The sequence below is a fragment of the Alnus glutinosa genome, chromosome 2, assembly GCF_958979055.1.
Source record: "Alnus glutinosa chromosome 2, dhAlnGlut1.1, whole genome shotgun sequence".
Classification (NCBI taxonomy): Eukaryota; Viridiplantae; Streptophyta; class Magnoliopsida; order Fagales; family Betulaceae; genus Alnus; species Alnus glutinosa.
The window spans coordinates 35379949-35432206 of record NC_084887.1 but is presented as its reverse complement, the minus strand read 5'-3'; the positions used below and the strand labels follow the sequence as shown (position 1 = coordinate 35432206).

The following is a 52258-nucleotide window of genomic DNA, read 5'->3' as shown; positions in this document are numbered from 1 at the left end:
TTGAACTTATTTGGGGCTTAGGTCCTGAAAGTCAATCTACTTGCCCCTGGGCTTGGGCCGACAATAGTCACCATTTGTATGAGATTGAGTATTTTAATACGTACAATTTCTAAAAGTCTTATCATTGTTTTCAAGTGGGACGATTTTATATGCGTGTTCAATTCCAATCATTACAAAAAAAGTTAAAAATAATGTGGCGATGATACTCAACAGTATGCATAACTGGCAGGTTATCATGATAGTTGTAATTTAAATGGGACAGCTTTAGTGGCAGACTCAGTCTTGTCAATATGGGAGAGTCAAATTGAAAGAAAAAAAATTTAGGCGGCAAGACTAAAAAAATAAACAAAATAATGGGCAAAATTTTATTTTATTTTAGGCCGAGGGAGGAGCAATGTTTTTTTTTTTTTTTTTTTTTTGTTTGGAGGAAACCCCCACTTATATGTAAGATATTATCTCTATTAAGCAACGTGCTTAAATAGTTATATATAATGTGTGCTCGATTCCAATGAAAAAAAAAATGGGACAATTATAATTTTTGTGACATTCATTTTTAGGAAGAAAAAAAATCATATTTAATTCCTAAATTTTCATATACAGCTTTATATTTTCAACGAAAATCATTTTTCAAGAAAAGATTTTACATTTTTTAGCATTTAGCTTATACGGAAAAAATAGCAACGGACTTTGGTGGCGGCCATCAACCTCCGACTGGAATCCGACAACCTTCGACGGTGGAGGATAATAAATTCAGGTAAGATTGATTGATTTTTGTGGGTCTTTCTATGAATGACTTGGTATTTATTTCTGAGGTGACATGGTATTGGGGTATTGACATGGACCATAGAGTGAGAGAGCCACCCCTCTCTGTCTTGTCTTTCTTTTTTTATGGGCCTCCCTCTTGCCATATAATCTTTTAGGAAGCTATCTTATTATTATATTATGTGGAATATTATCTCTCCAAGAGAGATATTCTATTTTAAATTTGGGTAAAACTTAAAAGTAGCAGTAGTATCATTGAAATTGAAAATGCAAAGGCTAAATTCAAATAAAATGAAAATTTAAGGTAAAAATTAATTTTTATTATTTTTTAAAATACGAAAAATATGAAATAAATAAAAATTATAAATATTTATGTGAATTAATTTAAAAATAATAGTTGAGATTTATAAAATAAAGGGAAATGCTAAAAATCCTCCCCTCATCCCCATTGTCCACCTTTTTTGCTTAAAAAAATTGATTTTAAGCAAAAAGTGTTTCTAATGTCACATTAGAGATACCTTTTTGCTTAAAATCAATTTTTTTATTGTAAATGGAAGATGAAGGGTGGATGAGGGGTGCATGTAGCACCCCTCTAAAATAAATGCGGAGCGAGAAACAGCTACAGCAAAAGAAAAAAAAAGAAAAAAGAGCATAAATAAAGCTTTGTGCAGAAGAAGTAGCGCGAAACCAAAGCTGAAAAGCCATGGCGGGAAGTGACCCTCAGAAGCAGCTTCTAACCCTAATCCGCGACTTCGCCTCTGAAAAATCTCAAGGAGGTACTCTGTCGGTACATACTCCATTTGGTTCCCGATAAAATGTTGGAAAAAGAAACAAATAAAATCAACTCTGAATCTCATGCGCCATGCTGTTTTCCTATTAAAAAGCACAACAAGCTGCATCGAAACGAATCCAAATACTAGAATTAGGCACAGCCGATTGCGATGAGCTATTTGTTCTATCATCCTACATTTTCTTGGCAACCAAACAGATACTTTGAATCTCTCTCTTTGATTTTCTGAAAAGTAACCATTGATCTTCGTATATACGTGTTTTGATATATGCAGAGAGAAGAGTAGTTGGCTTAAAGAAGCGATTCGAAGAGCTTCGGTCTGAGCTCGACGTAGCAAATGCGGAGCTCGAAGACGCCAAGCGCGCAAAAGAAACCGATGAGCAAGAGTTTAAAGGTTACGAAGTTGAATTGGCTATGAACGAAGCCTCGATTCAAACCCTAGAGGTTTTGTTACTTAGGATTTCGTGTCAATTTGTGATTGAATTTCTGCTCAATTTGTTCCAGTCTAGTCGAATTGTTTTCAATGTAATTACATATCTGACTTCTATCAGGCAAGAATTGATCTGATTCACGACGAAATATCCACCGTCGGATCTGATCTAGAAGCTCTTAAGGTACTGACCAGGCTTTTGTTTAGTCCAATTTTTCTTTGTGGTTCTGGTTTCTGATAATAAGGCTAATTGAATTGTGATCGCTTTCACATACGTACCTCTGATTGACTGATTCTGTTTATGTTTTTTTTTTCCTTTGAATCTTAACGTATGGGAAAATGTGATTGGATCATGCAAAGCATAACGAAGGAGCTTTGCGGTACAGGCTTGTCATCTCCACACATAATATTTCTTTTCTGTATGGATTTCTTGTTTTTTACTAAGTGCTCTTATTGTCCATGCAGAGATGAGTTTATAAACCAAATGTTTGAGCTCAACACTAAGATAAGGTTGGTCTCATTTTCACAGATCTTATTATTTTACTCTTTTCTTTTTATCTTCTTCAAAATCTCCAAACCAGTGTTTGATATATGATCCTGATTCACGACAATGTTTCTTTATGAAATATGAAACGTTATGTGCGTGTACAATATTATTAGGTGGATTATTTTTAGTTGAGTTCTACAGAAAGCAAAGAAATCCATCGCAAAAATTTCAGTATTGTGTCAAAATGGTCCTGATAGACAGTCTAGTCTGTAGGGTATCTTTTAGATAGTGTAGTACCTGTAGGTTTTATTCAATTTCCCACAAAAGAGATATAGCAACCGCGAGCTTATTAATGCATTAGAATAAACTTCCATGAACCGCTGTCCATTGTGCTATTCAATAAAGTCTCATTATTCCCAAGAAAGGGGGGATGCAGGGGAACAAAATGCAATTGACCTTTATGCAGTATATAAGAAAGTATTCAAATCATTATGAAATATATGTAGCAATTCCTTTGCACCATACATGATTGCAATGAATGTGCTAGTTTAATTTTAAGTGATGTATCCTGGTATTTACTACTGGGATATTACTGCTTGTTATTGCAGGAAATTCCAAGAAGTAATCGCTTGTAATGTTCACCAGGAAAGTGATGTTGGAGCTGCCGCAGGTGATGGCCTGTGTACTGTTTTTCTGTTTAATAATGTCAGGGAAATTGATTTTTAGTTCATGGCATTTACGTTCGTGAAATAAAAAGTTTGCAAATATACAACTATTTCCAATTTATATAGAGACCAAGTATCTAAGTTAAAAGCCAAAACCTTCTGCAGATGGAACTGATTTGTTGGTTTGCGATTTTAATAATTTAGCACCAATCAATCCTGCATCTTGGGCAAGTGAAGTTTAAGCCTCAATTGAATTTCCAGAAGCTTGTTGAATAATGAAGTTTCTGGATAGAATGATTTACCACTATTGATTGACAATGTCCTTTTAAATTACCGAAGAAGCGTAAGTCAAATTTTTGGAGAGAAGCATTCATTAAGATACATGTAAAACCTACTTATCAAAAAGATACATGTAAAACCTTAAGTCAAATTTTTGCCAACTTTGCCAATTGCATGTATCAAAAGCTCTCCTATGCCTCTCCCCCATACCCTCATTTTTTCCAATTTCTTCTTCCCTCCGTACTTTCTTATGTTTTCCTTTCTCGCATGGAATTACTTTCATTGTCCTTGTCCTCATCTAGAAACTGAGGAAGCATGTGACATTGTTCCAGTAGCCGAACACATACATGTGAAGAAAGTAGGTGAAGTTGCTTTAAAAGCTTTGGAGGATACACTGGCCCATATAATATCTCAAACAACTAAAGAGGAAGAAGAATACCAAGCAGAACAGAATTTTCAAAAGCAGGTGAGAAATTGATCCTCTTCATAAAATTTCTGCAGTTTGATGCGATTTTCAAAATGCCTATCTGTAAGAGTTCATCCTTTTACATCTATTATTCATTCTCATATGAAATCTTTTTGAAATATTCCGTTGGAATATAATGTGATAATACTTAAATTGTCTGGGACTCCCGCAGGTCCAGCAGGAGTTGATTGATTATGAGGAGAAGGTGTCTCTAATGGACGTGATAATTAAAGTAACAAAAGAGTTAGAGGACATAACAATATATCCTCATAAAAAATTACATTGGGTAGTACCAATTCAAAGTTACTGACTTACTGGTTTACGTACTAGAAATAATTTCTAGGAATGTAACATGAAGAATATAATATTGTCAAGCTCATATGGTCACTGTTTCAATTCATGGGTAAATGACTTCAGATCAGTTCTATATGAACATTCTGTTAACAACCCCTTGCACTTCATAAGTCTAATTTCACCTTTTGAAAAACCATATTTGCTGTTATTACAAGCTGCTCCTAGACACTGCTTCTTCCACGAGTTAATGCTTTTGTTATCAAGAAGATGCGGGGAAGGAAAGAAATGTTAACAAGCTTGGCAGTAACTGACCTTAAAATGTTTCATTTTTTTATACTTTTTTCCTTCTTTCTTTATTCTCATTTCTTATTTTGTTTTTCATTTTTCCTATTTTCTTGGTCATCTCAGCAATCAAAAAGAGCCTTTAATGTTTAATTAAAATTAATTAGCATAGAATAGGGAAACTATGCTTTCTCTTATGATTAATTAATCTGAAAATTTTACTTGTGCTTCAAGTAACATAGTTTCTGTGCACAACCTGCCAAGAATGTTTCTTTGACTGGAAACAAGCAGACTTCTGAAATGGAATTGAGGTGTGCTTCCCTTGGTGAGGAGCTGCAGAGGAGATGTATATGTTCCAGGTGTCATCGGGATAATGTGGAGGCTCTGGATGAATTTCTTCAGGCAAATGAAGCAAACTGATCCCTTGTAAGTAGTCTACTCGGTATCACTGCATTCATAGTATTCATCTTATCATATATGTACTACAATTGAGAACTTGTGGGTCTACGCATTCATGGGACTTCTGTTCATATTGAAAACAACTGGCTAGGGAAGTAGAACAAAAGCCCTGTGTTCTAGGTAATAAAAAAAAACATGCTAATAGTCTGGAATTGCATTTTGTGCTATAAAGCTTCATTAGTATTCTTTCAGCTTATTTCCATAAACGTTTCAAAAAATCCCAATATTCACACCCTCATGCCCTTTGTTTCGCCGGATAATTCCCTGCTAAGACAATCTAATGCTTTACATTTCATTTATCAGATCTAACTTCCATTGCGAAAAAATAGGGATCACAAAGAAAACGGAGAAATTAGTAGAAGACTGAGACATTAGGATATCTGGAGAAGCCAGCCTGCAGGTGCATAGGCCAGCTGTATCCATTCTGTTTGACCTATAGTTATGCATCCGTGTTGGTGATACTTCAAAATCCTTTACAATCAACTATAGAAATGTCTATTTGGCCACTTAATCATGTGTCGCTCCGTCCCTGCAATAATTACAATAATTGTGATGATGATAATGTTGTTGACAACAACAATCTTATCATGGCAACACGTTTACATACTGATACGATATACTGAAATGTATGTACAAATATAGTTTCTTGGAAAAACTAATATTTTGGGGCTATCAGGGAGAGGGAGAACTTACAGTTTGTAGAGGCCTTATGGTGGGAAAAATGGCGTGCATTGCAACAACTCCTGGACTGGTAGACTTAACAGCTTTATCTGCGTAGAGAATAGGGCAGAGACAGGCCGATGATCAGAGAACTTGCTTTCACTGCGAAAATAGGATAGTTGTTTTGTTCCTCTCCCATACCATAGAATTCTATCACACCTGCCATTACATGATCTTTTTTCATGGATTGTTCTCACAAAGTTAATTTAAAACAGCCAACAATAATTTCCAATTTATACCTACTGACTAAATGAGAATGGAAATTTAGTTCAAGCTATCACTTGCAGCCTAGGATTGGTTGGGGGCTCATTTGGGCCATTCAAAAATTTTAAGCGAGAACCGTGATTGATAGTTATACCATGCTGGAGTCCTTTGCTTCTCTCCTGATCTGCTTGGAAGGCCACCTGAGTAACGATTATGATTTGAGGAAGAATACTTGTATGTGGGCGCAAAATCTATGTTTCCCTCTTTCCAACCCTGGAATACTCTTCCATCTTCTTGTTCCCTTCGGAGCTGATCAAACTCTTTCAACGCTATCCAGTCTTGCTTCTTTATAAGCTGCCTAGCAAAACTGTCCTCCAAGCATAGCCTATAGTTGAGATCCCCGAACCAGAATATCCGGCTACTCCATAAACAAAGTACGTTTTAATTTGTTAGAGATCAGTAATTCATTCAACATAAATCATTTAACTTCATAATTCTCTTCAACCTATTAAAATTATCTTTACCAAGGTTTTTCCCCACTTTCCCCTCACCCAAATACTTAGGTAATCGGATATGTTTTGGATTTTAGTATTTATTTGGAATTTTTAACAGAAATCAAATATTGAAATTATTTTTGAATATTTAATACCGTTTGATATTTTAAGATGTTAGTGTAAGAGTAATGCATGTGATTTGAGTTAGATCTTGTTGAAAATCCCATTTCTTGCTCAGAACACGACCTTGTAATTTCCAAGTACATGAAGTGAATATGAAATATTGTGGTGGCATTTAATTTGTGGCAAAAATTACTCTTGTACAAAATGTTTATCCTAATATAGATTGATGTTCAAAGGATCATTTAACTTTCAGACACAAACAAAATTGAGAACCAACATTGAGTGTTTGAGAATTTAAATAGGCAAATGTTGAGCATCTTATGTTTTTTTTTTTTTTTTTTTTTAAAAAAAAAAATGTATCGAGTAGGACCACTTACTCATGTCCTAAGATGGTGAGAGGGGGAGAACTGTTATCGTTTTTTGGGGATCGACTGAAAGAAGTTCGCCTGAAAATCTCAGAGACTTGGTGATTTCTGCGGACTTCATCACCTTTTTTCTCACCAGAAGCCAAGTGGGCAGCAATGAAGCAAAAACTAGTACCTTCAATTGACATGCTAACAGAAACCGCACCTTTATTTCCCAAATAACCCATGATGCCACAAGCAACCGAACCAACTTTCACATTCGAAACGCAATACTTCCTGAGCAATTCCCTTTTCATCCACACACTTACAAAGACTCCAACCATCTTCTTGCTTGCCATTAGCTTGTACTTACTGCTTCCGTTCATCTTCTCGTGTTGACTAGTACTCCTTGTTCTCTCTCTCACTGGAGTCCCAATAAGGCTGCTAACACTTTTCCTTTTCCTCAAGTCGGGACTTCCAACATACTTGTAATCTTCACTTGAGACTATATTCAACATCGGTGTCAACCAAGGACATCCATATTTGTTATTGAGAGTTTTTCCTATAAGCATGTTCCAATTTGTCGCTTCGGTTGGATCTTCTGCGCCTAATACATTTCGGGCCTTTAAAGGTACAATCTCTTGAAATCTGCAACCGATAACTTTTTTGCTGTCAACTTACTCTTTAGACATAGGGGTTAAAGAATAGATAAGGACGTTAAGATAACCAACAATTATTACATACCCAAGAACATAAATGTCGGCGGCATCCTTGAGATTCAACCACTCGTCCAAATCTACAGCTAGACTTCCTATAGGAGATCTTCCAGCAACATTCCAAGTACCCACAAAGATTCTGAAGTACGAAGAGGTACATATGCTTCAGGGTTATTACTCAGAAACCAAAACAAGAAATCATCATCGATCATTTCTTGTTTTATGTCTTTGGACCAAAAGACAACAAAATCTTACCTTAATTCATTGATTGAAATGCATGGATCGTTCTCCGTCGACCGAACAAGAACATTATCCAGGTAATCACCACTCTGATCTTCACCCCCATCTGTAAGAAAATTCAATACTTGAAGCATAATATAATAACAATTAAAAGCCATGAAAAGAAGAAGAAGAAGAAGTTAACCTGAAACTTCAGTCAAATGAAATGGGTCATCTCTCTTGTGCTTCCACTTGAGCCATTTGCCAAGACTTCGACCTCTCGAGTTCTGGTTCTCAATATCCATAGCTCACAAAACAATCCAGTCCATGCACGCTATAATCACATGAAGATGGAGTAGTAGATATGCCTTGTGGACTGTACGTTCGTACCTTCCTCGGACGAAAGCCGTTCATCACCTCCGAGCATGGCTGCTAGTTTCATCATTTTCAACACTAATCTGGGTTTTGCTGTAGACGATCATCCTTGTGTCAATCGCCCTCTATGAAACAGTGAGAGAAAGAGACAAACTTAGAAATTATGCGTTATACTTGCTTCCCTCGATCGATAACCCCGAGACGGATGAGAGAGAGAGCATAGCAATGTAAAGTCAAAGCTGTTGAAAGAAACTTTTGCCCGTATTTCGGGGTGTAATTCAATGACTGGTTCAGAAGGAAACCGCAAAAGATATAGTCCTCACAAAATTTTATCATTTGATTGATAATTGGTCTTGTTAGGTGGTGCTGGTCACGTATGTCTCATGGATTTCTACGTGACAAGATTATTACACGTCAAAGTCAAATAATCCAGTACAGGCATATGATGCTCTTTACGTTGGACCAACTGAGATAAGATATCATAAGCACAATTGGATGCACCTAGCTATTAGATCCCCAATATTCCATCATATGATCGTAATTAAAGCCATTAGACAATAGACACCCCTATTCCAACACGATATAGAGTTTGGCTTACATTCTGTTAGTTTTCTTTAGATTTTTCTTAAATTTAGAGAATTATACTACTTTTTGTTCCATATTTAAATAAACTCCACAATAGCTTCTCTTATCATTTTCCTATACTATTTAATTAATATTTTTTCAAATAAATGTTAGAGGGAAAAGAAAGGATAGATAAAACCTTTTTATATTAAAATAAAGTTAAGGGAAACAAAGAGCTACCCTAGGTTCCATTGGTGTAAGGAACACCAAGAGAGTTTGTTGTATGGAGTTTTTTAGGAGATTTCTCTACATTTAGAGAAAAGAATAGGATTTAGAGAAGTAGCTGTTATTGCTCTTATTGAATAACAAAGACATTTTTTTGTGAAAGAATATAAACGGTCAAGATTAAAACTCTCTTTTTAGCACAAACCCACTTATTGCTCAATCAGCTGGGGACCACGTCTCATGAAGCGGAAGTCACTAGTTCGAATCACCCCCTCCCCCCTCTTGTGTGGACATGTCAAAAAAAAAAAAAAAAACCCACTTATTGCTAGGTGATGTACTAACCGTCCATATTCTATAACAGGAGATGCAAGCCAAACTCCATGAGATATACCTTCATTGCTTTCAATTTTTGTTAATGGCCAGACTTTTTGCATCTTATTCTCTAGAATCTCTTATTCCTTAAAAACGTTGCTCAAGTGGTAATCAAGTAACCTGAATCAAATTTAGGAGACATTTAGGGTAGTTTGAAGATTCTTGTATATTATTAGAAAATAATGATTGTATTCACTTAATATATTATGTTTTGAATCTATTTTTATTGTTTCTTTTAGGTCAGATGTTACAAATTAACAGCTCGATCACTCTTTATTTAAGCGAAATTTCTTATTCCTTCAGTTGTGCGCATGCTCAAGTTGTAAAAGAATAAGCTGGAAATTAAATGGAGTTATTGTATATACAAAAGGAATTATTATAATAACTTAACTAGGTAGGATGGACTCTTAAAAGTGATGGCCACGAAGTACACCTCAAAAAACAATTTTTAGTAGTTGAATTGGTACAATTTTGGCATGAATAATTTTATGGGTTGATTATGCTTTACCCACACATTTGGATTGAGTTTGATTCGACAATCTGTGGTTTAAAAAGTTGTACTTTACTCGCATAAGATCACATATATCCTTCAATAATTTTCTAGCTTTAATTCATTGAAATTTACATGTGTAAATTACATGACCCATAAAAAAGAAAAAGAAAAAATAGTGACAACCTAGCTTATATATTCAAATGTGATACATTAAAGTTATTTTAAGTAAAAATAAATACAGTTAGGCTATAAGTAAATAAAGTGCAGCTATTTAAACGGTAGGTTCAAAATTCAAATTTGATCAAAATTACGTGTGAATATACCATCTTTATTATTATGATTTATTTTTTTATTTTTTTATTTTTTTTTTGTTCTCAGATTGAATAAGTGTATTAAGAAACAACTCAAAACACAAAATATGTCTTCATCTTTCTGTCACGTCAAAACACTTTTTCAAATCAAAAAACAAAAAACATGGTTAACAAACATACCAATTTCTCCTAACTTTATACTTCCTAATATAAGATTAGAACACAAAGTATGCTTACCAAAAAATAAAAAGAAGTCACTATATATGGGTGCCCCACAATAAGTAATACGAAGAACAGACCACTTGGCCCATATCATTTATGATTAATGGTACCTACCACTTGTATGATTTAATTTTTCGTACCCTCAAGAGTAAGGACAAAAGTGTATCTTTCTTTCTTTAGGGGAGAGTTTCCATAATGATTTGAGATGTTTTTTCGTCATTTATGGTGACTATCTTTGCAACCTTGGGTTGATTGTAGGAAGTGCAATTCTCAAAATCCCAACAGTCTGGAAGTAGATAAATCACAAAACTATAAAGCACTGCATTGATAAATTTTTCATTAACGGATCTGGGCTTTTAGGTCCTAGACTTTTAGGGCAGGCAGCTTGCTACGTGATATTCGCTTCGTAATTACTTGTTTTTGTTTTCTAATCTACTCATTATTAAAATTGATTAAAAAAAAAAATCATTTGGATTGGCCGCAATTTCTTAACCGAATTAGAACTAAGGAAAAACTTCACTTAACTGATTTGAAATTTCATTACATTTCCAATTACTCCTCTAAACTTAAAAAACTTTTAATTTTAGTATATTCATCTTTTAATCTTTTTTTTTTTTTTTTTTCTGTTTTCTGTTTTCTTTTCTTTTTTTTTTTTCAATTTCACCATTCTATTAGGATTTTTTGTTAAATTTTGTTAAAATTTCCAAAACGCTTTGCATTTTTTTTTCCTTAAAAAAATAATGATATTTTGAGAATTTTGACATCATTGAGTTCGGATTTTCTATTAAATTCTAACACAGGAGTGAAATTGAACAAAAAATAAAAAATTAAGGATGGATACACTAAATTAAAAGTTTTTAAATTTAGAGGGATAATTACAAATGTAATGAAATTTCAGGAAATTTAACTGAAGTTTTCCTAGAGCTAATGTTGCAGTTTGGGCAAATCAGTACGATGGGGTACGTTCACTTATTCGGACAAATAAGTGTCTAAACTGAACAGCTCAAAGTGTGAGGCTTACTTGTTCGGACAAATTAATCCTTAGAGATTAGCTGCAATTCGACGAGGGAATTGCAGCAATCCTCATCCATGTAGAGTCTGGACCATGCCCTCCCTGGTTGGTTGGTTCAACCTCCAATAATAAGTACGGGAGAGGCTGTTCGATTTTCTTCTTCTTAATTCATGGTGTCACATGTGTAGCTTTCCTAGGTAGAGACATTCTAACAAGAAGTAGATGGGTTTGCAGTCATTGCAGGTATCTTTCGGCCTCAACCTTAAATGAATTGCATGAGCCTCTACCCCCTCCGTCTGTCTCTCTTCTTTGGGACCACGCGCGTTACTTCGCATTCCCAGAGCCAAGCTCCCTTTCCACCTTGCACCGTTCATTTTGAAATCTCTCTAACTCAACTTTAACCTCCACTAACATTTTGCTAAAAATCATATTTGAAATGTTGAATACCAATTTAATTTCCCACAAGATACATTTGATTTCTATTTTATTCCCAAACTATTGTAATTCCATCAATGGTCTAGATTTAATTTCAAATTTTTTATAAGAAAAAGAGATAGTGATCCTAAATTTGGACAGTAGAAAAAACTGCAAAAAAAAAAAAAAAAAAAAAAAAAAAAAAAATTGAGAAAGAGAACAAAAACACTCCCGAGGACAATTTCAGGCTCTCATAATAATATATTTTCCTTTAAAAAAATAATAATTAAATGACTAAATTTACTACTTTATATTAAATTATGTTTTTTTTTTTATGTTAAATTTAAATTTATCACTGTCTAAATTCAAATTTAGAGATTTAATAATATATAATGTTACCAACTTACCATATCATTTAAAATTTTTAAATAACGTAATTTTATATACACCATTAAATAGAACAAAATAAATATTGAACTAAAAGTAAATTATATTCCCTTCCGTTATTGAATCCAAAAGCACTTGAACCATAAATCAAGCACAAAATGTTTCTTTCACTCAATAAATTCCAATAACAGTTTGTAAATCCATAAACCACGTGATTCCATAAATGCGTCCAAGTACGACTTTGTTGGTGAGTTTAATGTTTTATAGCATGTTCTCAAAGGACAAAGATGATAGGGGCCGAAAGCCTTTCCACCATTTAAGAAATTGAGAATAATACCCTTCATTTTCTATGCAGCAACTAGATTAATTGTGATGGTATGTTTGCCAATATAGTTGAATCAGGATTCTTCTTTATTTTTTTTTTTTACTTTTTTTTTAAAATAAATAAATTATATTTTATTTAACTTTTTCAAATTTTTTTAAATTTTATCTCACAAAGTCAAATTTCAAAATTCGCGCAATGAATTAGAATTAAATTCCCAGTTTTTGTCTTTTTGTTTTCTCTCAAAATAAAAATATTAATAAATAATTTAAAATACAAAACATTCCAAAAAACACACACACAAAAAAAAAAAAACATAAATATAACCTTTATGTTGAAATTAAAAAAAAAAATGCCCTTCAAAACACATTAACAAACACACTTGTATCATGTTTGATCTTTTGAACATGTTCAATTCCAACTCCTTTCATTGTATAGACCGATGAGGATCATTTTTATTTTAAGTGAAATTGAAAAAGAGCCGTTTCATGATAACATTTTCTTCGTTATAAATAATGTTACATTATTTAAAAGTGATAATTGCACCACTGATCTTTATGATTGGTCTAAATTACAAATCACTTATTATGATATAAAAAGTTCATAGAGGATCCTTGTAGTAAACAATAATTACGAATCACTTCCTGAACCTGTTTTTCGGCTACGTTTTTAGGAGTGGCGCGCAGCCTCTCCCAAGCATGGGGATGGCCTTCGGGCCACCTCTAGATGCATCTGGGGTGGCCATGCGTAGCCCTCAACCATTGGGGTGGACGGAAAATGAGTTCAGAGAGTGATTTATAACTATAGTTACCACAAAGACCTTCCATGAACTTTTTGTATCACATGGAGTGTTTCGTAATTTAGGCCAACCCCCAGGAATCAGTAGTACAATTATCCCTATTTAAACAGGAGAAATGCTACATGTATTCAAACTTTTACAAAGGGAGTCTTACTAAGATAATGTATAACTTATTCATTAGTACACATGACATTTCTTTTTATTAATTCTTTTGATAATCTCCAATAAATAAGCTTCACATCAATTAATAAAGCTTAATTTATAAAAATTTAAATACATATAGCATTTTTCTTTAAAAAGCCTTTTCACATCTTAATTATGCAATTGAGATCGATGGCGGATGGGGATACAAAGTTTACTCCCATCCTCACTTCCGGATGCAAATCTGAGGATGGAATTTACCATCTAAAAAGCCAGTCTTATTATTGGTAGTATATTAAAGATTGTCTTACAGAGAATATCCGAAAACCTCTACCTTCTCTCTAGAATTCTCTGGTGTCCTCTGTGAAAGTCTCCATGGGAGGGAAGCTTCGTGCTTCTCTCCCGCTCACCCATCACTGTTCCATACCTCATCTCTTCATCCTTCCTGACAACCATCCACCCTTCTCACCTTCCGTCATCCGTCTTCCTTTTTTATGGTGTTTTAAGCCACTGGAGATAAGGCATAAACTCCATCTATCCCTCTATCATTTTCGATGTTTTAAGCCATTGGAGATAAGGCGAAATCTCCATCTACCCCTCTATCCTTTCAATTTTTTCCACGCTTTCTGGTTTGTCACCACATAGCGTCTGTCTCTGGTTTTTCCCTCCGCCCCTCACCGTGCTCTCTGTAATTTTTGGAACGGTTTTATGATTGAAATTTTCGAATCTAGATCTACTCTTCTCCTTCGGATTTTACACGACACGCTCCTCACCAACGGGTTCTCCGGCGTCTCCGGCTTCCACCGATGGTCTCCAGTTCTTCCACCGCCGCCTCCTCCCCAGCGCGTGGCTTGCACGCTCCAGAGCGTTTTTCGCTCTGGCCGGCGCGTGACCACCCTGTTTGCTCCCACAGCCTCCCACCACTTCGGCCATCGGTGGTCCCGGGCGAAACCGGCGTTCCCTGTTGCTGAGAGGTCTCCCTTCGGCGGCGCGTGTTCCTCACGCGCCGTCTCGGCTGGCTCCCACTACTCCTCCTCCTACCGGACTTCTGCTGTTACTGTTTGTGTTTTTATTTTTTCGTTGTTTTGGGCTTATTTGTTGTATTCCTCCCCCCCGGTTTACCCCTGTATTTGTGTTTGGGTCCTTGTGACTCAATACACTTGTGATATCACCTTTACTGGTGACTCCGGCTTTGTGGCATCAGTGCCTCGAGCCAAAGGGCCCGCATCTTCGGAAGCATTGCCCCCGCGTACTTTCCTTCTTAGTTTTCAATTTGGGTTGCCCAAGCCCTCCTGTTTTTGTTGTTTTAAGTTTTAATTGTAATAGTTTCTGATGTACTTATTAAAAAAAAAGAAAAAAAGAAAAAAAAGATTGCCTTACATGTACCAAAAGTTAGTGACAAGGACAATGAAAATGCCCTTATGATAATATTTTGGCCGGGCCAGGAATACGATCCTCTCCCTTTCACATCTCCATTTCACTCGAAAGGATCAACATTTTTTTTTTTTTAATGACAATTTTGTCCCTCTTAAAATAAGAAACGGACTCCTTTCAATTTCAAATGAATAAAAATGAGGGATAATTTTACTTATAATCTTTGATTTTTTTTTTTATTACTTTTGAAATAAAGTATCCAAACTTTAAAATGTGTCAATTTAAGGTATCTATCTTTCAATTTTTTTCAGTTTCAACCGTCCGTTAGAATTTTTCGTTAAATCCTATCAAAAAAATACCCTTATTTTTTTAAAAAAAATATTAAAAATAAAATAAAATTCAGGTATGAGTATTTTTGCAAATTCCGTTAATTTCTGACCAAAACCTAAATCAGTGGCAATTTTTTTTTTCTTTTTTTTTTTTAAATGAGTATTTTGAAAATTTTGACAGAATTTAATGAAAAATTCTAACGAATGGTTGAAATTAAAAAAAATTAAAAGATGGATACCCTAAACTAAGACGTTTTAAAGTTTAGATACTTAGATCATCTTTAATGGACTCTTTAAAATTTCACTAAATTTTAGTGAAAGAATCTACTTTTTTATGTTTAACTATCACTTTTAAAAAGTTTCCTACATTAAACTCTTTAAACATTTCTGTATTTTAAGTATATATTATTTTTCATTGGTTTTGGAGCAACTACTTTAACTATTTAAATATCACAAATTGAAGGAGATCGATTCCCCTTGCAAGGATTTGACGAAAAACTGAAAGAAAATAATTAAAAAATGAATAGAAAAATGATTTGGGGGGTTAAACATCAAGAGGGTTTTTGTCGTTCACCATTTTAAAAAAAATTTAAAGAGTTTGATGCATCGAGAGTTTTGACAACTTTTACCAAAATTTGGTAAAATTTTTGAAGTAAAAAGCCCATTGAGAATACTCTTATTTCACAAATAAAAAAATAAAAAAATTAAGAATTATAGACGAAGTTCTTCCTGAAAATATCCTTCCCCATCGAAACATTGTTTGAAAGGAAGAAAACAGCTTTTTAAGTGAAAGGTAAACTAAAACGTCAAAAGTTTCTACTTTTTGTATTTCGATCTCAATAAAGAATACTGAACTTGTATTATCTAAAAGATCCCCCAGCCCAAAACCCTAAAAAGGCCCATAAAATTATGACGGATCAGCATCCCCAAATTGGGTTACCCAAACGACGGATCTCATCGTCTACAATTGAATTGTCCGAACAGAATTATTCCAACCCGGATACCATATAATCTAGTGCAACTGTGCAAGTTAAACCTATCAAATAATGGATCGCAATTACCTACAATTGAGTTGCTTAAATTGTCCAAAGAGACAAGTTTGTGAGGCTCATTTATCCCACACAGTACTGTGTGCAGAGCCCACCTTCCAACTGGACCTCGCAACCCTTTGTGGGCCTACAGACCATTTAATAGAGGTTCAAACTAAATTGAATGGATTGGATTGGAAGTTCTGTACATCGGGCCCATGCTTTTGAATCTATGATAGGATTGTGCCTATAATATGCAACTTTTAACACAGCTTGAAACAGAAATATGTCAAAATATTGTGGTCGAATTGAAACTCATCTAATAAGCAGTTTTCTTTCTATTCAGTCCGCATGAAAAACAGGGATAGTTTGGTTTTTACTGTGAATGGGAGTTGGGACTACCAAAACCAAATTTTGACATGACAAAATCCTAAAATAATAATAATAATATCAAATATTATTTAACCCCTAAACTTCTGGATTTAAACACTTGACCCCTGAGGGGAGAGGGTCATGTTTTAGACCCCTGTTGAAAGTTCAAAATTTTAGCTCCTTGTGGTTTGTGAAAGAGCTGGCGTCTACCTTTCTCAGCATCTGTGACCAAATGCTGCCTGAACATGGCAATGAAAGTTTCCGCTCTCTCATTCAGCTCCTCCTTTGACAGCCTTATTGGATTAGCCTCTGCGTGGTGGTGGTGGTCTTCAACTCGCTCAATGTTCCCCAAACTTCTTTTCCTATGCATTTCGTGGGAGTCTTTATGTTCTTCAACTTGTGGTGACCACGTACAGTGCCTCCTGTTCTTCTTCCTTTCAGTCTTCTTCGTTCCAACATCCTCGACAATATTGCAATATTCTTGGTTTTCGTTGGAGGCGCCGGAGCGTACAGACGTGAAAAGAATGGCTAAGAGGACGAGGTTGAGGACGAGAAACACCCACGCGCGCCACTGCTCGACTAGACACGTTATCATGGCGCGCTTCAAACATGCCATTAAAAGAGCTGCGCCAGCTGTGAACAAAACTGTGTTTATAGTATCATCTTCATGGTCTCTCTCTTCTGTTACTCTCTCAGTACTCTGTATCTTCCTCACCTCCATATAGTGTGTTTTTTCGCAGCCTATCTTAAGAGGAGTTGGTTCTGGGGCGTCACACTTTTATAGAGAATGGGAAAGTGAAGTGCCCGAGAGTTTTGGTTCATTTACTAAATGCCTCGGGGCCCCTTTTTTTTTGTTTGCATTTCCTTTGCAAATTGGCGTGCGAGGCTTTGTTTTGAGTGGCAGCTGTAATGATAGTGGTGAAAGGGGAGCTACATTGGGAGACAAGCAGACAGTGTGTCTGCACTAGTGCAGCACAAGATCTGTAGCTATATGATTGCCCCCAACCAATTAGCTCTAAGCTTGTTTTTTGTTTATGCTCTAAGCTTGTTTTTTGTTTATGATTAGCGACTTAGCGTGCACGCTTATGGTTGAAATTTGTGTATAAATCTAAAATATAAGAATAAAAATTGAAGCAAAAAAGAGAAAAGCAAGACAAAAAAATTATGGGTAATTCGGTATTAGATACCTATGAACACCATCTTGAAGTAGTTCTAAAGCCTACATTATGTTCATTGACTTTTTTATTTACAATGTAAATGTTCATATTTGTAGGGTATAGAGTAAGTATAAGTATAATAATCAAATTCTCATAATTTGATTACAATTAACTTGTAAATAGAGAATATTTTAGTATGAACAAAATATGGAATATACGAAAAATATAATATATTTTTCATATATTCTAACTTCTTCCTTCAAACTCAAGCATAACAGAAAACAGAGGTAGATGATGAAGACTAACAGCGGACGCTGTTGGAGGAGACAGGGTTTGGTAGGCGGCCAACAACGATGGCAGGTGGCAACATTGGTAGTTGGCAACGGGCCAACATGTGCCTAAAACCGAGAAGTAGGCCGACTTGGGCCAAAACAACACATGGGTTACATTCAAACAAAGCCATGCCAAGTGCCAATTGCCTCGGACTTGGCAATGTAAGTTGCCAAGTTGAGATCTCTTAAATTCATGTGGGTATCTTTAACCATTTATTGTCCAAATTGCAAGTAATTTTACTGTCAAAATTGTTAGAAAATCTCTTTCCGTTAAATTATAGTTGAAGACCTTTTATTTTTTGTGCAATGTTACAATGGCCTCACTCCAGCCCATGTGTGAAGGGACTAGCATGGTGTATGCACTATACTCTAGAAATCCAAATTTGCACCCAAAATCACAATCTCCTCCTACTGTTAAACAGAAACACATGCCACTCTGACCATAGAGGAACGTACCATTAGGGCAATAGCCAATAGGTCATTACCACTAGTTAAAAATCTTGCTAATTAGAAAGTATTAAAAATATGATTCAAATCATTCTTTCTCACTAGCGTTGAATTGATTATGTAAACATAGTACTTATACGAAATCTATGATGCAAACTTATTAATCTGCAATCCTGTGTCTTCGTTTTTTTGAAAAAACAAAAAGGCAGAGACTAGAAAAGTGTGAAGCTTTAAGAAACGCTACAGAACCAATTAAAGGTAAAAGTGGAAAATATTCTCCTGTTCATGCCTTTAACCAAAAGGAAAACAGATTGACAGTGATGAAGCAGATTTTTGCCGGTTGATGAGAGCAATGGAATGAATGAAACGTGACGATCCAAAGCACGCTTTGTTGGATACCTAACTCATCAGAAAACGACCCTACATGTTGGATTGTACTTCTTCAGCAGCAATCGAGCAGAGAACTTTTCTCTTGCTCCTCTTTGTGTTGCTTTGGCTTCTTAATATTTCAAATTTCTCTTTGGGTAAGCGTTTGCCTTAGCCATGCCAGTTGCCAAACTTGGCTATATACATGTTAATTGTTAGTCACCAACAGAAGTCTGAAGTCAGAGATTGAATTGATTGGACTAAAAATACGATATTAAACAATCTTGTGGGAACAAATGACTCATATTCTCCGCTCTGTTCACTTTGCTATGCTACGCTCTGCTCCAACAACTGGCCCATTGCCACCGTACTATCTCATCTTTGTTATCCATTACTTGTTTTTGAATCAAAATCCTTGGAGTTGAGATAACTTTGTTTTCCTTCCTGGTGAGTGGCGAGACGCCAGTTGCTTCCCTTCTGTGTTGTTTTGTTCTGTTCTTACAAGTTCTTTGCTGTTGCTGCGTCATGGAGTGTGGGCTTGAGAGGTTCAGAGCTTGTTCAAGTTTCGTTGTTTCTGAAATCTCTTTGTCAATAATTTTTTAAGGTCGCCACTCTCATTGGAAAAATTGCATACTATGAAATCTGAAGTAGATTGCATTAGGTAGTGGGTGGACCAGAATTCTGGATGGAAGACATAGGCTATTGGGTCTGCGATGTAATGTGGTTTATCTTTGGGCTCTACTTCTCATGGCATCAGACAGACATACATGAAGAGGGAATTGGGCAGATTTAGCAACAATTAAGTAACAAATAAATCAAGTCCAGAGGTGACTAAAGAGATCGAGAATTAGAAGTCTGAAATTCAAAAGAAAGACTAGTTCTGATAAAAACAAAATAAAGAATGATCATATTATTGATCAATTGGATTTTAAGATCCATGAGAATTTTACCAATCACTAAATTGAACCATGTTCACTCTATCTGATGGATGCATTCTAGAATGCATCAATATCAAAATCGAAGGCACTGCTACTGGGGTTACAATGAAAAGAATGCAAGTATTACCTCTCACCATATATTCTAGGTCAAATTGGTTCCATTACAGTAGAATATGAGTAGGGATCAAACAAAGAGCCAATTCAACCCAGTCAGTCATGTCTGAACCTTTCCTTAACCTGCACTGTGACAGTAGTATTCTTTCATAAATGAACCTTCAAGGTCGATCAGATGACAAGTTGCCACACTCAAGAATTTGCCAATCACTAAAACTGGACCTAAGAAATGAATTTTACAGCAATAAGAATTTAATGATGCTGATTTATATAAGCCCTTTCATTTTCCCACTTCTGATTCAATAACATCCTTCTGATTGCTTTTACTTTCTGTGTTGCATTGCATTTCAAGTAACTTTTGTTGTTCCCCGTCAGTCTCTTCTACATTTACTTCTTTTGCCTCTTTAGGCTTTTTGATTGTAGACTGCTGATACATAACCCCACCAAGCATACAAATCAAAAGCCCCACTGTTCCCACAAATGTAGAATGCTTGTCCCAAACAACAAAATTAATCACAACCGTTAATAGCTTGTTCACTATACCAAGAACAGTAAACCCTGTTGCAGAAATTGCCCTCCGACAAGAAAAACCAAAGAAAGAGATTGATAAACCAAACAAACATGATAAGCCCACTGGCAAAACCACCTGGAAAGAGTACCAATCTGACTCATCCGTGATTTCATGCTTTATCTTCTTCAATTCACCCATAATAAGCAGCTCCAAAGGAAACAGTAGGAGAGCCTCAAGATTGTTGTACAATACGAGACCCCAAGTATTCAAACCGATGGTCATGACCACATGCTTTATGTAAACAAAATCTATGGACATGCTTACCAGGTAAGCTAGAGCCCAGCTATAAGCCATGACTGTGAACTGGTAATCTGTTAGAACATAAAGCACGCTTCCTCCAAAGATAGTGACAAGTGAGGTCCATGTTCTAATTGACGGCCATGGCTGGTGCAAGAAGAGGGTCTCTCCTATTGCAACGAATATGGGAACTGCTGAACGGAAGACAATGAATGTGTCAACATTGGCATGGAGAAGGAGCTCACTGTTGGTGAAAAGAGAAATATAGAATATAATTGCTGCAGGCAGGAAGCGCCACATGGTTAAAAGGTCAAGTGTGTCACGCTCAATGAAATTAAGCCATCCACAAATGAGGACCCCAGCTGCACTTGTGAAGTACTGTAAAGCAGTTAATGCCCCAGGATAAGGAAATTTCATGACCGCCCATTTGTTGATGATGGAAAGCAAAGATGCAGATATGCAGTAACCAGCAGCTATACCATAGACTGAGGCTTGCTGGAGTAGGCCATTGTACCAGTTTGTTTGGATTTCACCAGAGGGAGTAGGAGCTTTTGGACCTTTCTGGCTGGCACCAAGTCTTGGATTCTCCGCATCATTATTGTTACTAGACATCTAAAAGTGAATCAGAAATTCATGTTAGTCAACTTATAAGGGCTAAATTTCTTATCATGGGTTCTAAAGGATGAATTGTTTACATCTCCAAAGGAAATCATTCTAAAACATTAGACTCCATAAGCAGAAGAACTCATGTCAAAGTTGAAAACACAAATGAGGAAACTTCTCTTCTTACAAGTAACAAATAGTACAGGCCATAAATTAATTAGGCAACAGAAAGATGGAATAGGTGCTCGACCAACCTTGTTCTAATGAATTCAATCTAAACCATATTAATAAGACCATTGACATTCACATAAGTCTATTCAAAGGTGCCTGCGAAATAGGAAACCACACCTCTTTTAGTATAAGTACTCTGTAAGTAATTCTGAGGATAGGAAGCAACAAAAAAAAGGAAAAGGCCATACAACTTAGCATGAAAAGTTTTAAGGTCTAATAAGAAGCGACATTTGTTGATTACATAATATCAAATTGTGTTACGATGCGAGAAACGTATCAAAAAGACATAAACAGCTCAACAAAAAGTAATTCGGAGAGCCACCATTACAAATAATAGAACTGAGGTAACAAAACTATATTTGTTAACATCGTCATTTGGAATTTTTGGACATATCAAACCTACATCTTATCATATAATAGAACCAACCAATAACTGAAGACAAAGCAAAACTTCTTTAGAGTTCAATGCTTGATGCCTATTGCAAAATTCAAAATTTCTGACATAGTGTGAAACATCAATCCCCTAAAACCAACCAGAATAATTCAAGCCTTTTTCATACATGATTATTAGATGCTGAGCAAGATTCCAGCATCACATGCAAAAGAACAACTGACATGTGCTACAAGACATGCATATTAAACTCCCTACCTTGAGGAACAACAGCACCAGACCATTACTTCATAATAACTACTTTTGACTCACTAAATCATTCTGTAATAGATAATTTTCTGATATTAAACACATAGCATTGCTTCCTCAAACAAATGATTGTTCTGCACTCGCTAACCAGTTATTATGCATGTGAACATTGAAAGGCATTGAGCAAGCCATGAAATTAGGTCTCCATTGGAGAGGCATGGGCAAACCAGTTTCTAGTGTGACCAAGTCCTTGCCTATGAGCACCATCGATCCAAACCCAAAAGGCAATGCAAACAAATCTTTAAAAGAATCTTGCTCATGTAGGTAACGACGAATAAATGCATATTTGCTTGATTCCTAAATCCAGTATCAAATCTTATCCATAGACACATTTCATACAAAGACGCATCTCAAATAACGAGTATATAAGATCTGGAGTTATTTATTGAATTTGAGGGTAGGGAGCAGAATTCGGATTCGAGGCTGAAACAAATGCAGTCTCCATGAACCACAATCTTTATTCCAGAATTTATGCGCTTGCTTAATTCGACCCAAGTTGGAGTCATACACTTGCAATTTCAACAAAACTTTGAGAAGAAATTAACGCAAAAATAAGGTGAATTAAATATACCAAAATGTGGAATAAAACAAAATAAAAGATTCAAAGAAAACAAACTACAACTACAATCAACTGTTGAGGCTTCCACCTAAATGAATTCCATAGACATCCACCTCTGTTTGGCGGTAGAGAAACTTAAAGAAAGTGAAAGAAAATAATATATATATATATATATATTTACCACATTTTGCTTTCATGCTTACCTGTGGCTAGAAATTTGTCTTCGAACTAGCAGACTCCGGCAGCCTGATAATGATTGGTACGGGATTGAGGCCTAAACCGAACACCGAAGCGGTGAGAAAGGGGCTACTTTAAGCGGAGCTGCCAGTGCCTCTGCCTCAACCAGTCAAGGAAGCTGATTCCTTTTCTTTTTCTTTTATATTTTTGCTTTCTTTTCGCTTATAAAATAGCTTGGTCTATGCTTGCGGTGTTTCGGCAAATGTCAAAATATTTTTAGTGAATTATTAATTTTCTACTTCGATTCAAAAAAAGTATACATTTCTAAGAAAAAAGAAAAGAAAAAAACTAATGCTTCGTTTGTTTCGGAGTAAAATAATTTCTGAAAAATGATTTCGGCATTTTCCAGTGTTTGGTAGGGGCGAAAATAATAGTCAACCGAAAAATTATTTCTGTTTGACCAAAAATGCTTAGTAAATTTCGAAAAATGATTTACGCTTTTTGAAAGCGTAAATCGTTTTCCGAAGACGCCAGACGCGGTTAATCTATTTTAAACAATACAGTCGACCTTCACGTTCAAGCAGCCGACCACCATCGAAATATTGCATGTATCTGAATCCACAACATCCGGTTAATGTCGCTGGTATCTGGCAACGGAATCCGGCCACCTTCGCCGGAATCCGGTCAGCCCAGATTCCAACGACCAATCTGGCCGGAAAAGGTCGGATTCCGGCCATCTAGCTGGATCCCGGCCGGCCTTGGCCAGAGAGGCCGGTTCCAGGCTGACTGGCTGGACGGATCTGGCCAGATGGCCGAAATCCGTCGAAACTGCCGGAATTCGGCCACTTTCGCAGGAATTCGGCTATCTCAGATTCCGACGAAACTGTCCGGATTCCGGCTTTTATCTCGAATTCTGGCTATATTAGTCAATATCAGGTAAAAATGGTCAGAATCTTGTCGGCCAGTGACCGAATCTCGTCATCTATGATTTTTATATTATTTTATATTTATATTTATATGTTTTGAATAAAAATTAATTTTTATAGGTTAATATGATTGAATGAAAATATGAAAAATATTTGTGATTTTCTGTATGCACCAAACACTGAAAAATGTTTTAGGCGAAAAATATTTTCAAGAAAAATGACTTCTCTGAAACCATTTTCCATTTTACGACGGAAATCATTTTACGTCGAAACAAACGGAGAAATAATATGATTTTAATTTTTTTTTTCAAAAATAAATTATATTTTATTTAATTTTTTTAAAAACAAATAATATTTTATTCAACTTTTTCTAAACAAATCATATTTAATTTAATTTTTTTAAAAAATTAAATTTTAAAAATACATGAACAAAATAAAAATTTATTTTAATTTCAAAAATTAAACACCTAAACGTAAGTATTACATTCGCATTTCATCTTTACCACCCCCCTCGACTGACATAGCATTGCCGCCATTGCGTCAACCATGCAAGCTATTGTTACCAATCCTTTTTTTTTTTTTTTTTTTTTGAAGATGCTATTGTTACCAATCAGTCCAATCCATTGAACCCACACAAAACCCACAAAACCATGACAGTACACGGTCATATCAACTCAAATCAATGAAATAGAAGTGGAATAAGACTATAATATTTAGCATTTCTTTTTAAATTTTGACCATTTAATAAATAAACGGTTTGGTCTTGATTTTAGCCAATTTTTTAAGGAAATTGATTAGTATACTACACCCACATAACAATAGTACAATAACCTCATACATGGAGTGGACCCTACACACTTTATTTTTTAAAAAAATGATCCCTACACTCATTTTTCACAACAGCCCCACAACAAGCTGACGTAGTTGATAATATTTTATTATTTTTTTACAAAAAGAAAAGAAAAGAAAACAAAAATAATAATAAAATATTACCAGCCACGTCAGCTTGTTGTGGGACTGTTATGAGAAATGAGTGTAGGGATCATTTCTCCATTTTTTAATGGGGAGTGATTCTTGCACTTACAGTGCACAACATGTACACAACACCAAGATACAATGGAGTGGGACCCAATGTATAGGACTCACTTTAGGAGCGATCCTTACACTCACACTACATAACAATGACACAACACCAAGGCACAATGGAGTGGGGCCCATGTGTGGGCCTCATTCCATTGTGCCTTGGTGTTGGGCCCATGTGTTGTGCCTTGGTGTTGTTTTAATCATTTCTCCTCACTTTATTGTGTCTTACTGTTGTGTACTCGTTGTGCAGCTTGAGTATTTCTATCATTTTCCTTTTTTAACAGTAGAAGTGCCCGTTGTTCCCTATTTTTACGTAAATCCAATAAAAATGTGCCACTTGTATTCAAAATCCACTATGCCACGTAGGTCATTATACTAAAAAATTAACAAAAAAAAAGGAAAATTTCCCGTTTATTTCTTTTGCCCATTCCTGAAATCGTAACACCTTCCAGATGGCAACCATTACCTGCCCTACATGAGTGAGAAGAAAATAGATTTGAGTCAAAGTATGGAGATCCAAAAGCAGAAGAATGTCTATTTGTGAACAAAAGTAGTTGTCTAAACTTCAATGCCTCAACTTGTACATAAAGAAATTCGGCATTTAATGACAAACCATCAGAAAATTACTAAAGATGCAAATCGCATTAGAGCTTGCCCGTTTGAAGTAACATCTATATTCCATTGGAGGAGATTTGACAGGAGTGTTCAATTTTATAGAACAAAATTGAAAATGCAGCAAGGACTAGAAGTTAATAGACATGTAATGGCAGATTACTAGTTCTCTCTCTCTCTCTCTCATGCAGCCAGCCGACATCTATAGATTTCTTCACAAAAGCATTTTCTTGAGAATCACCTAGCAAAGGTTAGTGTTGCCAATCATATCCAACTTTCTCCTCATTGGATGTAAGAAACAGCCACCATTACTACCACCATCTTTTCCCAGACAAAGAAATAAGCTGCACAATATCATAAAAGAAAAAATACAAGATTAGACAAGCTTAATCATCTATAAACATAAAACTCGACAAGCGAGTACTTACGCACTGAGAGCACCGAAAAGCCAAAGAAACCAGTGATAGTATATTTGGGTAACAAAAACTCATTTTATCAATCAATGCATCCACCTATATAAACAATTCGTATTATCAATGGCAGTATGACGTTCTTAGGAATCTGATTATAATTCTACCACAACGAAAGAAACTATTTTGTGCACTACCAAAAAACATTTGAACTTATGGTCCCAACCACCTTGTGAAACTTTTACAACTCTTCAGATCTTTATTTCTTTCCACCAACATTCAATAAAAATGTTAAAACACAAAATAATTTGCCTAATGAACCACATCTCCTGCCCCAGTATTAATTAGGCCAAACACGCATAGTAACTTCACCACTTGCATGTGTGCATAATTCATATATCATAGCCTATAAAATATTCAGAATTACTGAGCAGGCATAAATCATTATTCACTTCTATAAGAGATCATAGTAGGGTATCTTAGGTTTGGACACAATCAAGAGAGCAATAGGGAGGGAAGGAAAACCCACCTGACGCGCAACCTGAGCCAGTCGGCGACTATCTCTAGATGATCCATTACCTAAGCTACAATCTTGTAGCTCCGATGCACCACTTTGTTTTTCTCCAGCCCTTCTCTTAATGGTGCTGTTTTCAAAAGAAGTATTTTCATCCGGCTTTCTAGAGGATTCCCTCTTGCGCTTCCTCTGAAAGGTGTACCTCAGAAGCCTATTGTTGTCCACTCGACTAGGAGAACCGTTAGATGCTTCAGATGCTTCAACATCTTTCAAAGAGGAGTTCATCAGTGGTACATTGATCATCCCAACGTCCAACTCAGAGCTCAGATTAATCAAATTCTCTGCAGCATCACCTTCATGTTTTACCAACACAGACTTGTCTACCAACTCCATGTCCTCCACTGCATTCTGGATAGGTCCAGGTTTATTAATCGCCCTAATGCTCACAGTAAGATCAGTAGAACCTGATATAGGATCTGCATAATGTTTAATTAATGTCAATCCTGGAGCCAAGCGGGTCAATGGCTTAATCCCAGATTTGGTTTCATTTACTTTCAAACTATCTTCACCAGATTTGACATTTCCATTGCCTGAACATGAAGAAGTTCTGCAATGGGAGAGAACAGGCAGAGGTCTGAATGACACAATAGCATCCCCACTATTCATCTTTTTTCCTTTCCCATTGAGAACAGTCTTGACTTCCTCTTTGTCTACCTTGATAGGTGGTTGAGTGCAGGCACCGTCAGCAGATTTAATGTTCCCGTTGATTGAGTATGTTTTATGACAGGAAAGAAAAGAAGATGGTTGACAAAGTTTCATAAGCTGACCAGGACGGGGACAGGACTTCCTTGAAGTAGCTTTGGCTTTCCCAAATCGAGTCTTCCTTCTTCGTGACATGCAGACCTTCTTCAGAGGCTTCTTTACTTCTTCTCCAGTTGAGTTCCTCATCATTTCCATGTTACTGGTCCAAGTTGAGGATACATGACATCTTCTTTCGTCCTTATCAATAGCTTTAGTGATCAACTCATTCTTTTCGAGGGAATGTTGATCATCTACATCTCCAGAAGGAGGCACTTTGCCATGCGGGAAGTTTCTTTCAAATGCACGAATTCTCTGTGAAAATCCATTTCTGTACAGCTCAGGCTGCTTGTGTTTCATGATTATGGAGGCAAAGTCAGAATTATGAGCATAATAGTTATCCAACAGAGAAACACCCAATTGTTTAGTTTCTTTAGTTGTATTACAGCACTTATTAACTGAAACTCTCTGATCCAATGGTGCATTCTTCATTTTGGAAACTGTCACAGCTTCAAGTCCAGAACTTGAAGGAGAGGGTATGATGGGCTCAGGAGCTGTGTTTTCATGAGAAGATCCATGTTCCTTCATGATTCTTCCATCTAAACGTTGCATTTGGTTGCTTTTCGCCTTCTCCAACGCATCCCATAACTGCTTCAACTCTGTTCTAAGATCAGCTATCACATCCTCTGCCTCATTGAGCTGTGCTTCAAGCTCTTCTATCCGTCTCCGCTGGCTCAACGATGTCATATCTGCTTCAGTTGTCTGTAAAGGAGAACATGCGGGTCAATTCTGTATTATTTGTTTACAGCATCTTAGAAAAAGTAATACCAGAACAAGCACTGTAAGTGAAAAGCCTCCTCTTAAATATTAATGCAATGAAATTTCTAGTGGATTTGGATGAGCAATGCATTTAATTTGATTGTATTACTAAGACTACGCAAAGGGGCAGACCTCCAAATTGAACCCAGACCTTGCAGATCCCATTCCCATCGTCAATGAATGACATCCTCAACAACATATTAATTGAACGAATTTGTAAACAACAACTGAAATGTAGAATGCTTCCAAGAATTAATGCTTTCTGTTTTATGGGAAGGTGGGATACTCTTATAAGAGTTAAGGTAGATTGAGAAAGAGGCATAAAAGCAATAAACATCAAATAATAAGAAACAAGGGTATTAGCCATCTTACATGGCTACCCTACCCTCATATTAGAAGGCAATTCCCTGTTGAAAATTTTTTGGCCATCAACAAAGGCCACTTATTCATTGACTGGCCATGTGCCCCCATTATTGCCGACCTCCAACAGCAGCTGCTTCTCGTTGAGAAGTGGACTGCATTGAAGACTTCTAGATGTGCCAATTTTCGTGCACATCAAGTTGCTAAATAAGCCGCTTCCCACTGTGTGTTTGGAAGCATTCTCACTCACATACCCATTTTTCCTTCCATTAGAATTAGAAGTGGCAAGGAAGCCACCCCCCACCCTTTGTAACCCTTTTCCCATCATTAAATAGGGAAAAAAAAAAAAAAAAAAAAAAAGAGTATAGATTTCTTTCTGGCCAACACTTCTTGTTTTCCTTGTTTTCTTTATGGAACAGGTCGTGTCCAGACCAAACTCAACATTTTTTTTATCAAAACAATTTTGAGGAGAACATAGTGGACTCCCATTACTCATGTGACTAGGTATACCTCAAAAGACCAAACAGTGACACATTATGATTGGATATTTGAGGACATTTCATACCAAACAGAGAAACATTTAACTTGAAAAAGTAGCTGGTTCTAATGTAGCTGAGATCAGACCATTAAGCACCCAATTATCCTACCAAAACATATTATCTAAAACAGGCATTTCATTTTTCTTCAGTCATTCTTATTCCCTGCTCAAAACCCAAAGTACAACTCCATCCTTTCTGTATTGCTTACACAAAGGTGGTATTGGCATCTTAGAAGTACAAATGAACAAAATAGAAACTAAAATTAACAGTTTACCAGAAGATGGCGACTATCGAAATTAAATAATAAGCTGGAAGTAAGAAATTTTCCAAATTGCGAACATATTGGGTTCTGTAATTCAAATATTTTTTAAGGCAATCGTTTCCCTTCTGTTTGGTTCAACGGAAAGAAAGAAAAACGAAAAGAACCCAATGGCAATGTCACACTTAACGATCGTCCAAGAACCAAACTTTAAAAATCAAAACGCGAATTGGTTAAAATCAAACGACATTAATTAGATTATAATTCCGGACCTTGGAATCCATCATTTGCTTAAGGCGGAGGAGCATTCGGAGCGCCTCGTCCTTGGTGGCGCGCAGATCCTGCTGAAAGCTACGCGCTTTCCTCTCCGACGACATTACACGCGCCGCCGCCTCCTTCGCCGTGTTCAGAATTATCTCCGCGTACGCCCTCTTCAACGCCAATATTTTCTGCGTCCCACAGACGTTTTAGTTCAAGTTTTTAAAACCAAACAAAAAAAAAATGCAGAAATCGAATCTAGCGGTGGTTGAAGTGGAAGCGTTCGGTGGTTAGGTTGTTAGTTACCTGGGCTTCGTCTTCCATGACTGTGAGTGGGCGTTATTTCGGGGTTCAGACCTTGAGACCAGTGAGCAGTGAAGAGGGAGGTTATTTCATTGGTACTATACTACCTGTGTCTGTTACGAACTTTTCGGTAATTTCGGAATTGCCCCTGATTTTGATTTCGAATTACGAGATTGTCTGAGAGGTTTGGTGGGGGTTTTGTTGTGAGAAGTGAGAAGGCTAGATCCTAGATGTTGACCAATGACAAGGACAAGGACGGAAGTTTGAAGGGGCAACGACGTTATTGTTTCTTTCTGCTTTGCTTAGCGAAATGGGTTTCTTTCGTCTTTTTGTAATGAAAGGCGCGCAGAGAAAAGGGAGGGCCCCACTGGGAGGAACCTTTTCGTAAGGCGATGCAGGTCTGCCTTTCGAACGGGCGGGTCACGGAAAGACTTTTTCATTTTTTAAAATTCGAATTTATACCGTTAGCATGGGTTTCGTGTGTGCCAAGTCTTTTGTTCACAGTTCTCCTTTTTGATGAATATACAAGAACACTTTTTTTCCTTTTTTTCTTTTCTTTTTTTTTTTTTTCTTTTTGTTGAAAGGCACCCTAGTATAAAGTTTGTTGTCCTAACTTTTCTTTATAATTTATTTTTGTTGATTTAATTAGTCAATTTTTAAAGCATATAGCATTTTTATTAGTTTTATCAAATTTTATTAGTCAAAATAATCAAAAATTACTTTTCTTTATTTCAGTCATCCACTTTTTTAAAGTACCCCAGAAACTTTATCATTTTAACTATCTACTATTATTAATCCATTTAAATAATTTTTTTAAAAAATGAGGTTGTGTGTGATGTATGATAGAGAACATGTATGATAGAGAATAACAATGTTCACTATTGTTGGTGAATACTATTCACTACTAAAAAATTTTCACCAGATGAGGCTGTTAGAGTATCCCTACTAACAGTGGCAGAGCTAGAACTTTGAGTCAGGGAGGTCAAGATTTTTTTTAAAATAAAAATTATAAATGAAAAAAAAACGATTAAAATACTAAAAAAAATATAACTAACGAAATAAATTAATAATTTAACAAAATTTAAATATTGTTTAAAGCATATAAATGTAATATATAATTTATTGTGCCACTCTTCAAGTTGGTCTTTATCATTAGAACGATAATCATATTTTTTTTTCTTAAGCAATGATCTACCGACAAATATGCTAAATTTACCTCGACGTGAGCTCATTTAAAATTTGATTAGAGATCTTAATGAAATCATTGTTATTCTCCACAATCTTAGCTAACTACAATTATAAGTTTTCATATAATTAAAAAATATAACAAAAACTATATATTTTTATAAACAAATAAAAGCTTAATCAATATTAAAGTTTGATTATATACCTGAAACTTTTTAAGAAAAGGGAAATTATCAAAAAGCAATTGATCTTACTTGTTGAAAGCTTGAAGAAAAAAAAATCGATAGACTAAAAGAACGACTTCATACTTCAGTCTTCTTAATTTTGTGGAAGTTTAAATCGCAATTTGTAATTTGTAATTTTGCTTTTCATTGTAAATGACCTTTCTATTGCTCGGCCTTTCCTTCTAGATTAAGAACTTAAATATTTGCTTTTGTTTTTTAAGTAGGCCTTATCTATTGAGACCTATATTTTAGGTTTTTTTTTTTTTTTTTAATTGGATTGTGCTGTGTTGTACTGTAATTATAAGAGCTAAAGTAGTTTGGAGTCTTTGGATTGATGATGGCTCAGGGAAAAAAAAAAAAAAGGGGGTAGTTTGGACTAATGTGTTGATAATCTGACGTGTTTTTCTTCAAGTATATGGGCTTTTGTTTATAAAGTAGGCCCATTGAGTCATTGACGCAAGTTTTTTTGTTCTGAGCCCACTGACGCGTTAAAATAAACAAGCGATAAGCCCTTGGTCCACCAGTAAAACAAACAAACGTTATTTAAACGGTGTGTTTAACGCGTCTTCTTCGTTTTTTCCCTCTTTTCATTTAACCTAAGCCTCAAAACCTATCTATAAAAAATAAAATAAAATAAGGGAAAAGTACACATAACCCCATCAAACTACCACCTCATTGTCAATGTACCCCCCAAACTACCAATTGTGTCAATGTCCCCCCTTAAACTACCAAAAAATGTCAATGTCCCCCTAATGACAAAAATGCCCTTCATAAAATTATTAAAATAAAATAAAAACTAAAAAAAATTATTAAAAAATATAAAATAACAAAATTTTATTCCAAAAAAATAATAAAAAATTAAAACTGTTTTTTATTTATTTTATTTAAAAAAATAATAATTTTCAGCTTTTTTTTTCGTTTTTTTTTTTTAAAAAAATTGTTGTTTTTCGTTTTTTTAATTTAATAAAAACTGGTTTTTTTTCATTTGTTTTATTTTTTTTAAAAAAAAAATTCAGTTTTTTTTTTCTTTAAAAAAATTGTTCTTTTTGTTTTTTAATTTAATAAAAACTGGTTGTTCTTTTTTTCGTTTGTTTTATTTATTTTTTTTTAAAAAAAATAAATTTCTGTTATTTTTTGTTTGCTTTTTTTAAAAGAATAAAAAACTTGTTCTTTTTTATTTTATTTTATTCGTTTTTTATTTAATTTTTTTAAATAACTTTTTTTTAAAGTTTTTTATTTTTTTTTTGTAAGTTTTTTAGTTTTAGTTTTAATTTTTTGAATTTATGAGGACATTTTTGTCTTATTCAAAAAAAATTAGGGTAATTTTTGTCTTTTTATTGGTCTTAGGGAGAACATTGACATTTTTTGGTAGTTTAGAGGGGGACATTAACACAATTGGTAGTTTAGGGTGTACATTGACAATTGAGTGGTAGTTTGAGGGGGTTATATGTACTTTTCCCATAAAATAAAATAAAATAAAATAAAATAAACCTCAAAACCTGAAAATATTGCAACTGTCAGCATGAAAAATTTCAGACGTCCCAGAGCTGCTTGACTCGTTTGCCGTGGCATGATGTTTGATGAGTGGGTGTTGATTGCCCTTGATCCGCAGTTGAGGGAGGGCAAGCAAGGCATGTAAGAAATTTTCTACTGCAGCTAGGTAAAAATGCCCCCCCCCCCCTCCGCCTGCCCCTGCCTATTGAGCTCTCCAAATTTTAGTTAAAAAATCTACTTTTGTTATTTTAACTACTACCTTTAACAAACTTCTTACATCAAACTCTCCAAATATTTCTATATTTCAGCTATATATTAATTTTTTATTGGTTTTAAGTAACCACTCCGAACAAATGAAGAGAATGGAAAAGTGAAAAGTGAAATGAAATGAGAGAGAAATAATTAAATATTCAATTGCTCATTAAATCTGTGAACCAAATTTGGAGTGAAATTCTAACAATAGTCAAAATAGAGAAATTATAGAGAGTTTGTTGAAGTGAATTTTTTCGAGTTTTTCATCAAATTTTGGTAAAAATTTTGAAATGGAGAGATCACTAGGGATGTTCTAAGGGAGTCATTTTGGACAATTTCACCAAATTAGCTCACCAAAACAGCCAAAAAGTTATTTTTTGAGGCTACTAAAAATACTAATAAGCTTATACTACCCCATCAATCTATACACTAATTTTACTAAAACAAATTATTACTTTCACATCCAAAATGATGGATATATATATATATATATAGAGAGAGAGAGAGAGAGAGAGAGAGAGAGGGGGTGTATATATAGATTATGGAAACGCCTTCTTTTTACTTGAGGGGAAATCAAATTTAATCTTTTTATGCAGTTTCATATAGTTTTTAAGTTTTCAATTTCAACAATGAGGTCATTTACATTCTTATATACATTTAAATAGGTATCATCGTCAATTTATTATCCAATTAATTAATAAATGCCACATAAGACCGATAAATTAATGTCACATAACTCTTATTTGACATGAATGTCATGCGTCAACTATACGTGTCACGTGAGCCGTGGCACAAACACTTTAAATTACAAATATATCTTAATTTTTTTTAAAAAAAAAAGAAAAAAAAACTTTAATTATGTTATATTTATAATTTAAAATAATTGTGTCACGTCGTACATATAATTGGCACGTAACGTGTCAAATGAAAGCCAATTAATTGATTAATCAAATGTGATATATTATTAATTAATTACACGATAATTGAACAAAGCGACCTATTTGAAATTATAAGAAAATCTAATTAGGGGTATGCAGATTAACCGATTACCGCCTACCGACCGCCCTACCGAACCGCGACCGAACCGAAATTAACCGCCTACCGACTTAAGCGACAAAATTCGGTTTGGTAGTCGGAAGAGAATCTTTTAACCGAAAATTGGTCGGTTCGGTAGGCGGTCGGTTAAGCGGTTAACCGAATTACCGAACCGAACCGAAAATTAACCGACCGGTTGACCGATTGATTAACCGACCGATTAACCGATCCGTGAATTGAGATTTGAGAATTCACTGAATTGGATTTTTCATTTTTATGTAATTATGTTATGTTTTCCAATTTCCACTGCCACTGGACCACTTTTCCATTTTTATTTTTTTTTGTTTTTATGTATTATTGTTTTTTTTTTTTTTAAAAAAAATATGTATATATGTAAAAAGGACTCAAGGTATAAGAAAATAATTTTGATTTTCATTTGAAATTTTGAATGGGCCAGTACTCAGTAGGGCCATTGGCATTGGCTTGTAGTTGTGGAGTTATAGACCTTGTGGTGGACTAGTGGCAAAAAGGCCTTAAAATTATTTTGACTTTTTGAGTCTTTTTGACCCATTAAAAAATGAGGCCCAAATTAAGAAGGCCCAAAATAAAAAATGAGGCCCAAAACCGATTAACCGACCGCCTTACCCGACTATTAACTGATGCCTTAACCGACTGATTACCGACCGCCCTATCTACCTTAACCGTCTAAACTGAAACCTTCGAAAATTTTCCTTGTCGGTTAAATGTCGGTGAATTAACCGACTTAGCTAATTTAACCGACTTTCGAACCGCTGCACACCCCTAAATCTAATGACTTAATTGTTGGAATCGAAATTTTTTTAAAAAAGAAAATGAAAACCTACATATTATATTTTATTGTTCTCTTTACTAAAACATGTACTACCAATACATTAATGGCGCCAAAAGAAAAAAATGTTAATGGGAATTGACATGCATGACATCATAGCGACAATTTGTGCTCCATTGTGCTTTTGTGCGTGTTATTAATGCACAAAAGCCGAAAATTACTGGGTTAAAATAGACAAATGAATAATCATTAGATTAATTAGCTTTATTTTATAATTGTACAAAATATTATTTGACACTTTATTATCTAGTGTAATGATGTGGTCTTTTTTTTCTACTCAATAATAATACCACTCGCAATAGAACGAATCGTTGTAAGATAATGTCTATATTGAGGGTGTCGGTCCACAGGGAATGTATTGGTTGCATGCATCAAGCTTTAATAAAATCGGTCATAATTTATCCTTTAGAAAAATGTTGTTTTTGTGATTTTTAATTTGTAAACTACTAACAGAAATTAAATTCTACAAAGTAAATTAAAGTTGTATGAAATGATATGGGAAACTAGGGAATTGATTTCACCACTATCCTTGTACCAATGGCTATCATGTTAACATGGGACGTTCATTTTAGGCATGATATTACCCGTGTGCGGTTGTCAAGCGCTCAACAAGGTGTCAAGAAAATACCATCATTAAAAATAAGCATACCCCATCCTAAGATTAGTACGGATCATCTACCTAAGCTAGGGTGTAGCATCATCCGTCTATCCTAGGCATGAAATATCAAATTTATTAACTTAGTTACATGCAAACAATGATTAAGTGTAGCCTATCTTAAGATTAGTACAAATCATCTACCTAAGCTAGGGTGTAGCATCATTTGTCTATCCTAGGCATGAACTATCAAAACCTCTTGTTGCATGTTCAAAGAATACCATTGCATAACCATTACACTTATCATTTTTTGGATGACAAATATAATTTGAGTACAATCAAAATGATAAGCTTTCTAGATAAACATTTCATCATGATTGCATTTAACTTTAAAACCAATTACGAAAATGTAATTCTCATAGTTATACAATCATCAATGCCCAAAATAAATATCCCAAAATAAAACACAATTAAGCCATTGATACTTGGATAGGGTTTATCAAAACCCTAGGAGGAGCTTAGCTATGCATGGAGAGCCTTTGAGAATTTGGTGTTGAAAAACCTTCCATGCCTTTGCTGTCCACCGAATATTTTTCCAGAAAAATGGTGCTGGAACTTCCCTCCTCTCCTCCGGATTCCTTCCTCCTTTCTTCCTTGCTGCCTGCTTGGATTTTCTGCTACCCACCGTAAGTGGATGCTGCTGTCCAGCAGCTTTATCATGTGGAGATGGTGCTGGTGAGGTGGAAAGGTGTGCTGCTGTAGTTGTCCAAGTTGGTGGCTGCACATGCTGCTGGCCGAAAATGTGGACTTGGAGTGCATGCAGAATTTTTCTCTTGATTCATATGTTGTCCACGTGATGGTTGCAAGCTACTGTCCAGCAGCTTTGCACATGCGGTCCTTGAGTAGGCTGCTGGCCTACTTTTGCTAGCTTTGAAAAGAGGGGACATGTAAGGGGAGACAAGAGGGAAGGGAAAAAATATATATATTAAGAGAGATGGTTCCGGATTTTCGGGATGATCCGACGACTAAAATTAAAACAGCCATATCTTTTTCCACGCATCTCTAAACTGGCTGAAATTTGTTGAGTTGGAAAGCTGATATCTTGAACTTCAATTTAGACCTAAGAAACTCTCAAAACGGATATCGTTTGGTCCTGTTATGATAGGTCTAAATCTACTAGTCTGCTGCATCCGAATTTCCTTATATTTTGCTTGAATTAAATCATTTCTTTCTTATTGTCCTACAAAATATAAAAACACTAAAACTAACCAAAACATTAGAAAGTAACAAAGCTAAAGGTTTAACTAATGTAAATTAAGGGGTCCACAAATACAATATTTGTGACACATCATGTAATAATAATAGGTGTATTAATGTTCGTAATAAAATTACTTTATGAAACGAACTGAACGCAAAACGGGTTTAAAATTACACTCTAGGGATTTATTAAATTGATAAAAATCTAGTATAAAAATACCTGCAGATTAACTTAATCTGCAGGAGATCGATGCTTTATTTTCTTCTAAACAATTCAGCTGTCCTCCACTACGTTTTAATTAGACCCTTATCCAGACAACATGACTTCCAACTCCTACTACTCACCACCTTGTAGTTTAAAATTCAACTCGTTCTTTCCCCACTCAGCATCGCCATACACTTGTTGTGATATTCCATTCCTTTTATAATGATAACATATTATATATATATATATATAATTGCAAGTTGTGCTTGCAATTATGAAAGACAACCAGTGCGTAGAATGGTCCAACACCAACTATTTATGCAAATATATAATATAATAATAAATACTTTTTACTTCCAGCATCTTCTTTCTTCTTCTTCTTTCTTTATTTTTCCATTCTCCCACCGTCAGACGCATGTTTAATTCTTTAATCGAAAAGAAGATGTAATAATCAGCCGTCCTCCCTACGCTGTATTCCATTAAAATCCTTGCCGACACTTTCTAAAAGTCCTTGCCGACACTTATGCCTTATAACTGATTGCCTCTTTTCAGGAAGAAACTCACACCTCTCAATTAACTAAGCTATTCCTTTTCCTTATTTTCTTCTTTCTCCTTCTTTTCTATTCTGCTTCTTCTTCTTTGTTATTTTCTTCTTCTCTGTTCCTCTTTGTTACTCGAAACAGAGACACGAGAGAGTGGGAGCCAGAGAGTGAGAGAAGAGAGAAGCAAAGATTGAGAGAGAGAGAGAAGCAGAAATCGGGAGACAGAGACGGAGAGTCCGAGTGAGTGAGAGTGAGAGATGAGATCGAGAGGGAGATCGGGTCAGAGAGAGATCCGACCGTCCTGATGAACTGACCTTTAACCAGTGAAGTCCGGCGCGATCTCCGGCGATTGGGGGGCTGTTTCCGGCAGTATCTTTCCGACGGCACAGTGACGACTCCGGAAGTGTTCTTCCGGTAATTTCAGTAGATTTTCTGTAGAAAATCCCTAGGTAATTTCAATAAATTGATTTGATTTATACTTGTTAATTTACAACTAATTGAGTGTTGATTTGCTGATTTAGATTGAAATTTTGCTTGTGTCTCCTTGTTCTGCCGATTGTGGCCGGGTGTGTGTGTTTTTGGGTTTCCATAGATTTGGCTGTGTATAGATTGGGGGATTATTGTAGATTTGGATTCCCTGTTTAGCCATGCAGCCGATTGCTTGTGTTTCCCTGTTTTGATTCTATTCGGTTGATTTCTGTTTAGCCGTGTTTGAGTTTCGGCCAAATGGGTATTTTGTGTGATGATTTTCCTGTTTGAGTGTTCCTTGTTCAGATTTAGTGTTTTTAAAGTTGAGATAATTATTAGAGCTTAATGTTTTAAACTGAATTAGTTGTTGATTATGGATCGGTTGTGATAGGGGGTTTTGGACGACTTGATTGAGTGTGTTATTATGTTTTAAGATTTCAACTAAGTTATGATGATTATTTTTATGATTAAAGAAAAGGAGTCTTGGATATGCTTTGAAGTTAGTCGATTTTAGTTTTGATGTCCCTTGTATTAGATGTATATTGGTTAAGTCAAAGTTAATTAAATATTGGTGAGTGGAATAATATGTGTGAATTAAATATTGGTGAGTGGAATAATATGTGTGAATTAAATATTGGTGAGTGGTGTGTGAATTAAATATTGGGGAGTGGAATAATATGTGTGAATTAAATATTGGTGAGTGGTGTGTGAATTAAATATTGGTGAGTGGAATAATATGGAAAATTGATATTTTGGTTTTATTAGAAATATTAGTATTTTGTCAGAAAATGGGTTTAAACTAATAATAATAATAATATTATGTAAAAGAGGTCTTATAAATAGAATTAGGATTTGTGCTAAATGATGTTAACACTTTGTGTGTATATATCTCTAATTAATGCAGGATGATGGAATACGAGACTGCGGATATGACAGTAAGTATTTCTATACTTACTGAGGACGAAGCTGGTGGTTTTTCCATAATATTGTGTTTATTGTTTTATTTAATTTATTCATTGCAAGTGGCCGATCATGCATAGTATGTTGTGTCTAAAATAATATAACGGCTGATGAGATAGCCATCAACAAGCTGATGTAGTAGCTAGGGGAAAGTATGGCTAGTCAGTGGATCCAAGAGGGGTTCATAGTGACCCAAGGGTATCCGAAGACCTAATATATAACTAATGCTGGGACCAGTAGGATTCCAGTAAAAACAGTTAAGACTTCAAAGTGGGAGGCAAAGGGCGTGAACGGGTTCAGATAACCTAGAACGAGAGGTCTGAAGAAAGATGATCATAAAATACCAAACTAAATGGTTACTACGATGCATATTCATACAACCAATACATTTGCATTATACGCGTGGCTATAAAGCCATATCTGCATATTAAGGAATTTATTAAGTAAATCAGTATTCACCTTATTATTGGAAACAATGGACTCACTTTGGTTGTTTTGTGTTTTTGTTTCTATATATATATATATATTCTGTTAATGCAGGTTAATAAACAAAGACCAGAGCTTAAGAAGTTTTATAGCTAAGGACGCATAGTTTATATTTTGTTTGTAGTCTTCTGTGTTTATAGCTTTTTATGTTGACAAGATTGCTAATAATTTATATGTATTCTTTTGTGTCTTTATGGACACCTGCTTCCTTGTATTTGTTATAAGTATTTTCTAATGAATATCTAGAGGTATTTAATTTAAAAGCTCTAATGTGTTATTTAATCTAAGCCTGTTGGACAAAAATATATTCCGCTGCGAAAGTTTATCTCTGATGTAGTAACGTCACGTGGGAACCGAAGGTTTCTGCTTACGAATTTGCTGGTTCAAATTTGGGGTGTTACAGAATGGTATCAGAGCAGTTTGCTCTGAGGACCTTAAGACTTGACCATAGAAGTCTAAGTATTAACACAAGAGCTATAGGAAAAAAATAAATTTTTTTAAACTCCTTAAAAGCTTTTGTATGAAATTAAGTAGCATAAGAGAATAGTAATCGTCACTTACAGTTAAGTTTTATAAAAACGATATATCTATAGCATATACATGTTTATGTTTTATTGTCTAATAGCAACAGAGACACTTCTATATGATATTCTTTCATCAAGGTTAACAAGTTTAGATGTTTTTAGTGCAGAAAGACTTCCACCTAAATGTCAATCTCAGTGTTAGATGAATGGAAACCCGAGGTATGGAAATAGAAGTACTTTCATAATTAGAATGATTGATATCCAGTATTATTTTGAGGTATAGTCATAAATGCTTTATGGAGGTATAGATTACAGAATCCAGATGCTTAATACCTTGAAAAATTTATGGATATTAAGTTGTTAAATTTATAGAGCACTCTATAGATTTTTCTTGTGCTTGAGAGATACAACTTTCCTATCACCATAATAAGGATAACCTGAGGATCAAAAGATAAATATTGAGGCTTTCAGGTTTATTCGATTAACCCTAGAATGTAAGAAAAGATATGTTATGATTAATGCATCTATTATTCCAAATCTGGTATCTTTTGAAGATAGGTGTATAAAGCGTAAATTACTGATTTATATATATTTGAGGAAATTAGTTGATCAAATGATTTGATGATTTTTGGAGAGATTATTTTCCCTATGCATCTGATGAACTTTGGGGAAATGTATATATTATTAAGGCTTTCTAGAGCTTAAGTTAAATAAAAATTTGATTATGTGATTCATTAATTCTCTTAGATATCCCTGCTTGACGGATAAGTTTATGATTAGCAAATTTAAGTATTGATTGACTGCATAACTAAAATTAGAGTAATACTAAGATTTTTAATCTAATGAATTTTGAGAATGATAGTAATTATGCAGAAATAGAAAGAGGGACGTAGTACCATATAAGGATTATACCCTAGTTTAAGATCATAGTTCAAAAGATTAAAGACATATTAGATGATAAGAACAGTACGTAGAGAATAATTACTGTCTTACAAGATAGACTACTGGTAATTCAAAGGAAACATAGACTTGCCAATAGGACCTTTTCTGCTTCATCCCCTGAGAGTTCGGTATGCTTATACCTGCGTTTTATTGTACTACAGTTAGTTATTTATTTTTGTTAGTAAAGAACTGCTAGATCAAATAGAATACTTGGCTAAACCTCAGGGTGGAAAACCCTAAGGTTCTGGACTGCAAGTAAAAGATCCTTATGCTGTTCTCGGAGTCGGTTGGTGTTCTGCTCCAAATCAGCATACCTCTTTCCCAAATCGTTCGCATACGAATCTACCACCTTCTTCAGCTTTCTATTTTCTTGCTGTAGAACCCGATTCCTTCGCCTAAAGTCCATGTACATTCGCTGCAAAGTCAAAATTTGAGCTTTCAGCGCTTGAATTTCATTCCCTCGAACTTGCAGACGTCGAGCCATATTTGTAACTGAAGAAGCACCCTGAATACTGAACGCCAAAGAATCATTAATGGCTTGGGCATCAGTCCTATCTGCCAACAACTTTTCATCTCGAGGAGTCATGATGCCTTGAGCCACGGATGCAGCTACTGCATCACACAGCATCACAGAGTCATTGGTCATAAGACGACCTTTTTGAGATAAGAATAATGGACGCTAGATTTCTGGTGGTACTCTAGGCGCAGCATTCAGATCAAGATTATTTTGGGAAGAGGAAGAAGCCATTTTTGGAAAACTCAGGAAAGGAAAATATTCCTCAAAGGACCTGAAGGAGAGAAGATAGAAATGAAGCTGTTATTCGAAAGATCTGAAGAGAAGGAAAGAGAACTTAATCAGTGGACAAGATGCGGTCTAATAGACGTCATTCTAAGCCTGGCCACTACTACCACTAGCAGACAGCTCTCGAATTACGAGTCTCCTCATTTTTTCAACTTTCACTTTTTTACCTTCTCGAATTCCGAATTCACCCAATGACTTTTCCTGATTTCTCGCCGCACTTTTCGCACCTTGCAAAGCTGGAGGAGCGTTTCGAGAAAGGTAGGGAGATTTTACGATCCACTGTCAGCACCACTTGCACCGTCCCCTCTCAAATCTCCTCTATAAATTCACTCATCTTCTCCCTTGCAAAGCACACCTTTGAGCTCTCAACCCTTCACACTTTGAAAGCCAACATGTTTCTTCTGGTCTAAACTTATCATCGCTCCTGAGATAGAAGATGTAGTACCACCACCTCAAAGTCTAAAGTTAGAAAAATGCAGCATCACAACCAGATTCACAAACAACGAAGTAAGACTATTCTTGATCATACTATCCAGAAGGAAGATAATTCTTGATCATGCAAGACCTTCTATTCTTCCTTGTCAACCCGGACTCTCCTCGCATCCATCCACAATCCGGTGATGGCGATCTGTGACAGAAGAGAGAGCACCACGATATGAGTACCGCACTCATATCCTTTCCTGATTGCTTGCCTTGACTTCTTTGCTTTCTTCACCTTCCCCACCTTCCTCTCCTTCGAGGCTTCCATGTTCTCATTTGGCAAGCTTTCCACCAAGACTATCTGGAAACATCTTCACAAAGGAAAATTTTATTCAATAAATTGTTTTTCCCTATAATGAGATAAATAAATGCTTTCTTTTCTGCAGTCTACATACTAGTTTAATCTGTAATGAGCTTAAAATTCTATATATGATAATTTATCATACCGTGCTGTATACTTGTTTATTTTTCATGTTTAATAATTAGATGCTTCACGTAAAATCTGTATCACTAGACTTAAGATTTAGGAATCTAAATCTTTCCTTTATGTAAACTTTATGCGAAGCATAGTTTACAAATTTCGGGGACGAAATTCCATTAAGGGGGGAAGGATGTAGCGCCCCAGATTTTAAAACACATTTTTATAGAATAATATGGTTATAGAATTAAAAAAAAATGATTATCTATGTGAGTGAATAATCATTCGTCTTATAAATTATTTTATAAATACTCCCAATTAATTTAATGAACTGTATTTTAATAAAACTGATAATTAATTTATAGCCGAAAATTACTGGGTTAAAATAGACAAATGATTAATCATTAGATTAATTATCCTTATTTTATAATTGTGCAAAATATTATTTGACACTTTATTATTTAGTGTAATAATAATACGTTTATATATGTTCGTAATAAAATATCTCGATTTATGAAACGAACTGAACTCAAAACGGGTTTAAAATTACACTCTAGGGATTTATTAAATTGATAAAAATCTAGTATAAAAATACCTGCAGATTAACTTAATCTGCCGGAGATCGATGCTTTATTTTCTTCTAAACAATTCAGCTGTCCTCCACTACGTTTTAATTAGACCCTTATCCAGACAACATGACTTCCAGCTCCTACTACTTACCACCTTGTAGTTTAAAATTCAGCTTGTTATTTCCCCACTCAGCATCACCATACACTTGTTGTGATATCCCATTCCTTTTATAATGTTAACATATTATATATATATATATATATATATATATATATATATATATTTATATAATTGCAAGTTGTGCTTGCAATTATGAAAGACAACAAGTGCGTAGAATGGTCCAACACCAACTATTTATGCAAATATATAATATTATAATAAATGCTTTTTACTTCCAGCATCTTCTTTCTTCTTCTTCTTTCTTTATTTTTCCATTCTCCCACCATCAGACGCATGTTTAATTCTTTAATCGAAAAGAAGATTTAATAATCAGCCGTCCTCCCTACGCTGTATTCCATTAAAATCCTTGCCGACACTTTCTAAAAATCCTTGCCGACACTTATGCCTTATAACTGATTGCCTCTCTTCAGGAAGAAACTCACACCTCTCAATTAACTAAGCTCTTCCTTTTTCCTTATTTTCTTCTTTCTCCTTATTTTCTATTCTGCTTCTTCTCTGTTCCTCTTTGTTACTCGAAACAGAGACACGAGAGAGTGAGTGGAGAATTGAGAGAAGAGACTGGGAGAGAGGGAGATCAGAGATAGAGAGAAACAGAGAGAGTGCGAGAGAGACAGAATTGAGCCAAAGCACGATCTAGCAACTCAGCAAGTCAGAAGCTGAGTTTTCGGCGGTCATCGCCGGCGTCGACCCAGGGGCATGTCCGGCGGTCCTGGCCGTGACCCATAGCACGAACCAAAACAGACCCGATCCTCCACGAGCGGCGGCTGGGTTGAAATCCGGCGGAACTCAATAACCCACGAACTATTGAGAACCGTGATGTAAAATCCGATTCTCTCGATAGTGTGATTTCCGGCCAAATATTGCATGTTGGACCAAACCCCCATCTGACTTTTCCTCTGAGTATACGCGTGAACAGCTCAAAGGTGTGTTGTTTTTGTTCTTTTCATCTACTTTTCTTGTCTTGGACAGCACATGTGTTTCCCCCACACTTAGCTACTTCGGTAATGGTTATATTATATAATAATTTGTCCTATTAAAATATTAGTTGTTTTATAGAAAATAGTTTAAGTACTAAAACTAATATTATAATTCTATGTTAGGTAATGGTGATTGCAGAGTATGTTTGTTAAACACGTGAAACATGTAGTGTGGGTTTTAATGATGGCTATATATATATATGTATATATATAATCGACTATTGTGAATAATTTATATATATATATATATAGTATGTTGATATATTTTTTAATATACTTTGGTTATTACGATTTTCAAGTTAAAAATTAAATATTGGTGAGTGGAATAATATGTGAAATAATATGAATTAAATAATGTGAGTGTGTGAATTAAATAATGTGAGTGGAATGATGTGAATTAAATAATGTGAGTGTGTGAATTAAATATTGGTGAGTGGAATAATATGTGGAATAATATGAGATATTGATATTTTGGTGTTATTAGAAATATTAGTATTTTTGACGGAATTGCAGTCACTAATAACTAATATTTCTAATAACACCAAAATATCAATATCTCATATTATTCCACATATTATTCCACTCACCAATATTTAATTCACACACTCACATTATTTAATTCACATCATTCCACTCACATTATTTAATTCACACACTCACATTATTTAATTCATATTATTTCACATATTATTCCACTCACCAATATTTAATTTTTAACTTGAAAATCGTAATAACCAAAGTATGTTAAAAAATATATCAACATACTATATATATATATATATATAAATTATTCACAATAGTCGATTATATATATACATATATATATATAGCCATCATTAAAACCCACACTACATGTTTCACGTGTTTAACAAACATACTCTGCAATCACCATTACCTAACATAGAATTATAATATTAGTTTTAGTACTTAAACTATTTTCTATAAAACAACTAATATTTTAATAGGACAAATTATTATATAATATAACCATTACCGAAGTAGCTAAGTGTGGGGGAAACACATGTGCTGTCCAAGACAAGAAAAGTAGATGAAAAGAACAAAAACAACACACCTTTGAGCTGTTCACGCGTATACTCAGAGGAAAAGTCAGATGGGGGTTTGGTCCAACATGCAATATTTGGCCGGAAATCACACTATCGAGAGAATCGGATTTTACATCACGGTTCTCAATAGTTCGTGGGTTATTGAGTTTCGCCGGATTTCAACCCAGCCGCCGCTCGTGGAGGATCGGGTCTGTTTTGGTTCGTGCTATGGGTCACGGCCAGGACCGCCGGACATGCCCCTGGGTCGACGCCGGCGATGACCGCCGAAAACTCAGCTTCTGACTTGCTGAGTTGCTAGATCGTGCTTTGGCTCAATTCTGTCTCTCTCGCACTCTCTCTGTTTCTCTCTATCTCTGATCTCCCTCTCTCCCAGTCTCTTCTCTCAATTCTCCACTCACTCTCTCGTGTCTCTGTTTCGAGTAACAAAGAGGAACAGAGAAGAAGCAGAATAGAAAATAAGGAGAAAGAAGAAAATAAGGAAAAAGGAAGAGCTTAGTTAATTGAGAGGTGTGAGTTTCTTCCTGAAGAGAGGCAATCAGTTATAAGGCATAAGTGTCGGCAAGGATTTTTAGAAAGTGTCGGCAAGGATTTTAATGGAATACAGCGTAGGGAGGACGACTGATTATTAAATCTTCTTTTCGATTAAAGAATTAAACATGTGTCTGACGGTGGGAGAATAGAAAAATAAAGAAAGAAGAAGAAGAAAGAAGATGCTGGAAGTAAAAAGCATTTATTATTATATTATATATTTGCATAAATAGTTGGTGTTGGACCATTCTACGCACTTGTTGTCTTTCATAATTGCAAGCACAACTTGCAATTATATAAATATATATATATATATATATATAATATGTTATCATTATAAAAGGAATGAGATATCACAACAAGTGTATGGTGATTCTGAGTGGGGAAATAACGAGCTGAATTTTAAACTACAAGGTGGTGAGTAGTAGGAGCTGGAAGTCATGTTGTCTGGATAAAGGTCTAATTAAAACGTAGTGGAGGACAGTTGAATTGTTTAGAAGAAAATAAAGCATCGATCTCCGGCAGATTAAGTTAATCTGCAGGTATTTTTATACTAGATTTTTATCAATTTAATAAATCCCTAGAGTGTAATTTTAAACCCGTTTTGAGTTCAGTTCGTTTCATAAATCGAGATATTTTATTACGAACATATATAAACGTATTATTATTACACTAAATAATAAAGTGTCAAATAATATTTTGCACAATTATAAAATAAGGATAATTAATCTAATGATTAATCATTTGTCTATTTTAACCCAGTAATTTTCGGCTATAAATTAATTATCAGTTTTATTAAAATACAGTTCATTAAATTAATTGGGAGTATTTATAAAATAATTTATAAGACGAATGATTATTCACTCACATAGATAATCATTTTTTTTTTATTCTATAACCATATTATTCTATAAAAATGTGTTTTAAAATCTGGGGCGCTACATCCTTCCCCCCTTAATGGAATTTCGTCCCCGAAATTTGTAAACTATGCTTCGCATAAAGTTTACATAAAGAAAAGATTTAGGAATCTAAATCTTAAGTCTAGTGATACAGATTTTACGTGAAGCATCTAATTATTAAACATGAAAAATAAACAAGTATACAGCACGATATGACAAATTATCATATATAGAATTTTAAGCTCATTACAGATTAAACTAGTAGTATGTAGACTGCAGAAAAGAAAGCATTTATTTATCTCATTATAGGGAAAAACAATTTATTGAATAACATTTTCCTTTGTGAAGATGTTTCCAGATAGTCTTGGTGGAAAGCTTGCCAAATGAGAACATGGAAGCCTCGAAGGAGAGGAAGGTGGGGAAGGTGAAGAAAGCAAAGAAGTCAAGGCAAGCAATCAGGAAAGGATATGAGTGCGGTACTCATATCGTGGTGCTCTCTCTCTTCTGTCACAGATCGCCATCACCGGATTGTGGATGGATGCGAGGAGAGTCCGGGTTGACAAGGAAGAAGAGAAGGTCTTGCATGATCAAGAATAATCTTCCTTCAGGATAGTATGATCAAGAATAGTCTTACTTCGTTGTTTGTGAATCTGGTTGTGATGCTGCATTTTTCTAACTTTAGACTTTGAGGTGGTGGTACTACATCTTCTATCTCAGGAGCGATGATAAGTTTAGACCAGAAGAAACATGTTGGCTTTCAAAGTGTGAAGGGTTGAGAGCTCAAAGGTGTGCTTTGCAAGGGAGAAGATGAGTGAATTTATAGAGGAGATTTGAGAGGGGACGGTGCAAGTGGTGCCGACAGTGGATCGTAAAATCTCCCTACCTTTCTCGAAACGCTCCTCCAGCTCTGCAAGGTGCGAAAAGTGCGGCGAGAAATCAGGAAAAGTCATTGGGTGAATTCGGAATTCGAGGAGGTAAAAAAGTGAAAGTTGAAAAAATGAGGAGACTCGTAATTCGAGAGCTGTCTGCTAGTGGTAGTGGTGGCCAGGCTTAGAATGACGTCTATTAGACCGCATCTTGTCCACTAATTAAGTTCTCTTTCCTTCTCTTCAGATCTTTCGAATAACAGCTTCATTTCTATCTTCTCTCCTTCAGGTCCTTTGAGGAATATTTTCCTTTCCTGAGTTTTCCAAAAATGGCTTCTTCCTCTTCCCAAAATAATCTTGATCTGAATGCTGTGCCTGGAGTACCACCAGAAATCTGGCGTCCATTATTCTTATCTAAAATAGGTCGTCTTATGACCAATGACTCTGTGATGCTGTGTGATGCAGTAGCTGCATCCGTGGCTCAAGGCATCATGACTCCTCGAGATGAAAAGTTGTTGGCAGATAGGATTGATGCCCAAGCCATCAATGATTCTTTGGCGTTCAGTATTCAGGGTGCTTCTTCAGTTACAAATATGGCTCGACGTCTGCAAGTTCGAGGGAATGAAATTCAAGCGCTGAAAGCTCAAATTTTGACTTTGCAGCGAATGTACATGGACTTTAGGCGAAGGAATCGGGTTCTACAGCAAGAAAATAGAAAGCTGAAGAAGGTGGTAGATTCGTATGCGAACGATTTGGGAAAGAGGTATGCTGATTTGGAGCAGAACACCAACCGACTCCGAGAACAGCATAAGGATCTTTTACTTGCAGTCCAGAACCTTAGGGTTTTCCGCCCTGAGGTTTAGCCAGGTATTCTATTTGATCTAGCAGTTCTTTACTAACAAAAATAAATAACTAATTGTAGTACAATAAAACGCAGGTATAAGCATACCGAACTCTCAGGGGATGAAGCAGAAAAAGTCCTATTGGCAAGTCTATGTTTCCTTTGAATTACCAGTAGTCTATCTTGTAAGACAGTAATTATTCTCTACGTACTGTTCTTATCATCTAATATGTCTGTAATCTTTTGAATTATGATCTTAAACTAGGGTATATTCCTTATATGGTACTACGTCCCTCTTTCTATTTCTGCATAATTACTATCATTCTCAAAATTCATTAGATTAAAAATCTTAGTATTACTCTAATTTTAGTTATGCAGTCAATCAATACTTAAATTTGCTAATCATAAACTTATCCGTCAAGCAGGGATATCTAAGAGAATTAATGAATCACATAATCAAATTTTTATTTAACTTAAGCTCTAGAAAGCCTTAATAATATATACATTTCCCCAAAGTTCATCAGATGCATAGGGAAAATAATCTCTCCAAAAATCATCAAATCATTTGATCAACTAATTTCCTCAAATATATATAAATCAGTAATTTACGCTTTATACACCTATCTTCAAAAGATACCAGATTTGGAATAATAGATGCATTAATCATAACATATCTTTTCTTACATTCTAGGGTTAATCGAATAAACCTGAAAGCCTCAATATTTATCTTTTGATCCTCAGGTTATCCTTATTATGGTGATAGGAAAGTTGTATCTCTCAAGCACAAGAAAAATCTATAGAGTGCTCTATAAATTTAACAACTTAATATCCATAAATTTTTCAAGGTATTAAGCATCTGGATTCTGTAATCTATACCTCCATAAAGCATTTATGACTATACCTCAAAATAATACTGGATATCAATCATTCTAATTATGAAAGTACTTCTATTTCCATACCTCGGGTTTCCATTCATCTAACACTGAGATTGACATTTAGGTGGAAGTCTTTCTGCACTAAAAACATCTAAACTTGTTAACCTTGATGAAAGAATATCATATAGAAGTGTCTCTGTTGCTATTAGACAATAAAACATAAACATGTATATGCTATAGATATATCGTTTTTATAAAACTTAACTGTAAGTGACGATTACTATTCTCTTATGCTACTTAATTTCATACAAAAGCTTTTAAGGAGTTTATAAAAAATTATTTTTTTCCTATAGCTCTTGTGTTAATACTTAGACTTCTATGGTCAAGTCTTAAGGTCCTCGGAGCAAACTGCTCTGATACCATTCTGTAACGCCCCGAATTTGAACCAGCAAATTCGTAAGCAGAAACCTCCGGTTTCCACGTGACATTACTAAAACATCAGAATTATAAAATGGCAGCGGAAGATATAATTTATCCAACAGGCTTGGATTAAATAACACATCAGATAAACTCAGATTTCTTCCTATAATGAAATAAATAAATGCAACAGCTTTAATAATTTCCATACTAGTACGATTAGTTATATGGATGTTATCTTTTCTGCAGTCTACATACTAGTTTAATCTGTAATGAGCTTAAATTTCTTTATATATGATAACTTGTCGTAAGTCCAGTTGCTTATAGAATCAAATTAACATCAAACCTAGCCGGTGTACATAACGTATTTCACGTTTCCACGCTACGAAAATACATACACGAACCGTTACACGTAATCGACTTTGAACCTTTACAAGTTCAAGCAGATTTGAAATATGAAGAGAAGCCGGTACAGATCTTGGATCGGAAAGTGCAACAATTGAGGACAAAGTCAATACCATTAGTAAAAGTACTATGGCAGAATCATGAAGTAGAAGAAGCTTCTTGGGAGTTAGAACAAGAAATGAGAAGCAAATACCCGTATCTGTTCCCATGAGCCACTTCGAAGTAGGTTTGTATAATACTTTTGTGATTTATGACTTAGTATTTATAACTTTTGTTGACTATACGGAAGTATTTGTGTTTAATATAGTTTGCAAGTGGTAATTGTGAATACATACTGTAGTCGGTATGTCGAGCCCTTAAATAGATAATGGTACTATATAAATACCTAGATAAAGATAGTATGATTTAAAAGATATTATTTTCTTACACCCTTTTTGATAAATTGTTAAAAATCATGGAGTTAAAACGAGATGAAAACTCCATAGATCAAACCATGCTTCAAGATCGACTAGAGAGAGAGTTACCTCCGTCTTCCACTAAGCCGTATCTCCGTGACTTTGAAGATAATAGGTAAGTAATATCTTTGCTTAAAATCTTTTCTTAGTGTAAACTTTTATGCATAGCATAGTTTACAAATTTCGGGGACGAAATTCCAATAAGGTGGGTGGGATGTAACGCCCGGGAAATTCAAGCTCCTAAGAAATCATTGATATTGTTGAGGAAACAATATCCACATGTTTTTATAAGCAAACCTAAAAACCCTTGAGAACTTAAGAATTACATTTAAACTTTAAACTTTGATTGAACCGAAAATAGGTCAAACGAACTTAGATTTAGTTGATTCGAAAACCGTTGTGCTTACAAAAGAAAGATCTATCACATGGTAAAAGTTAGTAAAAAGTCCACCGGTTGACTTTTTGGTTTATAGTTGACTATTTAGGTGCCAAGTGGCACTTTTGGTTAAACTTTGACCTTTAAATTTAGACTTGATAAATATGTTTTTATGGCTTTTAATTACTCAATATTGTATATATATAGTTTATACTTGAAACCTGTGAAGTCAGAATTCAATTTGGTAACAGTTGACTTTTTGGCCAAAACCGGTGCCTTATTAATCCGACTGTCGAAATATTAGCAGAATTGATTTGTTATACACTTAGCAGCCATCCCTAGCCACCTCATATTAAAAATATTATCATTCAGCAAGTGCTGGGATTTCATTTAGCAAGAAGACAAAACCAAGTGATAAGGTGGAATGCAAGGTGGAAGATAAGCATGGAAAGGAAGGTGGTAGAAGTTCTCTTTGTCTATCCAATTTCCAGCAGCCCTCTAGCACTCCAAGCACGAATTTCCTTTCATTTCCTTGATGTTCTAATACTCCTATAAATATGGGACAAGCCTTACCTCCCATTCTACCTTAAGACAAGTGAGAAGTTCATACTTACACAATTTAGTCTTCCTTTGTTCATTACTTGGCTTAGGTGAAGAAACCCTTCTATTTCTCTTTTGATTTTCTGTCCAGCAACCTTAGGGGAGCTAGATATACCTCTTATCTTGCTATTTCTTGGCCTAGATTTATAGAACCAAGATCCAAAACCAAGACAGCACTAGCAACTCCAAAACCGGTCACTAAAGGCTTAAAAGGGGGCTTTTGTTTCAGAATTTGTTTGGTAAGTTTTCTATGTGTTCAAGTGTTTCATAAGTAATTTCTAAGATGTATTTTTATAAACGTATCGAGGTATTTCAGTCAGCTATAAATGTGTTATCAATTCCTAAGGCTTTAGAAGAAAAAAATATATTCCGCTGCATAAAAATACATCTTAGAAATCACTTATGAAACACTTGAACACATAGAAAACTTACCAAACAAATTCTGAAACAAAAGCCCCCTTTTAAGCCTTTAGTGACCGGTTTTGGAGTTGCTAGTGCTGTCTTGGTTTTGGATCTTGGTTCTATAAATCTAGGCCAAGAAATAGCAAGATAAGAGGTATATCTAGCTCCCCTAAGGTTGCTGGACAGAAAATCAAAAGAGAAATAGAAGGGTTTCTTCACCTAAGCCAAGTAATGAACAAAGGAAGACTAAATTGTGTAAGTATGAACTTCTCACTTGTC

General features: G+C 35.1%; 4 protein-coding genes, 1 long non-coding RNA gene and 1 pseudogene across 7 annotated transcripts; 2 read left to right on the top strand and 4 right to left on the bottom strand.

The window, feature by feature from the left end:
- The first annotated feature begins 1463 nt into the window (after positions 1-1463).
- Positions 1464-4206, top strand: LOC133859502 (uncharacterized). The gene is made up of 8 exons (XM_062294919.1): positions 1464-1538; positions 1827-1996; positions 2104-2166; positions 2343-2362; positions 2448-2492; positions 3078-3139; positions 3746-3879; positions 4052-4206. The coding sequence occupies exons 1-8, from the start codon at positions 1466-1468 to the stop codon at positions 4187-4189; spliced, it is 705 nt and encodes a 234-aa protein (XP_062150903.1). The 5' UTR covers positions 1464-1465; the 3' UTR covers positions 4190-4206.
- An 850-nt stretch (positions 4207-5056) lies between these two features.
- Positions 5057-8396, bottom strand: LOC133859771 (type IV inositol polyphosphate 5-phosphatase 7-like; annotated as a pseudogene).
- An 8058-nt stretch (positions 8397-16454) lies between these two features.
- On the bottom strand, positions 16455-17247 carry LOC133861581 (uncharacterized). The gene has a single exon (XM_062297374.1). It carries the CDS (start codon positions 17193-17195, stop codon positions 16614-16616), a length of 582 nt encoding a protein of 193 aa, XP_062153358.1. The 5' UTR covers positions 17196-17247; the 3' UTR covers positions 16455-16613.
- A 2424-nt stretch (positions 17248-19671) lies between these two features.
- LOC133859770 (GDP-mannose transporter GONST3-like) lies at positions 19672-23090 on the bottom strand. Of its 3 annotated transcripts, none has more exons than XM_062295299.1 (3): positions 22933-23090; positions 21494-21566; positions 19672-21248 (listed from the first exon to the last, which is right to left on the bottom strand). In XM_062295299.1, exon 3 carries the CDS (start codon positions 21246-21248, stop codon positions 20109-20111), a length of 1140 nt encoding a protein of 379 aa, XP_062151283.1. In that variant the 5' UTR covers positions 21494-21566; positions 22933-23090; the 3' UTR covers positions 19672-20108. The 3 variants fall into 3 exon arrangements, with proteins under 3 accessions (XP_062151283.1, XP_062151284.1, XP_062151282.1); XM_062295300.1 differs by lacking the exon at positions 22933-23090 and adding an exon at positions 22259-22276; XM_062295298.1 differs by lacking the exon at positions 21494-21566.
- A 2448-nt stretch (positions 23091-25538) lies between these two features.
- On the bottom strand, positions 25539-30053 carry LOC133859769 (uncharacterized). The gene is made up of 4 exons (XM_062295297.1): positions 29791-30053; positions 29499-29675; positions 26467-28011; positions 25539-25871 (listed from the first exon to the last, which is right to left on the bottom strand). Exons 1-4 carry the CDS (start codon positions 29806-29808, stop codon positions 25839-25841), a joined length of 1773 nt encoding a protein of 590 aa, XP_062151281.1. The 5' UTR covers positions 29809-30053; the 3' UTR covers positions 25539-25838.
- A 7399-nt stretch (positions 30054-37452) lies between these two features.
- LOC133861472 (uncharacterized) lies at positions 37453-40364 on the top strand. The gene is made up of 3 exons (XR_009899020.1): positions 37453-37893; positions 38817-38847; positions 39413-40364. It is a non-coding gene; the product is annotated as an uncharacterized LOC133861472 (long non-coding RNA).
- Positions 40365-52258: the final 11894 nt, after the last annotated feature.

Bases quoted from the DNA above. Each gene is read 5' to 3' on its own strand.
- LOC133859502 (XM_062294919.1), top strand. From the start codon at position 1,466: ATGGCGGGAAGTGACCCTCAGAAGCAGCTTCTAACCCTAATCCGCGAC. The intron at 2,363-2,447 runs GTACAGGCTTGT...TTGTCCATGCAG, and splicing joins CATAACGAAGGAGCTTTGCG to AGATGAGTTTATAAACCAAA. The intron at 3,880-4,051 runs GTGAGAAATTGA...GGACTCCCGCAG, and splicing joins AACAGAATTTTCAAAAGCAG to GTCCAGCAGGAGTTGATTGA.
- LOC133859769 (XM_062295297.1), bottom strand. The intron at 28,012-29,498 runs GTCCGGAATTAT...TCTCCTTTACAG, and splicing joins AGCAAATGATGGATTCCAAG to ACAACTGAAGCAGATATGAC. The intron at 25,872-26,466 runs GTGGGTTTTCCT...GATATTGTGCAG, and splicing joins TGGCTCAGGTTGCGCGTCAG to CTTATTTCTTTGTCTGGGAA.
- LOC133861581 (XM_062297374.1), bottom strand. From the start codon at position 17,195: ATGGAGGTGAGGAAGATACAGAGTACTGAGAGAGTAACAGAAGAGAGA.
- LOC133859770 (XM_062295299.1), bottom strand. From the start codon at position 21,248: ATGTCTAGTAACAATAATGATGCGGAGAATCCAAGACTTGGTGCCAGC.